Source organism: Peromyscus leucopus, chromosome 7 (assembly GCF_004664715.2).
Source record: "Peromyscus leucopus breed LL Stock chromosome 7, UCI_PerLeu_2.1, whole genome shotgun sequence".
Classification (NCBI taxonomy): domain Eukaryota; kingdom Metazoa; phylum Chordata; class Mammalia; order Rodentia; family Cricetidae; genus Peromyscus; species Peromyscus leucopus.
Genome location: NC_051069.1, coordinates 72931435 through 73003523, shown reverse-complemented (window position 1 = coordinate 73003523; position 72089 = coordinate 72931435). Strand labels below are relative to the sequence as shown.

Genomic DNA, 72089 nt, shown 5'->3' with positions numbered 1-72089 from the left:
GTTATATGTCTGATTTTCCTGTCAGCATCCAAATGGAGTCAAAGGCTTTCTCTGCTCCTCCCACTAAAGCCTCATCCCTTGAACTCTGCCCTCCTCTCTGTCAAGGCCATTTCTGTGGCTATGGCAGCACACTTTTCCTTCTCAAGGTCGCCTTAAGATGAGTGGTGCTGAATTGTGGAAGGGGCTGCCCAGACCCAAGAAAGTCAGGATCCCCCAAACCAGGGGCTGCCTTTGGCTTCATTTATTGTTATATGTATGTTTTGATTACTTTTTCATTCATGTGGAAAAGAGAGTTAGGAAACAGCAGAGGCTTTGAGACTGTGATGTCAGAAGTGTGTGTGGCTCCAAACAGTGCCCCTGTCACGTGACAAGTTGCAGGCACTTCATCAAAACGTCTGGGACCAGACTGCTTCGGAGTTCAGATTTTTTAATATTTGTGCATATATAATGTGTTTAGAGTAAAGCCAAATGCTAAACTTGAGCACTGGAAACAAAATTCATTTATGTTTCTTGCAAATCCTAGACACAAAGTCAGAAAATATCTCATACAATTCTTTTTAATACTTTTGTTCATGGAACAAAGTTTCGGTTTTGCAGCAATTATGTTGACACTCACATAGTTTCGGACTTTGGACCGCTTCTGATTCTGAAGACCAGAAGAAGCATGCTCGGCCAGTACTTACAACCTTTGATAGATAATTAAGCAAAAACCAACCTGCTAATAACAAGGTGGGCTTTATGAGCTTATGTCCCTATGCAAATCAGAATGCCAAGTTTTCATTTTCTAATCTAGAAGATGGCACTATGACTTCCTCGTCCACATTAGCATTAGCATTGCAAGGACTAAGAGAATATGCAAAGGGGATTTAGAATCCACAGGGAGAAGTTGTGGGGAACGGAACTTCTTTGAAAGACTCACCAGGCTTTCTAGCTCATCACTATCATCTGATGTGGGTGTAGATTCTGAATACTTTTCTTATCACAATTCATAAAATTCCAGAGGACAGACCTAGCCCCAGGCCACCTGCAAGCCTGGTCAGTTCAGTGCATAAGACAGACCCAGGTACTAGAGCTGAGACAGCAAACTGGTCCACAGGAGGGGGCGAGGCACGGGGCGGGGGAGGTACACTGGGTCTTGAGTCTTAATTCAACAAGATACTGAATTTTAATCCTGGTCCTCAGGCATGGCAGCACAAACTCATAATTCTAACATTCAGGAGGCTGAGGAAGGAGGATCACAGCTTGGAGCTGTGGCTACAACATAAGCTACTTAATGAGTTCAAAGCCAGCCTAGGCTTCAAGTGAGATCTTGGGGAGACAGCTTAGCAGCTAAGAGCCCTTGCTGCTCTTCCAGACGGCCTGAGTCCAGTTCCCAACATCCACGTCAGGTAGGTCATCTCAGCTCCAAGAAACCCTGTGCCCTTTTCTGGCCTCATTAGGCACCTGCATGTACATAGTATTCACTCATACAGGCTTACACACACAACACACTAATAAAAATAAATCTTCTAAAGCAATTAGAAATTGTTGAAGGTATTTGCTCGATGTGTGCATTAGGTAACTTGTTTTGTTGCTGTGTAGCAAAGTACCTACCAGAAGCAATTTTAGGAGGGGAGGCTTTGTCTTGGCTCACTGTTCCAGGTAGAGGAGAGCACAGCAGCAGGACTCTGAGACAGGGAATCTACAGTCAGGAAGCAGGAGTCATGAATGCTGCTGCTCAGCAATCCCCCACCTTCTTTTTTTTTTTTCCTGGTTTGGGACCCAAGTCCATAGAATGGTCCCAACCATATTTGAAGTGGGTCTTGCCACCTTAATAAATCTAATCTAGAAAGTATCCTACAGCCGTGATCTGTTTCCCTGGAGATTCTAAATCCTGTCAAATTTATAATCAAGTTTATCCATATCGATTCCACCCTTCCTCAGCCTGGTACTGAAACACATCACTGTACAGTGTAGTGTAATGAAAGTCTTTCCCCCCAATAACAGATTATTCGAGCATGCTTACCCTTCTTCCTATGGCGATGGAAGGCATCATTTAACAAGAAGTGCTGTGTGGCTTCTTTGGCCTTTCCAGGTTGGCAGCATCACATTGTTCTTGTCCTTCTGGGCTTTTGAGTTAGTTAAACCAAAGTGTTGTACTGTACCAGGTGATGTGGTAGACAGGCTGGCTCCCATGTGACTGAAGGGAGGTAGTGCACAGAGTGGGTGCTCTGGACTGGGATGATTCACACTGCGAAATTTTCTCACCCTACCCACAACAGGCCACCATTTACAACTAGTGAGTTGTAAATTCGTTTCTGGAATTTCCCATTTGGTATTTTGGACAATCGCTGACCAAGGTAACCAAAACCACAAAAAAAGTTGACCAGAGGAAAAGGGGGGGGGTCCATGCAGAACTGACTGGAAAACTGCCACATGCAGCTGTTTACGTACCTGTGGCTGGGTTTGGCCGAGTTGAGCGGTTAGAGTGTTAGAGACACTCATGACCCACGGAATGTAAATATTTACCATCTAGGCCTTGATAAAGCATGTTTGCCAACTCTCATCTCGAATCTAGATTAACTGTGCAGCACAACAAAGAAATAGAATTGATCCTGCCATGAACTAGAATCCAGATAACCGAAGGGGCAATAATGGAACAATTAATAAAATTTGGATGCCTGTAGACTTAATCATAAAATTTACCAATATTCACTATCTGGTTTTGGTCATTATATTGTGACCTTATATGTAAAACGATAACAGCTCAATAATCTGGGTGGACAGTATATGAAAATTCTTCCTAGGATTTTTTTCTAACTTTGTGTGGAGTTTAGAAGACAAGGATGCTGAGAGAAACATGGACCCTGAGGAGTGGCCTTGTTCTGCCTCTGTCCTCTGAGAAGGGTAGAATTTGAAGGTGTACAAGGATGAAAGGATGTAAACAAATCAACGAAAGGTAAAGTAGGGTTTGTGCCTAGAGAAAACTACCTTCGCAGTGTTGTGAATTCATCTTCTAAGGTTTATTCTTATTCTAACTATATGTGTATGATGGCAGGTGAACATGAGGACCACTGCCTGCATAGGCCAAAAGTGTCACATCTCCTGAAGCAAGAGCTATAATAGCTGTGAGCTACCCAACAAGGGTGTTGGGACTCAAGCTCAGGTCCTGTGCAATAATAGCATATGCTTTTAACCACTGAGCCCATATTTTGAATTCCTAATTCACCTGTAAGTTACCACAAAAATTTACTTTGAGTTCTCCCAAATTATGAGGTGATGATATCATCAATCATGCTAATATTAGACAATTCAACCCCACGTAACAAGAAACGAGAATCCCAAACTAGAGTTTCCAATTTTCTATCATAGAGGAATTTCCACATGATATACTGCATCTTCTTTCCTTGGACCTAGTTCCTTTCTGTCTTTGGAATTAAGCAATGAGTATTCTATCCAAACAAACAACACTATCACTCAGACAGGTCATTGAAACACCGATTCAGAAAAAAGATCTGTCCATAGATTTGACATTCCTAGGGATGGGATTAGAGCAAAGCCTCCAGAGCTGAGTGGGGTGTGTGTCAGAGGCCTGCAGTGATGCAAGGTACAGACCAGCTGCTGTGGATTGCTACAGAAAGCCTAGGCTGCTCCTCACACCCACTCTGTACAGCTTATACCGTGGGTTAAAGTTCAAAAAGTGTGGCAGACAAAAGGAGGCACTGGGAGATCCAGGCCCACTGGGCCTGATCCTTTATCATTCCCACAGCTGGAACCAAGGGCAACAACTCATTAATTTCACATTAACAATCCTGAAGCTATAAAAATAGATGATGGGAGGGTTTTTTATGGATAATGAAATATGTCACTAATTATATTCAACGTTAATTTCTTGACAATATGTGCCAACTTGTTCTTTTCTTCCATTTTTAATAATAAAATGAGGAGCCAGGCTGGAGCTGGAGCTCGGGGGTCCAGGATCAGCCTATTTGGGCTGTTTACCGGGACGTGATGTGTTGTTTTGATTAGCTGGGAATAGAACTGCGGGACTACAGCTCACGACCAGGCTACACCTCCATCCCAGCCTTTCATTTCATCTTAATCGGCCTACATGGGAGTGCCCCAGACATTTCCTTTACATCAGGGTTACATCTGTGTCTGGATCACCAGGAAACAGTTCTGAACTTAAGAAGTTTACAATCCCACAGTGAAGAGAAGTGAGCCACCAATGATAGCAGCTTATACAATACACACAGGAAGACTTGTCCTTAAACAAAGGACCAATCAGAACCTCAGATCAAAAAACATTTCTGCAGGTCTGTGACATGCGCTGGGCCAATGAGGGGAAATAGAGAAAGTCCCCTAATGAAAGGGACTATTCTGTGGACTTCAATCATTTGCTAAATCAAACCTGTCCCTCCTCCATCCCCAACCCACTGCCATGGGCCCGGCCCTCATCATCATCACGCTGCTGGACTTGAGGGATCTACTTGCTTATGTCTCCACTGCCCATTTTCTACTAAAGAACAGAATTTCTTTCTTTCTTTTTTTTTTTTTTTTTTTTTAAGGAAAAGGACAAGAAACCTTCCTCAGAGCCTTTTATACTTCCCAGCTGTTGGCAGGAAGAACGCATACCTCACTTAGCATGGCATTCATTCCTAGTCTGTAAATCTGCTTCTGTATCTACTTCTAGCATCAGCCCTGCTGGGTCACATTTGCTTCTGGAGTGTGGGTACACACCACACCATGTATCCCACTTTTGAATTCCATAAAGTCTTGCAAACCTAAGGGAGGCAGGTGTATTTGTGTAAGAGCAAAAATGAACTTCGAAAACCAGCGTTGTTGGTCTGGTGCAGTGCAGTGCAGTGGCAACAAAACAAAATGGTCTGACCATGGGCCAAGCCCTGGCTCCAACCAAAACCAAAACCAAAAAAAACAAAAAAACAAAAAAACAAAAAACCAGCCTGTGTCTGCAGGTTTTTCTAGAATTCAAACTTACTTCATCTTAGGATATTTCAACTTCAACTCCAGTTAAACCTCAATTTGGACACTTATTAACATTAGTCAGTTTGTGCACACAGATGCAGTCTAAGAACATGGCTATTTCTAATTCCTAAAACCACACCGTCTTGAGCATGATCATCATCTTCAATCTGCATTGTACTGCCAGGTAAGACATGATTTTTAAATTAAATCGTGCCAATTTAAGGACCAGCTTCAAGAGCTACGGGGACTCCCCTCAAGGCTGAGGGAGCACCGTGGAAGAGGAGGGGGTGGTGGAAAGACCGAGGGAGGTCAGGAGTGATCCTAGAGGAACACAGTCTTCTGGAAATGACAGGGCTGATGCGCTCCCCAACTCACAGTGACCGTGGTTCCTTCAATAACACCTGCAGAAGGCCAAGCCAGTTAACACTATAGCATTGGGAGGGGAGGAGCTCGTGAAGGAGCTGTTGACAATTGCAGACTTCTGAGGAGGGGCTCAGTTTTCTTAGAGGGTGTGGCCTCTGATAGTCTGACCATGTCCCAGTGGGTGGCTCCATACCCATGTGTGTATATATAGCAGCACAAATTGGAATTATGATAGTTTTTTGTTGTTGTTTTTTGTTTTTTCGAGACAGGGTTTCTCTGTGTAGCTTAGGAGCCTTTCCTGGAACTCACTTGGTAGCCCAGGCTGGCCTCAAATTCACAGAGATCCACCTGGCTCCACCTCCTGAGGGCTGGGATTAAAGGCGTGCACCACCACCGCCACGCGGTGATAGTTTTTTTTTTTTTTAATAGCAGTGGGGTGGGATGCAGCAGTTGGACATGGGAGGAGTTAAGGGGAAAAGTGTAAGGAGATGAATATGATCAAAATACACTGTATGCATGCATGATATTCTCAAAATTTCAATTAAAAAAACATTAAAATACAAGCTGGGAGTAGAGCTCAGGCATTGAGCACTTGCTTAGCATGCATGAAGCCGTGGATGAAATGCCCAGCACCCAGATAGCCAAAGTACTGCTAATTAAAAGACTTAAAGCAGGAATCTGGGCTTTGAGATGAACTAAGCTTCACCACTGGGAATAGAGAATAGAGCATCCAGGAGATAGTAACAACAGAAGGGGTGGGGCACAGCGAAGGCAGCCAGGAAAAGGTGCTATTATTGGGGGCCTAGGAAGAGACCAGTGGGAAGAAAGTGTAAGGCGGATTTTCCTGTCCCACCTGCCAGCGCAGACTTCTTATTAATTATGACAGCTCAACCAATAGTTTAGGCTCGTTCCTAACTAGCTCTTACTACTTAAATTAGCTCACAATTTATTAATCTTTGTTCTACCACATGGCTTTTACCTCTATCCCATTTTGTGTGTCTGACTCATTGCTCATCTGTCTGGCTTCTCCGCCCTTCCTCTTCCCAGCATTCTCTCTGCCTCGAAAATCCTGCCTAGCTATTGGCCGTTTAGCTTTTTATTAAGCCAATCAAAGTGACTTATCTTCACACAGTGCAAAGAAATATGTAATGCCCATGTGCTTCCTCTGCATCTGGCTGGAGACTCTGCCTTCTTCTTCTTCTCCTCAGTGTTCTCTCTGCTCCAAAAACCCTGCCTAGGTATTGGCCGTTTAGCTTCTTATTAAGCCAATCACAGTGACCTATTTTCTTTCACACAGCGTAAAGGAATATTCCACAACAAGAAAGCGTGACTGAGTATGAAGAGTCCACTGCCAAGCTAAACTCAGAAGTCCCTGTGAGCTAAGTGCAGGGCCGGGTTACATCTGTGTCTAGATCACCATGAAACACTTCTGAACTCCCTCAGTTTACAATCCCTCAGTGGAGACAAGTGAGCCACCAATGATGGCAGCACTTTAAAGTGTGATACCATCCAGAGAAGGGGGCTTCTCCTTAAACAAAGGACCAATCAGACCCTCAGATTGAAAAAACATTTCCGGGCAGTAGTGGCACACGCCTTTAATCCCAGCATTTGGGATGCAGATGCAGGTGGATCTCTGTGAGTTCAAGGCCAGCCTGTTCTACAAGGTGAGTTCCGGGACAGCCAGGACTGTTACACAGAGAAATTCTGTTTTAAAAAATAAAAACAAACAAACAAAAAATCAGGGCTGGGACATGAGCCAGGCCAACGATGGGAAACAGAGAAGGGATCTGTCAGAGAACCAGCATGGGCATCAGTAAAGTTTAGGAGCCTGCGGGATGGAAGGCATCAGAGGAAAGTTGAGGAGATGAGGGTGGACATGGAAGTTAAGAACACATGATCTGGGGCTGGAGGATGGATCAGAGGTTAAGAGGACTGGCTGGGAATTGAAACCATGGCTCGAAATCAACTATAATGAGATCTGGTGCCCTCTTCTGGTGCCCTCTTCTGGTGTGTAGGCATACATGCAGGCAGAACACTATATATTAATAAACCTTAAACAAACAAACAAACAAAACAAAACAAAAACCAGAAAAACAGATGGGCTGGTGTGAAGAAGTCCAAATAATGACTGCAGGTCACAAGTCATAGGCACAGTGTCCTAGACTGGTGCCCAGAACCAGACCACCTGAAAGTGATGTCATTGGATAGTTGTTTTATTCTCTATCTGTAAAGCAATAGAAGATCCTGAGCTAGGATCCTGTGCTTTGTTAAGCTTGAAAATGTAAAGCCAGCCATTTGTTCCATGTTGCAGAGGTTTTTCTAACCATAGTTTTCAAAATTCTAATAATGTTATGAGTAATCCAAACACAGAGGTTCTAACTGTGGTCAGGCTCATGGAAGCTAACTAATGAATCTTCCAAAGAAAACATGTGTTGTGGGCTTTTAAAATCCTTGTTAAATTAATGCATGCACTCATGTACTCTACTGATGACTAAATGTAGCTTGTAGTGGTCTTAAGAAAGGTAAAATAAGGAGTTATGAAAAGCCACACAGAAGAAAAACTATCCAGGGCCATCAGAAATAAAAACCAAGAACCCATCCGACAGTGGTGGGGAACATCTTTAATCCCAGCTCTCAGGAGACAACGGCAGGAAGATCTCTGTTAGTTCTAGTTCATCCTGGTCTACAGAGTAAGTTCCAGGACAACCAGGGCTGTTACATAATGAAACCCTGTCTCAAAAAAAAACAACCAAACAACCAAACAAATAAACAAAACAATCAAAAATCCCAAGAACCTGAACCCCGGGTGTGGAAACCGTAAGAGCAGATTGTATATTTCACAGGTGCTTCAAATCTGAACTTGAACTTCCTGGAAATTAAAGCAAAAAGAGACACAGCTCAGCTGTCTATTCTCACCCGGAGGAAACGGGAGTGAGCCAGCTCTTCCAGAGGCACTTTCTTTTCTTTCTTTCTTTCTTTCTTTTTTTTTTTTTTTTTTTTTTTTTTTTTTGGTTTTTCGAGACAGGGTTTCTCTGTGTAGCTTTGCACCTTTCCTGGGACTTTCTAGACCAGGGCTGCTTATTTGTGTGGCCTTGGGACTCTCTGAGTTGCGCTGAGCTACAGACTCATCTTGAAACACCTAAAATTTAAAAGGCGATTTAGCCACCTCTAGGAGAAGCAAATGCACCTCTAGGAGAAGCAAATGCCATGTCAAAAGAGCTTTGAGCACCATACAAGGGTACAGATTTAAAGTTACTCCTCAAAGAATGCTGAAAATTTGTCTTGGGAATATTTGATGTCTTTCTGAATGACGCCCGCTCCACGGCTCTCAGCGGTCAGACCTCCAGCGTGCCAAGCACGGCCACATTCATAGCTATTTTACCAGGAAGGCTGTCACTGGATAGAGAGGGTGCACTGACCTACATCAACCAGTCCAGTTTGTGGGACACGGAGAGCTCATACCAGCCCGGGAACAAACATCTGAACTCTCCTACTGTCAACAAGACCCTGCTTTTGTTACCCTTCCCGTGCAGAGAGCTGATTCATTCGCACCCACCACCTTATCATCACGTTTATGGAGCATTACGGACACTGATACCGGCATGCACGTTAGTTTTCTATCCATTTGCTCTTTTCCCCTTCCTCTACATTATTTGCTTTCCCCTAAAATGCACATCCATTTTAATACTTGAGAAATATCATTTTATTTGCTGCTGTTCTTATAAACCATACACTTTCCCCTGTGTGTTTATTTAATTTACTTATTATTGGGCTTCAGAGTTCATTTCGTTCCTCATGCCCTTTATGATCCTTGCTGGGTTGTCAATCTGGGGGCGGGGGTCAGCACAGTGATGGTGGCATGCCCCACAGCTTCTTCCCTTATTTCTCTCTTAAATACTCCTAAGTTGCCTGGAAGCTCATGCCCGTAAACATACTGCTTTAAACACTCTGGAATGTGTTTGCTTCTTCATGAAACTGTGATAACTTTCCTGTGACTTTTTAAAAATCCATTAGCCAAGCTTGACAATTGTAATTACTATTATGAAGAAGCAAATTGAAAGGCAAAATTTACACTGTATTTAAATAGTTGAATGGTAGTCTCTGCTATCTAAGACTGGAAGGAGGGAGAAAAAAAACTAAGATATGGAAAAGAAGCTGAGCACAGTGCCCCGGGCCCTGCAATCCCAGCTACTAGGAAAAGTGAGGCAGGAAGACCACTTCAGTTCAGGAAGTCAGACCCATCCTAGGTAACATAGGGAGAAAGAGCGAGAAGAGACAGGGACCCAGATAAAGATGGGAGTGGGGAGTTAAACTTGAAACAAACCAGAAAAAAAATTCCTTCTAAATTAGGAAGAGGTCTGAATATGGTGGCACACTGCTGTAAATCCCAAGACTAAGGCAGGAGGATTGCCACAGGTTCGAGGCTAGCCTGGAGCACATAGCAAGAGCCTGTCAAAAATAAAATAAGGAAGCTGATAAAAGAAACAGTGGTGTATATGCAAGATAGGCAAGAGTGTAGGCTGACCTGTAGGAATACTCCGTTTCATTTTGATTTCTAGTCTTTCTAAGGTGTGTGTACTGGGAAGAAAGGCAGATAAAAGATTGGCAAGATCTATGATTGACATCTGGCATTAATTTCTTAAATACTGCCTTAACATCATGTCCTTGGCTCACCTACATACTGCACTCATATATCGTGATTTAATATTGCAATGGCCACCCCTTCCCCCATAACCAGCAACATCAACCAGCTGCCAACTCTCCTCTGCTTCGGCTCAGGGGCCTCATGACCTACTTGTGCTTTCTTCCGTTTCCTCACCTGGCAACAACTGATCTCAGGGCATGGTGTCTATGTCATGGCTCTTGAGTTTAGAAACATGGTCTCGTTATCCACAGACACAGACTGTGCAAAAAAAATACCTAGGGAAATAACTGCAATCAAAATATCAACAAATCCTGCTAAGCCTGGATTGCAAAAGCAGATTGAGTGTTCCTTTGAACAGATTTCAATAGCGTTGGGTTTGAGCAAGCTAAGAGTCTCCTGAGACACTGGTGTTTAATTTAAGGCTAACTTGAAGTCAGACTCCAAGCTGGAGTCCAACTATCTCCATCAGTTTTTCTTCAATTACAGAAATGCATGCAAACCCATGTGTAGACTGACATGCAGACTCTTCTCTTTGCATCCCCAGTACCACTCTTTGATTCCACAACTCCTCTCCCACATATCATGATATTTAAAAATAACCGTGTAAGGAACTGTGAGTCAGAGACGAGAAAACTAAGGGCAGTTGAATATCAGACATCATATTAGTGTCAGAATTAGAGGAGAGATGGTCCCTATCATCCCTCATTCTTTGCTTTGGTTAATACAGTTCTCATTCGCAATGTCCATGCTGTATCTCTCTCAATGGGCAATGTGGTTTTCTCATCGAGTAGCCTCTCACCCAATTCCATTTGGCCCAGTCTAAGGAGCACTGGACAGACTGACACCTCCTTCTGTGTCACCTGATCTGAATCCCAGTGTAGGTAGAAGGGATGAAGTTGAGGAACAGATATAGCTTAGTTATCAAAATCACATGCTTTGGGGTAATGAGCTCATTTGTTCGTGTTAAAATACACCAAGTAGCAGTGGAACTTAAAACATCTTAGACTATTCCTGGTCTCTCTGTTTCCTGTAAAATAAGTCTATTAAGCTCATGTCTAAATATGGTGTCTAAATGCAATGTCTGAATATTCCATTGCTGACTATTCATGAGTTTTCTTTGTCCACCAGCTATGAATAAATGAAGGAGAAGCTGTGGACCTGCACACATGGTCAGACAGTGTACATGATGGTGTACTCCGCACACAGCTCCTTTAATCTTCGGAACAGTATACAAGGCACTATGAACCATAGTATCCACAAAAGAAAGCTGCAAGCTTTAACCAGCTTGCAGGAAGCCTATCATTAGTGACAATCTTTGAAGTAAAACTTGAGATGGGAGTCAAACTCTCTCCATTAAAACATACACCTGTCACAAAAAAGATGCATAAATCCACGTGTGTGATCTCTTCACATCTCCAGAACTGCCCAAGATACGTTCAGGTGTTTACATTCTACAGACAGTGTGCTTGGGAGAAGGAACACCAAAAAAGTCATAGTCCAGGCTCTTACATTTGAAGGGGGAAGAGGGAATAGGGGGCGGGGTGAAGGGAGGAAGAAAGAGAGCAGAGGAGATGGAGGCACAGGAGAAGGAAGACCAGAGGAGAAAGAGGGAATGGAAACAAGCTAAACTGAGTCATAAAGGTGTGAGGATGCCCTGGGCTCAGACTTTGACAGAGGTGTGGGACTCAAAGCTTTGAGATCGGCCTGGGCTACATAGTGAGTTCCAGGCTAGCCTGGGAGACACAGAGGACCATATCTCAAATCAATGATAAAATCAATCAATCAATCAATCAATGGGAGAAAGGGGTAAAAGCTCTTGTCTCTGAGCCAGCAGGTAGATGTTGTGTTATCACGTTTCTTTCTTTTCATAAGAAAATGGGAGGTGATTTCAAGAGAATTTTAGTAAAGTTTCTACTGTGTCTCCACTATTAACTCATTTTTTGATAGTCCATACTTTTCTGATTTTTTTGTTTGTTTGTTTTTCGAGACAGGGCTTCTCTGTGTAAGCTTTGTGCCTGTCCTGGATCTCACTCTGTAGACCAGGCTAGCCTTGAACTCACAGAGATCCTCCTGCCTCTGCCTTCCAAGTGCTGGGATTAAAGGCGTGCGCCACCACTGCCCGGCACTTTTTTGATTTTTTTATTTTATTTTGTTTTGTCTTTCTTTCTCTTTTTTCATTCTCAAAATTGGTCCAGCCAGGCATGGTGGTACATGCACTTGGTTCCAGCACTCTGGAAGCAGAGGTGGCAGATCAGAGTCTCTGAGGCCAGCCTGGTCTACATAGTGAATTGTAAGCCAGCTGGGTCTACATAGTGAAACCTTGTCTCGGCGGGGGGTGTGGGGGGGTGGGGGGGTGGAGAATTAATCTAAACATCAAACATATTGTCAGCATCCTTGTGCCCCGCCCCCTTTTTAACCATTTTTTTTTTCATAGTTAACTGGTTATTCCTACAGGAAAGGGGGAAGGTGTAGCTCACTGTTAGAGGCCCTGGGTTTGATCCCTGCACCCTACATTCACAAATCAGAGGAAGAAGGAAAATAAAGGCAGGGATGGCTGACAGGTGTGAGCCATGGGGTGAGAGCCCTAACTCAGGCGCACACAGCTGGGACAGAGCCTTTCAAGGCCGACAGGGAAGGGTCTTATCTTCAAAGTCAGAAAACCTCCTGACCAATAAACACAGGGGAAACCCACAGCAATAACGAATATTGATGGGGTGGGTTTTAGTGCCCTGCAACTCATTAAGCACTTTTCCTTCATTATTTTCTTCATTTCTATAGTGACCCCTCGAGTTAGGTACAGGACTAAAATAAGGACTATAACTTGAGGAACTGAGCACAGCTAAATGACATTTCTAAGGTCACACAAGGAGCGCACGGTGGGTCCAGGACCGTAACTCAGGTGGTTGTCTCAGATACTGTTCCTTCCATTACCGCCTCTGTCTTTAACGGTACAGTCAGGCCTGACGAGGTGACTCAGCAGGTAAAGGCATTTACTTACCTGCTTAGCTCACAGGACTAGATGACTTAGATCACAGGAACCCACGGGGTGGAAGGAGAGAACCAACTCCTACAAGATGCCCTTGGACTTCCACATATCCACCCTTCTCCACAATAAATAAATGAAGTTTCATTATTAATCAATAATAAAGCCACCATACCCACAGAATACTTGTTAAATGCCTGGTACTATGTGCTTTCAAACATAGTACCATCTTCAGAGCTATTGGACAAGATGCTATTACCACACCATAGGTAAAGAAGCCAAGGTCTAGAGAAATGAACACATTATTATATACACTTACTAAATATTAGTGTTAGAAATCAAACAATTATTAACAAAACTGTGCAATGTGCAGGCAACAGAGCAAGGATTCCAGATGATCTGAGCAACTTCAAGATCAATCAATGCCTTTGGTCATGCAAACAGTGAAAATACTAGAACGTTCAGGTTAGGGTCTGAATGTTTAACTCAAGGTCTAGAAGAACATACAGATGATATTCATGCTCAGTACATTCAGCTTCTGTGACAGTGACTTTTCTGTTGTTGTTTTTGTTTTTTGGCTTTTTGAGACAGGGTTTTTCTGTATAACTTTGGAGTCTGTCCTTTGTCACTTTGTAGACCAGGCTGGCCTTGAACTCACAGAGATCCACCTAACTCTGCCTCCTGAGTGCTGGGATTAAAGGCATGTGCCACCAGACAGGGACTTTTAATAACCTTATTTCTATTCATCTGTTATTAACTTCTTCAGGACTGGATCTCACTTCTGAAATTTGGGCGTTAAATTAGGTATTATTTTTTCTTGTTTTTGTATATAAATAGAGATTCATAAAACTTAAATAAAAATTAACATAACTTTTTAAAGCTGTGATGTTTTTAAGGTGAAGAATAGGATAGGTAAGTCTAAGTTAGTATCAGCTCTAACAACAAACAGCAGTTTCCTGGAACTGTTTATTAAACTTGGTGAGCTCAATTTACCTAGAAAAGTACAGAACTTGGCTCAGATAACATGATTCTGCCTCCCACTCAAGACAAGGTTTTATTATGCAGCCCTGACTGGCCTGAGACTTGTCACGTAGACCATGGTGCCTCAAACTCACAGAGATTAGCCTGCCTCTGCCTCTGTCCCCAGAGTGCTGGGACTGAAGGTGTGTGCCACCACACATAGCCACAATTCTCAGACTAACTTCTCACATATTTCCATAATGCATTATTCGGGGAGACAACAACTCTCTGACTCCTAGTGGCTTATGAATGGAGAAAGTCACTCAGCTCAGTCGGAATAAAGGGGCTTTTCATTTTATTCTCATTTTCCCTCGCCTCTCTTGAACTGCTGCTCACCAACCAGATAGCATGAGGCCCCACTCTTGGGAGAAACAATCATTGAAATCCCATGCCCACAAGCATGGATTTCTTCTCGATCCCCAACCTCTCTGCTTCTTCTCCCAGCATCTGTTCCCCTCTCACCTTTTTTAATTGTTCCTCCCAAACTTCCTGCATGCCAGACCGAGGCTGCCCCAGGTAACTCAAGGGGTGCTCAAAAGGCGTGCCTCACAAATGTTCTTTCCTTCCAAACTTCCTGCAAGCCAGACTCAAGCTGCCTCCAGCACTCACAAGAAGCCTGGCAAAGGTCCTCTCCTTCCTGTCTGCTTAAGAAACAATGGAAAAGTTGCCCTTTTAAAAAAAGAAATCAAGTTTGAGCACTTAGGGTATCTGCCAAACATACCGGATGAAGAGAACACTGTGTGACTGTGTGTGTGTGTGTGTGTGTGTGTGTGTGTGTGTGTGTGTGTGTGTGTGTGTGTGTGTGTGTGTGTTGGCAGGACCCTTCCCTGAAGATGCCAGTGCCCAGAGCTGTGGTGGGACCTTCGAGAGTCCATGTTTCCCACAAGAATACGGGATGGTCTCATGAGACCAGTTTTAGAAACACTGCGGCAGAATAAAAGAAAATAATCACATGTTGCAACACAAAGAGATTTGATGTCCTAAAACCTCAGGAAGCTTATCCCGGACTAGATCCTTGCACAGCGAACACTGAGGATGTGAGACACAATGGGCAGGTGCTGTGCGATTCATTCAACCACGTGAATACACAGACCCAGCTTAGGTTCACAGGGAGGAGGACGCTCCGGGCTGGGCTCAGGAGGGAAGCATGGCTTATGCTGGTACAGATACCCAGGATATGAGTAAGCATGAGGAACAGTGGGTTGGGGGTGGCATGGAATGACGGACAGAAGCGGAAGAGAGGTCTGACTGGAGCAAAGGCAATGAATGCAGAAGAACGGGAGCCCATGTGACACAGAGGGCCCGGAATTCCATCTGGGGCTGGGATTAAATCAGTACTTGATGCCGTAGAGAAGGAGGAGCCCTTCGCGATGTGTGAGGCAGCTGATGAAACAGTGCTTGCAGCCGGTGAATCTGCTGCCAGTGATTTCCCTCCGAGGCCCAGAGGCTCTTACTCAGAGGGTTTGCTAAAATCAAATTGCTGGGCCGCACCTCCTGAATCCAGAAGTCGGGGGTAGAGCCAGAGAGGCTGCATTTCCTAACAAGTTCCAGTGACTCGAAGGCTGGGTCACACTTGGAGAAGTCATGTTGTGCTTGTTGGACTGGGGACCATAACTATGAACTAGTGCCAGGATGAGGGTCACAGTCCAAAGACTGGAAGCAAAAGGAACTAGTTAGTGTGTGGTTGGAACGGGTACCGGAGACGCACGAAAATGGAGGAATGCTTAAGCACTCAACTCTGTAGACCCAAGTCGCAAGAACAAAAGAGTAAGTTCTATGAAGAGCGGTCTCCATTGCAGTGAATCTCTGGTAAAATGGAGCCCTTCCTGCTTGTTCGGTTGTTTCTGGTGATGTAAAACTAAGTAGCAAGGGCCAGCTCGTGCGGACTTAATGAAAGCAGAGGCTGGCAGGGCTGCCCGAAGCAGGCCCGAGGCACTGTGGGATAGATTGGGTAACTGTGATTGGCGGTGTCCTCCAAGCTAACCTGACCCACTTACATGCTTGTCCCAGGCTGAGCCCTGTAGCGTTGTTTCATATCATCCATTTGCATAGACTCTACACCCAAACCAGAAATTCCTGTTCCGGACCAGAATGACAGCTGTTGTCACTGCTGGGGCCGTCTCCACCCTGGGGCTGGGAACTGTGAACCTTGACTCACTAAGCCAGTGGCTCCCAAACTTTGGGGATGGGCAGCACCCTCGGTTTCTCTCGCCCTTACCACCAGGGGAAGCCATGCCAGCCTATTGTGAAGCTGGGTAAGCTGGGACGCAGTCCCGGGTAGAAGCCTCGCAGAATCCTTGGGGGGTATTCCGCTGGAGATAAGAGCAAGGCATCAGCCCCTTCCCCTGCTGGCAATAGAGTAGGGATAGCCCTGCATGCATCCCCTTGAAGCCCCCCAGAACTATGGGCACACAGCTGCACTGCTGTCCCCGTCTTCCCAACATGTCTACGGACCTGCTTTAAGATCTAAAGTCAGTTCTAGGACCACTGGAGCGTAGCCTCAAACAAATGAACGAAGTTGTGCCCCCTCAAATCACAGACAGAGGACAAAGACATAAACAGCATAGAGATACTTCACACGGGACCATGCATCTCACGATGTTTCTGTGGAAAACTAAACCCCAAGTTCTGCATAGTATCCATTCTGTAAGCCAAGGACATTTCCAGGAAAAAAAAAAAAAAAAAAGTCTGCAAATATCTTACATTTCTAAGATCCCAGTGTATAAATTCTAGCATTCAGGAAGAATGGTGCCCACAAAAATGCCTCCTTAGTCTAGCATGTTAGAGAGCATCCAGAAAGGGTGGTATGCATGAAGATAACCCCTTAGTCTGGCATGTCAGGGGGCATTCAGAAAGAATGTTTCCCATGAAGATGCTGTCTTAGTCTAAGCACTTTGGATGTGCTTTGGGCCATCCATTCCCCTACAGAAAACCATCTTGGTTGCTTCTAAGTCTTGACAGTTGTGAATGAAGCTGCTATAAACATTTTTTTTTGTGTGTGCAGGTTTTTGTATGATGTCAGTTTTCATCTACTTTTCATGGGTAGATTCTATGTCTAAGAGTATTTAGATTTGAAAGCACCCGCCATACTCCATCATGTTCTATCCTGGCACTGAACGAGCATTCCCGTGGCTGCACGCCCTCACCAGAGTTTGGGGTCTGGATTTGGGGTCTGGTCCTTGTAATGAGTATATGGTGTCCTCCTCCTTTAATCAGTCCTTCTCTAGTGTTGTGGGGCTGCACGTCTTCATTTTCATGTGCCCACTTGCTGTGTGCACACCATCTCTGGCGGGTTATCTGTTCAAGGGTCTTATGAAGGTTTATGGGCTCTATGTATTTGGAATAACAATCCTTTTTCCGACCTGTCTTTTTCAAATAGTTTCTTCTGTTCTGTGGCTTGTTTTATTTCTCATTTCACCCATTTTAAACCACATTCATTAGTTTTCAGGGTTTGCACTTTCAAGTTAATGTAATAAATAACTGGTAAGCTTAAATTGAAGTTCTGTAAACCCACTCACACAGAAGGCATGGTAAAAGCCCGACTTTAAAATTAGAAAATTATCCTTTGGAGACTCTTTGTAAATACTGCTAATTTTTAAAGGTTGTCTTGAAATAACTGCACTTGTAACCTTTAAAAATGCTTGTCATGAGTTGTAAAATATCGTGTTGGGAAAGGCATCAAACACTGCAAAGGAGCACCTGTGGGCCCAGAATAAATAACTTACTCTAAACCTTAGCAAGGAACAGCAACTGTGTCCTTTGAAATTCATCTAAGGAGAGTGCTGACCTTGGTGCACAAATTCCCCAAGCACATGTGCGTGTTAACTGGTTTGAATCTTCAATGTCAAGTGTGCCATGACACTTCTAGATGCATAGTCTAGATGCTCTCTGTTAACTGATCCCATACATACTGAATTTCAATGGTGTAACCTGGTGTTTGATTAGAAAATTGTAGTAAGTTTTCTCATCGGGATTACCAGTCTACAAATGACAGACATCTTATTGTTATGCCTAGATCTCGGGACCCCCAAAACAACACCACAGAGACCAAATCTCATATGTAAAAGCAAAGAGCCTTTATTTCAAGCTCAGAGCTTGGTCTCTGTTTGACACAGTGGTAAGAGCAGAGCCCCAAGCCCAGGCAGGGTGGGGTTTTTAATCTTAGCAGAGGTTGTGGTAAGGGGATTTCCAGGGTTCAGGACATTTGTCTAGGGGTATTCTTGTGTGCTGGGAATGTTTGGAATGTCAGGTATTTCCCCTTAGATGCTGGCCCTCCCTGGGTGGGGTCAGCTTATGGCTTTTCCTGGATCCAGTAAGCCTGTCACAGAAGCTCTGTCTGGGCCTCTAAGCCTGTCATGGCAGCTGTGTGGTCAACCTGTTTGCCCCCCACCACCACTTATTAATTATGAAAGGTTGGCCTATAGCTTAGACTTGTTCCTAACTAGCTTTTTTTTTTTTTTTAATATTTTTCTTTAAACTTTATTTTATGTGCATTGGTGTGAGGGTGTCAGATCCCTTGGAACTGGAATTACAGACAGTTGTCAGCTGCCATGTGGGTGCTGGGAATTGAACCTGGGTCCTCTGGAAGAGCAGCCAGTGCTCTTAACCACTGGGCCATCTTTCCAGCCCCCCCCCCCACACTAGCTCTTATGACTTAAATTAACCCATTTATGTTAACCTATGTTCTATCACACAGCATTACCTCTCTTCCACCTTGCACCTCCTGTTTCCTCTCCGTCTTGGCTGGTAACTCTGCCTTCTTCTTCTTCCCAGAGTCCTCTTGGTCCCCGGAAATCCCACTTAATCTCCTGCATAGCTATTGACCAGTTTTTTTTTATTACAACAATCACAGCAATACACCTTCACACAGTGTACAAATATCCCACAACAAAAAATGTCTTGTCAGTTTAATGTTCTTTACTTATCTGGGATGAACAAAGGGATATTTTTAAGAGTGTTCTGAATGTTAATTTCTTTCTTCTGAACCTACTTTGGGGCTTACTGAATGCCATTTCTTTGCTGATTATAGAGTGTAGCCAGGTGGAAGTACTCTGGAAAGGACTTAGATTTAGGCATTCTCTGGCAAGCTTGTGGGTTGAGCTAATTGCCAGTGATGTGGGAACTTGATAGCCTTAATTAAAGAAATCAGGATAATGGACTATACCCTCTCCTGGGTCCTGATCTTAAGTCTACAAATCATATACAAAAAGTGAATTCATATGATGGAAAAATCCTTGTATCTATGAGACAACCACTTTCCTGTATGAGTCCAAAGCTGGAGCCAGACTCCTTGTTTGATAATTCTAAAAGCACAAAGCAAAGTGGCTTCATGTCCCCTCAGCATGAGTAGAGTCTTGGGCTCAGCATAGTATGAATTCTAGCTGCATTGACTAGACTTCTCCCAGGTGAAAAGCATTTGGATGCTCTGAACTCCGCCCCACTCTGCCACCCCCCCTCCCCCCAACCCCATTAAGTCTACTAGCTGAATGGGACCTGAGACCAGGTCAAAACAAGGAAGAGTATGAGAATGCACTGTTGTGGACTATGTAGGTTGGCTGTTTAATTTTTTCTTGAGTTTTTGGTCTTTCATTTCCCATCTGTCTCAAGTAAGGTAAGATGTACAGGCAAGCAGTCCTGAAATGAAGCATCTACCAAAAGTTGGGTCAGATACTTAGAACAGAGTTAATGCTAATCTTGGTCCATGTTCCTCAGAAGGTCTCTGCTTAATGGAAGAGGGATCTCTATCAATAAGCATTCCTTTGGGCTCATCCCCTCATGATTGTAAAGACCATATACTTGTGGATAATTCCAGGTCTGTAAATTTAGACTCAACTTTTTTGAGGTCCAGATTTACATATTCAATTAACTATTTGACAACTCCCCTTGAACGTTCACATAGACATCTCAAAATCAAAATGCAGAGTAAAATTGGCCAGTTCTGATTTATTACAAGTCCAAGTCCACAGGATGTACCTTCCGTACACTCTGGATTTTCAGTCATGGATTGTAACAAAGTTATGACTGTGCTTGGGGATTCTGATGATGGTAATGCCAAGAGACGGCAGCCTGTGAGAGAGGGCAAAGGATACACAGGAGTTGTATGTTTTCAGCTAATTTTTCTTGTGGACCTAAAACTGCTCTTTAAAAAGGAAGGCTATTTTTTAAAATATACTATTATTTTAGAAACTAATACTGTGTTAATGCAAGGCAAAACTGAGTATCTATATTTGGAAATATCTGAGGGAAGCATTCAGAATTCTGGTTTGGAAATAGTTGCATATATGGTGTGATTCTTACAAGACTTTGGGTTTGATCCTCAAGATGGGGGGAGGGGCGGGGAACAAGAGAAGGAAAGACAGGCTCACACACTGAAGCCACATCTACAATCATTACCAAAAAGCACTCAATAATGGCATGCAACTATAACTATACTTGCTTACACCACAGACTCCAGGACAAGACTCTGGATACCAAAACCCATATGTACTATGAAAAGTCAAAGGCAGAACTGAAAAAAAAACACATGCAGACTGAATGCTCTAGATGGTATCAGGGCCATAGACAATTAGAAAACCCATCTACAGTCTTTTTTGGTGGTGGTGGTTTTTTTTTTTTTTTTTTCTTTTTGGCAACACCATTTCTTTTGTATCCCTGGCTGTCCTAGAACTAGCCCTGTAGACCAGGCTGGCCTTGAACTCACAGAGATCTGCTTGCCTTTGCCTTCTGAGTGCTGGGATTAATGGCTTGTGCTGCCACCACCATTTGGGACTATTTACAATCTTAAACCCTTTGGAAATTTAATTGTTATAGTTTATTTATTTTGATCTATTCTTAATCCAGTTCTTCTAAGAATTTTGCTACCATGCCAAAAACACATTTGATTGAAGAAAAAACAATCGTGCAACTTGGGGACTGTGGTGACTCTCATGTTGATAAGCTTTATTTACATTAGGTCTTCAGAATAAGACATCCTCTTATTTACAGAGATCTTCAACATTCCAGTGTCCCCCCACTGCTCCAAGCGTGAAATGTTACTGGACAGATTAGATTTACAGAAAAGCATAAAACAAAGCACAACTCTATAATTTAATATATACAGTGCCATTAGTGGTTAACTTTACAGTTTTCTTTTGAGGATAATGTACTGACGTTTTTTCACTGATGAAACTCAGGCAAGGTTGTTTCTTAAGGTAGTTTCCACAGAGATTCCATACAGCAGACGACAGAGTTAGTGTTTTGGTTTGTGAGTAACTGTGTATCACTTTCTTTCTCCCTTTTTGTCAAAAGTCTTAGATGAGGAAGAATCTTGACTTTCACAATTATAGCGCTCATATAGAGTCTAAAATAAAAACACAAATCTGTTTTTCAACATTTTAGTTCAATGTATTATTAGATTAGTAGAAATTATGATGCATATAAAGAATATAAAGAAATGCAGTTCAACCTTTCCATAAGAGAATTATAGTACAGCACAATCAGCATACACACAGACCTGTAAGATGGCTGCGAGCCCCTTACTTTTCCTTAAATAACTAACTCATAAATCCCTGCACATCAACTATTCATTAGGAAACAGTAATCTCAGAAGCTAGTTACACTGATGAAAGAAGACATTAAAATTACTATGTAAATAAGTCTAATTGGGTTCCCTTGTCCCTTAGTGTACCTTTGAAGGGCTGGTTAAGAGGATTCCTACCTGACAAGGAGCTCCAGTCCCTTACAAAATGTGCATACTATTTGTAGTATGTACACACATCTTTCTGAGTATTTCAATTCATAGCTAGAGTAACTAATACAATGTAAATATGATAAGTGTTTTAATGTATTTTTATAGAATAATAAAATATTTTTATAAAATATAAAATATGTCCAGTACACATAAATTATTTTTCAGAATGTTTTTGATTTGCAGTTGACTCTAGATATGGAACCATGGATACAAGGAAAAACTGAATTATTAAAAGCTATGTATTCAGAAAAAAAAACAAGACTGAAGGCTAAGTCAACATCTGACTTATGAAGGTGATATATATTTGCCATGAAGTAACATAAAATCTCAGTGATGGGTGATTAATTCACCTTAATTTTATTTAAAAGAACATTTTGAATAATACTGTTACGAACTTAAAATATGGAGACATGAAATAAAAAGCAATGTATATAAAGTCCTTTTGAGTCCGGCGGTGGTGGCACACGCTTTTAACCCCGGCACTCAGGAGGCAGAGCCAGGCAGATCTCTGTGAGTTCGAGGCCAGCCTGGTCTACAGAGCGAGATCCAGGACAGGCACCAAAACTACACAGAGAAACCCTGTCTCGAAAAACCTAAACAAACAAACAAACAAATAAATAAATGCCTTTTAAACACCCCAAGGCTACTGATTTAGCCATCAGCATCTAGTAAGAAGTCCGAGATTCCACGAATATACGTAGTATAGAGAATATATAACAAATTCACTCTAAAATGGCAACTGCACGTCAGCAATATAGGCTGACTTGACCCTGATCCAGAGAACAGAGTTGTCAGTTCAAATTTCCATAATTTTATGCGATTATGATTCACATATCTAATTTGTAATTGCTTCGTAACTCATCTAGTTGATGAGCAATCATAGATACTAGAAATTATGAAAGTATTGACGACAGTGAGATCCAAACATCACCATGGATCTGAGTGTGGTGTCCCACAGTTTTACTCCCAGTACTCCAGAGACAGGCAGGTGGGTCTCTGTGTGAGTTCAAGGCTAGCCTTGTCTATACCCTAAGGTCCAGACTAGGGAGGCTGCATAGTGAAACACTGTCTCAAAACAAAACAAACAAAAAAAAATCAAACCTCATCACCACCCTGGAGAGAGAAAGACCCAGGAAGCTGGCAAGCATGAGATGTCCTTCAGGGAATGTGCCAATTGCTACAGAAGCTATGGCACATGATAAATACTGTCATTTTCCTAAGGCTGCCTTAAAAATTGACTAGAAGAAATGATTTCTAGAGCTGTGCTAAGAATGTTGAGACAGTCTAAAAGATAAATTCTTCTTTATTCCAGCTGGAACCCTAAGAACAATCACAACACAAATCAGAAAGATGTATACTTGTAAAAAAAAAAAAAAAAAAAAAAAAAACCACTCGGTAAGTACCAAATTGTAGATATGTATTTCACCACATATGCGAACAGTTAACTTCCCTTTTGGCTATAAGTTTCTTTAAGTGTCTAACTCATTGTACAGCCGAAATTAATGTAGATTGCACTTACTTTGGCAGCTTTCAAAATGGAGTTAGGAGAATTCAGACCAACAAGTTGACCCAGAACATATTTCATTTCATCAGTGGTTTCTCTAGCCATTTGGCTGCCTGTAAAGGAATATAATCAACAAAATGCTGGTACTAATAAGAACAGCATAAATTCATTAGAAAGTACGCATTCTGCATGCCTGTCATTCTAGTCCTCAGGAGACTGAGGTAGGAATATTGCTCTAAGTTTGAGGCTGGACCTGCCCCCCCCAATCAAAACAAACAAACAAACAAACAAACAAACAAAATCCACATTCTGGAGGCTGGGGAAAGGGATCATGAATTCAAGGCCAGTCTAGGCTATAAGATTCTGTCCCTAAAATAACAACAATAAAATATACACTGTACTTAATAAATTGTACACTAATGGCCATTATTTTTTATCATGATCCCCTATGTAGGATATGTGAAATTAAATAACAAAGTTAAAAAAGGCAATGTTATTAACTATTAGGCAAAACACCAACTTCCTTGAAGAAGACGGAATATAGGGGAGTGGCCAATTTAGAGTCTGGTTTTCTACAGCTAACACACCATTCATACTGGTAATCTAGTAAACAGTAACCTTTAAGAGAGCAGTACCTGGATGGGGTTGAATCTGAACATATGGATGTACGAGCAGCTCAGGGATGGATATTCTCTGTTTAGGGTCCCTTACTAAACAGCACTAAAAAAAAATGAAAAATAAAAGGAGTAAGTTTTCATACATGATGCTGACAAAGTAGCTTTCCAGATGACACCATACTAGAGAAACTGCACTAGACATCATCCTATTCAGACAACGGTTAGAGGTTTTCTGAGTCACCTTTTAGAAATTCCCAAGTGTTTATTAATGTAAACCACCTTTCACAGCAAGCACGCTTTAAAAACAACTCCCGTCAGGAACTCCTTTTACTACAGCAACTAGACTCAAGTCAGCTTGAGAATTCCAATCACCTCAACTATTTCTCTTAAACAGACTTGGAATTATGAGACATTATCTTTCTATAACCACGTTCTGTTAATGTTACCTTTAGCACATCTTGAAGATCTTTTTCTGGAATATCAGGGAATTCAATTTCATGACTAGGGTCAATTATGGCATGTAGTTTAGAGATCTGATTAATGATATGCTGAAATGGTGTTTTCCCATAAGTCATATAGTACAAAATGCACCCCAAAGACCAAACATCACTTCTGGGGCTTATCTAAGTAGGAGAAGAAGAAAAGTCGCTTTATTTTAATATAAAAGGCAACATAATATTATATATCTGTAATACTGATTATATAATAACACTTAAAACCTCAATGAATATCAAAGTATAAGATTATGCTTACACAACAAAACATCTTTTTTTAGTTTTCATTACATTTGGTCATTTTATAGAGAAGAACTAACTTTAAACTTTGAAAAATTCAAAACTATTTTAAAGGAAATAAAAAATTTCTTGGCATCTTGTGAAAAAACACTAAAAAATAACATACCCATAAACTTGAATTTACTTGTTTGTCCCAGAATGATTAGGTTGTAATACATTTGCATCTGAACTCACAACATGTTTATGTTCTTCAAAGGTCGTTTAAATTGTACAACCCTAATCTCTAGAGTATTAAACCACTGAAGCAGGCTGGACAGAGTCAGGGCAGACCACTCACCTGGAACGCACAAAACTCTAAGTCTAATCCCCAACAGCAAAAATAAAATAAGGTGAACTGTTATGGGTATTAAATAAAGTGAACATAGTCAATCGTGGAGAAGAGTTTCTTTTCCTTTGCAGGTTTATGTATTTATTTTACTTTATGTGTATGTGTGGACCTGAGTTCTGGGAACGGAGCCCAGGTCCTCTGCAGAGCAGCAAGTGCTCTGAACTGTGGAGCCACCTCTGCAGCCCAGGAGGTTTCTGAATAAGCACTAACGAGTACCATTCCTTCTCCCCAGCCCAAAGCTATCAAATGTTCATGGTGTTCAGTCACATCAGGAATAATCATGGCAGCAGGAAAACGGAGAATGAAAAACAAACACAGACATATACTTTCCACAAAGAATACATCTAAACCAAATGATAGAGAAAGTTGGTGAAGGCTGGGGGGAGGGGGGGTGGGGAGGAGGAAGAAACAGACATTCAAAACCAGTTTTTTTGTTTTGTTTTTTTTTAAAGAAATAAAAGTAAAGTAGAAACTACAATTTAATATTAGGAAACAAGAGCAAAACACCACACAACGAAGAGAAAGCTATTTTTTAAACCGTGATAAACAGTATTACCAACCAAGAAAAAGGATAAACTTAAAAAGTGAAAATTATGTGTGTGCGTGCGTCACGTGTGTATGGTTGTCCACAGAAGCCAGAAGAGGGCATTGGATCCCCTGGAGCTGGAGTTACATGCAGTTGTGAGCTGCCCAACATGGATGCTGGGAACTGAACTTGGGTCCTTTGCAAGAGCAGAACTTGCTCTTGACCACTGAGCCTTCTCTCTAGCCCCAAGGACGAATTTTTAAGATGTTACTGTATATTGAAAACTAAGCCAGGTGTGGTTGCATACATCTGTAATCCCAGCATTTAGAAGGCTAATGTAAGTGATTTGAGAACTCAAGGCTACTCTGGACAATACAAGGAGACTATGTCTCAAAAACTGAGAATGGGGAGGAGAAGGGAGGGTAAGGAGGGTGATTTACCACTGCATATTAAATCACTGAGAATTATAACCTCTAGGTATAATTCAAAACCTTAAAGTAAAAGACAACTTTTAACTGAAATTACAAACCTTAGAAATTAATAGGCATTTAAAATACTATAATAAAACATGTAAATAATAGTCAAATTAAAACTCAGTAAATTTCATGTTACATAACCCACACTGTTGTTAAACTCATGATCTTCTAGCTGTGGCTTTCCAGTGGTGGATTACAGGCTTGCACCACCACACCCAGCTAAATTTGTAGTGTTAACCAAGTACAGACACTAAATTTAAATCAATTATGATTTAAATTAAGAAGATAGGAGAGCCGGGTGGTGGCAGCATGCGCCCAGCACTTGGGAGGCAGAGCTAGGCAGATCTCTGTGAGTTGGAGGCCAGCCTGGTCTACAAAGCGAGTTCCTGGAAAGGCACAAAACTACACAGAGAAACCCTGTCTGGAAAAACAAAACAAAAAACAAAACAAAACAAAACAACAACAACAAAAAGATAGGAGAAAATAACCAGGGCAAGACTCCAAAGGATATCAAGGATTAATCATTTCTGGTGTCTAAATCAGAGGTATTTGTTAAAATTGCCTTTAACGTAAAACTTCAGGCCGGGCGGTGGTGGCGCACGCCTTTAATCCCAGCACTCAAGAGGCAGAGGCAGGTGGATCTCTGTGAGTTCGAGGCCAGCCTGATCTACAGAGCGAGTTCCAGGACAGCCAGAGATATACAAAGAAACCCTGTCTCAAAACAAACAAACAAACAACCTCCCCCCAAAAAACAAAACCAAAACAACAAAAAACTCCAAAACTTCAAACTTCACAGAGCTCTCTCTCCCTAGGTCTACTTCACATGAGCACACTGTGAGGAGCCGCCATACAAAAGAACAGTATGGAAGGACAATCTCAAGTCACTAAAGAACGGTGAAGCTGGTGCTGGAGATGGCTCAGGGGTCAGGAGCACAGGCAGCTCCTCCAGAGGCCCTGGCTCCATCCCAACATCCATACCACAGCTCACAACCTTCGAACTCCAGCCTCAGGGGATGCAACGGCCTCCTCTGGCCTCCAAGAACACTGCATACATGCGGTGAACAGACATATATGTAAGCAAAACAACCCCCCATACATAAAATAACAAAAGAAAATAAATTAAAAGAATGGTGAAAGTGAGTCCCCCAAAAATTTACAAAAGGTGCAGTCACTGGTACCAGGTGAGTGAGCTATTTCCAGTACCTTGGTCTTGACTTTACCATTCTCTCTTGAAGAAGACATGTCTCTGATTGCTTCTGGAGGCATGTAATTAACTGTGCCAACCTATTTGTCAAATCACAGAAAACAAAGAAATCAATGAAAACATCTTTCTAGATTTGTAAATACATGTCAGATTGATTCTTGGAAACTTGGATAACTAGTGATTTAAGTGACAGACTTGAAAAATTCAAATAACTGCCCACAGCATAAAAATATATATAAAGTGTGTGTGTGTGTGTGTGTGTGTGTGTGTGTGTGTGTGTGTGTGTGTGTGTAAGATCAAATCACAACATCCAACAAAATGAGTCGGACTGAGAATGAACTGGCTCATTTCCGAAAGCTGTGCTTCGTCTATAACGTGTTGGAGAACTGGTATAGTCTGCCCTTACAACTGTCTAAGCTAATTCTGAACTCAGAGGGATTTAACTACCATTCACTTCCATGTTCAAATACATCCAACATTCGTCCCCCTTCAATAAACAAACCTATAAATTAAATAAAAAGAACCAGCTAACTTTATCCTCCCAATATTCTTTGGCCCCATGTGTAGACTGAAATGAGCTGGAAAGCTAAATCATGTAAGAGTTTCTACAGTCAGAAATGGTACAGCATAATCCTTTAGTTCAGCAGTTCTCAAACTGGGGGTCTCGACCCTGTTGGGAGGGTTGAATGGTCCTTTCCCAGGGGTCACATATCTACATTTTAATTCATAACAGCAAATATAAAGATATGGCTGGGGGTCACCACAACATGAGGAACTGTATTAAAAAGTCGCAACATTAGGAAGTTTAAGAACACTGCTTTAGTTCTAAGAACAAAGAATGCCTGAATGGTAGGATCTTGCCATAGATAACTTCAAGCTATCTACAAATCAGTGTTCACCTGTACTTTTGATACAAAAAGTAATGACTGACTGCCAAGTAGAATTATGTTAAGTGCAAGCTATCCGCTGATTCCTCCTAACGAAGTCTGATTTTGCTTCAAGAGTTGACAGATCTACACCAGCAATCTGCATTCAGGTACACAGCAGGTGAGCTCCTTTATTTATGAAAGCTTCATTACATTTGCTAATGCAGATCTTATGACAAGAACACATTGGGGCTCCAAAGATGAGCTTGCTGCACAAGTCTGACAACTGACGTTGGTTCCCAGAACAACGCTGGAAAGAGAACCGCTTCACCAAAGCTATCCTGACCTCCACATGCACAGCAGCAAGCTTGACTTGAACACACACACACACACTCCACAAATAACAAAATAATTCTTTTTTTAATGTAGGTGAGGGGAATGTTTCAGTATTTCCAATAAGGCTCTCTTAAAAATCTCCCCCCATTCAAGCGCTAAGAAAAGAAACAGGACAATTCCTCTTTGCTCTGCCTCAGCTATGAGAAAATCATTCAAAATTCCTTGATATATTTGTCTGATTTTGAACTGCTTTTCTAAATAATGGTTTTGATGCTTTCATAATCATATTTTCTATTCCTTTAAAAAGACTTCAAATTTTTTGAAGAACATGGACAGTAAAAAAATATAATAATGGCAAAATACTTAACAGACTAAAAAGGAACTAAACCTTAGTAACCAGCCACCACTAAAAGCTCTACCTGAAGCCAGGAGTTGGGTTCACACTTGTAATCCCACACCTGGGAGGTATAGGCAGCAAGATCAGGGATTGAAGGCTGGCCACTGGTACAGGGCAAGGCCAAGGCCATTCAAGGTTATGTGAAACCCCGGTTCAAAGCACTAACACAACCAAAAACCGCAAAAAGGTGTCCTACCTGAGAATCTTTAACAATACTTGTCGTATCTGGCTGCATTTGGTTTGCAATCCCAAAATCAATTAGCTTTAGCATTCCATCAACTATTAGAAAGTTAGCAGGCTTCAGATCACTATGAACAATGCCTTCAAAATAAAATTCATTACGTTAGACAAAGTAAAACATTATATGAACAGATTTCACAATCACATCAAGTTGATTCTTTTAACTAGTCAGCACATTAACATTCATTTACTACACATTCTATACCTTCTTAGCAAATGGGCGTGCCAAGAGCCACTCTAAATCTGTCACTTGTAATGAACACTTGAGACCTGTCAGCAATGCTGAGTAAATAGTAAGTACCATTATCTTCATTTTTAAGGATGAGGACACTAACATAATTTGAATTTAAGTGACTTGTTCAAGGTTACAGGGCCTAGCCCTAAAGTAAGGAGGAGTTGAAGCTAGACATCTTGGCTGTCCGTGTGTGGTGGAATACCACTGCACACTGCCAGGAGAACATGACCAATCACTGTCAGGCAGTAAGATCACCACACCACTCAAGAATCCTAATAACTCACTAATTATTTTTAGGTTGTAAAAAGAGAAGCAGAGGAAACACATTAAATTGAACACGTTTGTTTTAAAGACAGGGTAAAGGGCAGAGAGAAGCTCTGAAAAGAACTAAGAACACACACACACACACACACACACACACACACACACACACACACACACACACACACAACCAGGGGCTAACAGTAAAACACAAAAGCAAGAACAAAAACCCAACTCTGACACAAGGAAATAGAGAATTCTCTGGAGACTGAAGTGCTGACCATCACCCTCCCACTTTTAGGATGCCCAGATTCTCAGTCTAGGACGGACTACAATCCAAGGACTTGAAGGTAAGAACCACCAGTTAATATTGAGGAAGATAAAGTTACATTGTACATGTGCAGATTTAAGTTTGTATTCTGTGTCTATGCGTAACCAGTCTTAAGAAATGGGTTTGTTAGCTGAGTGGTGGTGGCGGCGGCGCACGCCTTTAATCCCAACACTTGAGAGGCAGAGGCAGGTGAATCTCTATGAGCTCGAGGCCAGCCTGGTCTACAAAGTAAGTTCCAGGACAGGCTCCAAAACTACACAGAGAAACCCTGTCTTGAAAAACCAAAAAAGAAAAGAAATGGTTTGTTTCTTCATTTCTAAATGAACTTTCAATTAATTATTAAAGGTTGGTACTGATAAAATAAGAGTATTTTTCTAAGATGAAACAACTATTTTAACTTTACATATATGAAGAAATTTTAAAATAACCATGCTGATGGATTGTGTGTACTGCCTCCAACATGTTTTTCCAGTAGCTCTTGCGTTCCCATGGATTGACAGATTTTTTCTTTTTAAGCCAACTATTCAGGTCAATGTTTCCACATTCCATTACCATGTAGATGTACCGCTCTGTGATTTCACTGCAATTAAAAATGAACAGAACAAAACAATAATTGCCTACATTAAATCAATAAGGATTTAGTTTGCCTAAGAATTACGGCAAAAAACAAAGTTTTCTTTTTAAAATGAAAATGGCTCCATACTAATCATAAAGTCGGATGATCTTATCACTGTGTTGCTGTAGTTTGTTCAAATAAGCGATCTCATTCCGGTAGCTGTCAATAGTTTGGTTATCTGCGTCTTCTAGGTTCACATATTTGATAGCATATATCTGCTTCTTTTCATTCAATACCTGAAATACCTGCAAGGAAAGCAAAACGTTTAGGACACACTCTCCCTCTGTAAACCATCACAGTGCTTTTCAGCTTTAGACTAACAATTTTAGCCTGAGAATACTCTGAAAGAAATACCGACAAGAACAACTGAAAGCTTCTGGGCCTGTCTGGAATGTAGACTACAGTGGCAAAGAGGGAGTGAGTGCCCATTTCCAGCCCCCGTGACAATGGAACTCAAATAACAACTGTAAAAACACCTAGTTTTCCACATCAACATCTAAGACAAGCAACTTAAATCTGCTGCTATATTCACAAGACTCTTGGGATGCCTCAGCCAGGGAAATTACACTGAGGCAAAGACATTCAGAAATGATAAAGATGACTAAGGCTATGATAGACAATTCATTTTTTAGACAGTGGTTTTTTTTTTTCCTTTCCTTTTTCATTGTGCCTAATATCAACAAGTTCATTTCTTTGATAGAGGATATTTTTAAAAATACAGTAATTGTAAGTCACCATTATATTCATCTGTGGAAAGTAGAGTAAGTCACATTTCAGTTAGGTTGGCAGGAGCAGTATGTTCTTATGAGCCAATTTATAAAAACGCCAGTAGGACAAACAACATTCTGAAAGAGGCAAGCGTGTGAGTACTGCTTCTAGCCATGCACCGCTGCAGTGGTGCCTCGAGACTTCAGGAATTCAAATCCAAAGCACAGTGCCTACAACGAATATGTATTCACCGGCACCCTGACCGTGACACGGAAAAGTGTGTCGTTTAACTGTGACTACCCCACAGACACCAGGATGAATGAGCCTGAATGTGTGTGAGGCTCAAGGGTGGAAACTGCACACAGAAGGCGGCCCATCAGGTCCAGAGCAGAGCTCACTCTTCTGCACACTCCAAGGGGCTTCGCTGTGCCATTTCCTATGTCTTCTTCCCCTTTACTTCTCCCCCGTCCCCTCCTGCTGGTCTACTTCCCAAAAGGCATCCTCTCTTTCCTATATCGCTCCTATCCAACTACTTTCTTACCTCCAACTCAAAATCTGATAAAGGGAACATGAAAAGGAAAATATTTCTTGGAAGACTTGCTACATGTAGTAATATACACTATTTATTTTGGGTTTTGCTTATAGTTTTGATGTTGGGGATTAAACCCAGGGCCTTGCACATGCTAAGGACGTATTCTACCAGAGCATACCCTCAGCCCACATATTTTTTTTTTCCTTTCCTTTTTGGTTTTTCGAGACAAGGTTTCTCTGTATAGCTTTGCGCCTTTCCTGGCAAAGGAACTCACTTGGTAGCCCAGGCTGGCCTTGAACTCACAGAGATCCGCCTGGCTCTGCCTCCTGAGTGCTGGGATTAAAGGCATGCGCCACCACCGCCCGGCCCAGCCCACATATTTTATGTTTGTAGCCCAGGCAAATCTTGCCTCAGCCTGCCAGATGCTGGGATTATAGATGAGTGCCGCAAAGTCTGATGCTTTTCTTATATGCAATATGTAAATAAGATAGCCTGAAACAAGATTCATTATTGTTAGCCAGCTTAGACAACTACAGCAAAACTTAAAGTAAGCTGGACAGCCCTGTTTCCTGTACCACCATAGCACAGACTAGCCTAATAGCCCAGGAGAAACATTCAACACACGAATGATGCCCCTATTCAGTTGCATGCACCAGACCTAACACCACTGAGCAGTCAGACATTGCCATCTTGATAGTGAGGACAGGGTGGAGCACAGACAACAGATAAACTATTCACAGAATATGGTTGCACACACCTTTAATCTTAGCACTTAGGAGTTAGACGCCTGATCTCTGAGTTAGACACCAGCCTTCAAAAAAAAAAAAAAAAAAAAGAAAAAACTAGAGGAAAATGGAGAACATTGGTGATTGGAAGGTAGGAGTCGCAGTTTAGAGTGTGATCAAGTCCTCCTTGTCCAAGAGGACACAAGCAAAGACGTGAGGACAGAGATGGGCTGGGGATCCACACCTGTAATCCCAGCATTTGGGAGGCCGAGGCAGAAGAACTGCTATAAATTCAGGCTGGATGGGTTATAAGTAAAGCAAGATACCTTGGAAAAAAGGGAGAGGGAGATAAGATATAGACCAGATCAGAAGAACAAAGACTGAGTGAGTGAGCTCATTATTTATTATAATAAACTAAGGAAAGATAATAGCTGCTTCTGAGTAACAACACTAATAGAAAGATTCCGAAGCTACTCAAGAGGCAGGTGGAAGAGCAAGGTTTGCTGACCGGCTAAATGTGTATATGAGAATAAGAGCAGCCAATAGGTTTGTTGCCAAGGAATTTTAAGAATGGAGTTGTTATTTACTGCAACTGGAAAACTACAGAGCAAGTGCTTACACATCTGTCTTAAACACCTGGTAACCAAGGAGAGATGCTGAGCAGTCAAGTTTGGAAGGTTCGTCTGGAAATGAGAGGACTGAACTGGAAATACAAGTTTGGAAACTGTAAGCATAAACACAGCAGCATGTATAATCACAACACTGGAAGAAAACATCAAAGGAGGGCTTGATTCAGAGAAAAAAGAAAAGGGATCAAAGCCTCAGCCCTAAGGCTCAGGGATGTGAGGAAGACTGAAAAATGGGTCGGTGTGAGAAAGTAAACACAAGTGTGCTCGTCAATGAGAGCAACTATAGTGAAAATAAACCCCAGTTGTCTACTGAGAAACTTACAAATCAAAGCACAGAGCCGGCTTTAACAAAAATATGGATGCCTGACTGATCTGAAGGTGGCTATCTTGGTGAGTGACAAAGTACAAGTGACTGCAGTTGGGGAGAGTCAGTTTGTAAAGACAGCAGCCCCCATAATTTCCTCCTTAGTCAGGTGAGTAAGAACAGAGCTCAGGGCTCCAAGCAGTCCCAGAAGAAAACCAAGTCACTAAGACTGAAATAATTCAGAGCCCTACTTTTTAAATGCATTAATTAATGATCAGATAAAAGACTCAAACATGTGCATGGTTTAAGGAAATCAATCCAAGATCCTGAAAAGACAATCTCCAAAGTGAACAAAACAGTAAAGTGGAGGAGAAAATGCAAAATATGCAAAAAAAAAAAAAAACTGAAACATTGAAAAGGTACCAAACAAATAATGGGAACAAATGTTCAGTCAACTAAAAACCACATCAAAAAGTATCATTACCAAACAAGATTAGCAGAAGAACAAATGTGAGGATGGAGGGCAAAGTTGAGACCACAATGTACTCAGACATACATTAAAAAAGACATTTAAAGCACACAGGCATACTCCTCGTCCAAGAAGACAGTAAATGGACACAGGCATACTCCTAGTCCAAGAAGACATTTAATGCACACTGACACACTCCCAGTCCAAGAAGACATTCAATGCACACTGGCACACTCCCAGTCCAAGAAGACATTTAATACACACAGGCACACTCCTAGTGCAAGAAGACATTTAATGCACACTGGCATACACACTCCTAGTCCAAGAAGACATTTAATGCACACAGGCACACTCCTAGTCCAAGAAGACATTTAATGCACACTGGCATACACACTCCTAGTCCAAGAAGACATTTAGTGCACACTGGCACACTCCTAGTCCAAGAAGCCAAACCTGAGAATTTGCAGAGTAGAAAAAAGCTCTGTGATAAGTTCAAAAAGAATAGACAAATAAAATTATAGCAAGAAACGTCCCAAAGCTGGAGACAGAAGTAGATATCCAACTAGAGGAGGCATACAATGTTCCAGGATATGTCTTAGTCAAGGTGTCAGAACACAAAGCAAACAAACAATACAAAAAGCAGCACAGGCAAAATGCCAACTTACACGTGAGGCAGGGAGGGGTCACAAAGCAATCTGTGTCATCTGTGATCTTTGAAGCCAGAAAAGTTTAAAGTGACATATTCAAAGCCTGGAAGCAACTGAGAACCAAGAATACCATACCTTGAAAAGTTACTCTTCAAAACTGGTCGAGAAATAAGGATATTTTAAGACAAACACAAATTAAAGCAAATCATAAAACCAAGTCAGCACTGCAGAAAATTTTTTTACAAGAAATATTATATAGGAAAGAAGAAAAAGAGAGCTTCTGTGGTGGTTTGAAAAATCAATGTCTCTGGTAGCATTTGAATAGACAATCCCCATTTTGTGGTGATGCTCGGGAAGGTTTGGGTGATGTAGCCCTGCTGGGGTAGATATGCCACTGAGACAGGCTTTGGGAGCCTAGGGCTTCACCCCACTGCCAGTCTGCCCTCTCTGCTCTGGGCCTGCGGCTCAGGATGTGAGCTCTCTACTTCCTATTCCTGCTCCATGTTTGCTGTTTGTCACACTTAGGACATCATGGACTCGTCTCCCTCTGGAACAGTCAGCCAAATTAAACCCTCTCTAAGTTGTCTTCCTTATGGGGGTTTTTCACAACAAGAAGAAAGGAACTAATACAGCTCTCTCCAAGAGAACACATGAAAATACGCACTCCATGGAAACAACACTGATAAAGAAGGGCCAGAAGAGAATCAACAGTGTCTAACACAGCAAACCAGCAAATGCCTAAAATTCTGTCAATCAGAACATCACCTAACAAACTCTTAAGAAATACCAAGTCCCTTTCAATAATAACCTTACAGGAAAATAGCCTCAACATACCAATAAAAAAGCAGACAGACTGACTGATTAGAAAACAAAAATCAATTATTTTTTGTCTATAAGAAACACATGTAGTGAATAAAGACAAACAAAAAACTCAAAACCCCTCAGTGTTGAAGGACAGAAATCAAAGTACCAAGCAAACGTAAGTATAAACAAGCAGACATAGCTATTCTTATATCTGATAAAGTAGACTTCAAACCAAAACTAATCAAAAGAAACAAAGAGGTTGTTACATGTTAATAAAAGAAACAATTCATCAAGAAATACAACATCTGTAAATATTTATAGGATGAATATTGGTGCTAATTTCATAAAACAAACACTAAAAGACATAAAAGGCCACACGGGTCCTGACACTAATGGTGGCAGTCTTTAACACCCCAATCTTGTATTTAGGTAGCTCCTCCAAGCTAAAAATAAATTTAAGAGTTAAATTCTACCATAGATCAACTGCATAATACAGAACATTCTGCCCAACAAATCTAGAATCAGTCTCAGCACATGTAACCTCCCAAAATGACCACATCTTATACCATTCAACAAACCTTAAAAAAGGAGACAGACTGTGGTAACCCCTTGAATCACATCAGGATAAAAACAGAAATAATAACAAGAAAAACCACAAAAATACTTGGGAAACTAAACAATACACTTTTAGATGAACAATGGGTGATTGAAGAATTAAAGAAACTAAAAAAAAATTCCTGGAGTCAAATGAAAATGAGAATACAACCTACCAGAACTCTGAGATACAGCCAAGACTGTCATAAAACAAGAATTTTAACTATACACATGTTCATATTAAGAAAAAATTAGAGCTCAGCCCGGCAATGGTAGCGCACACCTTTAATCCCAGAACTCAGGAGGAAGAGGCAGGCGGATCTCTGTGAGTTCTAGGCCAGTCTGGTCTACAGAGCAAGTTCCAGGACAGCTAGGGCTACACAGAGAAACCTTGTCTCAAAAAAGCGAAAGAAAGAGAGAAAGAGAGAAAGAGAGAAAGAGAGAGGGAGAGAGAGAGAGAGAGAGAGAGAGAGAAAGAGAGAGAGAGAGAGAGAGAGAAGGGAGGGAGGGAGGAAAGAGAGAGAGAGAGAGAGAAAGAAAGAAAGAAAGAAAGAAAGAAAGAAAGAAAGAAAGAAAGAAAGATCTAATCAAGCAACCTAGTGATGCATCTCAAAGCTATAGGATAACAACAAGAAGCCAGTCCTAAACCCAGTAGATAGCAAAAGCAATAAAAATTACAGGAAAAAAAAATCAATGAAATAGAGATTAAAAGAACAAAGTCAACTAGACAGAACTGGTTATTTGAAAAAGTTAACAAGATTGACAAATTGGCCAAACTGACAAAAAGGGAAGAGAAGGCCTAAATTAACAAAATTAGAGACAAAAGATTGTTATCATAAGACTCCAATGAAACCCAGAATATCATTAGAAAATACTTTGAAAATGTACATTTCAAAACGCTAGAAAACAAGAAATGGACAAATATCTAAATGCATATGATCTACCAAAACTAAAGTCAGAAGATATAAATAACTTAGCATTACAAGCAATGAGACTGAAGTTGTAATCTAAAGTTTCCTCACAAAGAAAAGCCCGGGACCAGATGTGTTTACTGAATTCTATCAAATTTTAAAAGGAAAACTAATACCAACTCTTCTCCAACTGTTCCACAAAATAGAAAAGGAAGGAACAGCACCAAATTCACTCAACAAAGCCAGTGCTATCCTGACACCAAATCCACATAATGACAAGGAAAAAGAAAATCAAACCAGTTTCCATGATGAACATAGATGTAAACGTTCTCAACAAAATACAAACAAAACTCAAAACATCAAAAAGATCAAACAGCACAACTAAGTGGGATTCATCCTGGAGACTGGCTCCACATATACACATCAATAAATGTGATAAAGACAGAAATCACATGATTATCTCAATAGATGCAGACAGAAAAGGCATTTGGCAAAGTTCACCATGGCTTCATGTAAAAATCCTAAAGAAACTAGAAATAGATGGAACATCTCTCAAAACAATAAAGGTGGTATACAAAAACTACAGCCAACAGTATATGAAATGGAGAGAGAAAGTGAATTCCTTTAAAATGATGAGTGTGACAAGGACCACTCTTGCCTCTTATTCGATATAATAGTAAAGTCTCAGCTAGAGAATTGAGACGAGAGAAAGAAGACACATGGGATCAACATAGGAAGGAGTTAAGCTACTCCTACTTGGAGATGGGACGATTCCATACTTAAAAGATGTGACAGAATCTACCAGAAAATTCTTAGCCCTAGTAAACACTTTTAGTAAAGTTTCAGGATTCAAAACGAACATACAAAAATGAGTACCCTTCATATATATCTACAATGAAATTACAAAGATATTAATCAGTGTGTCCCAGTCATAACAACTCCAACAAGAGTACCTAGGAAAGGAAACCAAAGAAGACAGAGACAATGGAAAAAGCTCTTCCATGCTACTTGAAATGGCAGTTAACATCATGAAAATAGTTACATCACCAAAATTAATCTACAGATTTAATGTGATATCCATCAAAATCCCAATGCTATTCTTCACAGAACTAGGAAAAAAAAAATCAACAAACAGGCTGTCCTCATAGTTTCCCAGTCTCCTTGGGATACTACATAGTGGTTTCTGGCCACTGCAAGCCCATGTTAACGTGGCATAGAAGGCATCTGAAAGCACAGGACTCTGGAGAAAAGGCATGAGACGGAGCTCTTGCTTCAGGTCTAAAGAGAACAAGTTATTCTACAGGAAGGAGGAGGGGAGGATGTGAGGCAGCTCTTCTGGCTCCAGGGAAACAAGGGCTCCTAGAAGATCAAACGCTCCCACACTTGAAAAGACAGAATAGTTTTATTAATTTGTTACTTACCTTACTCGACCCTCCACTGCCTATCTGTTTCAATATGGAATAAATTCTTCCTTTAACGGAAATGCATTCATTTATTGACGAGGATCCTGAAAGCTAAACAATTAAAATATATAAATATAAGTTCAAAGAACATATCTAAGAAACTAGTTTGCAATAGGTATAGTGAAATGCTACCAATTTTGGCCAGCCTGGGCTACAAAAGACTGCCTCAAAAAACCTAAAACAACAACAAAAACCTTAAAAGATAAGTAAGCGAAAAATATGTTATATTATTTCAAGAGACAAACTTCTAAAGGGCTCCCTCTTTAACTGATTTTTACTTAATCTGAGTAGAAAATAGAAGAATGCCACTTAATATTCAATGGGCAAACTCAGGAGCTACCCATTTCATCCTTTTCTCCCATGTCTTTTCCTTGCACCTCTTTACTTCCACATGCATGTAGTCACCCGCCCTCCCCATTTAACATCATATAAAAACAACGTGCTAAAGTACAGCGAGCTCCAGTCAATTAGACAAGGACATTTCATCAACAACTGTCCCTCTCTTCTGTCCTGAGTGCAGTTCAGAAGTTACGTAATTTCTCCAAACCTCAGCATCTTCCCAGGCAATCTATCAACTGATACCTATCAGTGTGCCCTTTCCTTTCTTCTCTTAGAACTGGATGGTCTCACTCTGTGCTTATGAAGACTTTAAAAGCACTTTAGGTATGCTAAGAGGCCATAGTTTGAGACAGTAAAGCTGAAATGAAGAGTTTTTGATTGGTCAAGTAATCAAATTGAATCAATCAAAGTCTGAATAAACTTCAATTTAACTAAGTCATGTTTTAAATCCAAAATGATGGACTCTTCTATGTAGTCTTCTATAGAAACAGACAGATGGATTCTAATTTCTTTATTCTTGGGACTTGAGAGACGTAAGTCAGAGCTCTCTCCCACTGTTCTCTTCCTTCCTCTTAAACAGCTTTTCTTAGGCAATGATCCCTTTGACATCCTTCCCCTGCTGTGAACACTTTTCAGAATACAGTGACACCAGGGAACTCTACTTCAATACCGGTAGCTCCTCCATGAGACTCCCCATCCCTACCCACCTCTCCTCACTGGGGCCAGGGCTTTCAAACTACTCATTAGACCATCTTCCAAAAGCCCAGCTCACTGTTTTCCTTTCCCAAGCTATCAGCCACACCTGACTCCTTTTGAATTCCCTCCTGACAGTAGTCTTCATGCCCCCCTTCCCAGTTACTTTGGACTTGCCTTTCAGATTTGAGCCAGAACAGGACATGTTACCATTAACAAGTCAATAAAAGATCTTGAATCAACACAAATCTCTCCCTCTGAAAAAGGGTCTTTATACACAATCCTGGGTGTCCTGGAACCTGCTATGAAGATCAGGCTGGTCTCGAACTCACAGGGATCCTCCTGTCTTTATCTCCTGAGGGCTAGGATTAAAGGCATGTGCCACCATGCCAGGCTTTCCATTCACTTTGTAACTTATATAATTTCAAGCCTGTAGACACTACCAAGTATTTCCATGGCTAGTATTATACAATCTATCATCAGGTAATCTTTTGTTCATTTTTTTTTAATAGTGGCAAAATATACATAACCCAAATGCTGCCTTTGTAACCATTTATTATTCAGTGGTATTAGATACACAGGTCTCTGTGGAAACATCACCACTATCCATCTCCAGAATTTTTTATTATCGAATACTGAAACTCTTACCTGTTGCCCATTAACAACTCCCTAATTCCTCCCTCCCAGGTATGTAACTACTCTTCTACCTTCTGTCAATTATTTTTAATCTAATAGTTTTAATAGATGATCGCTCTTCTGGCTGTTCACTTATATAAGAGTAGAAGTTAACATTTATTAACTTTTAAGTATCGGGCCATGCTCTGCATTAAGAGTTACACATATAATTAATGTAACCTTCACAACCATCCTAGCAGTAGATAGTGTTATTTCTCCATTTTATATGTGATGAAATGGGTACAAAGAGTTCATGTAACTTGCCAAAGATCACACAACTGGTCAATCCCACAGCCAAGAATCACCTCCATAAAGTCTCTCTAAAAGACCCATGTTCACACTGTGCTCAGAGGTCTATACCATATTTTCAGTAACCTGGTACCTTGCTTTTTGTCAAATGGTAATTCATATGTCAGCAAAATCTTTGTTAGTTTACAACAATTATAATACATTCTAATTACCTCAAGTTGCTATTCTGATTATTCAGAAGATTCACTTTTCCAAATGAATTGCATATTAACAAAGAAAATGAAGCTGCTCACAAATAGAAAGTAGGCCCCATTATAAGATAAGCTTTACTAAACTATTCAAATTGGATCCTTGGGCCTACTCCCAAGGTGGAAGACACTCTAATCAAGATGTTAAAAAGTTTCTTAAGAATGGACAGGTTCTGAAGACCTTCCTTGACAACTTGATACTGTGCAAGCAAAATCTATGAAACTGACTGCACCTTAACATATGCCACCATAAAGCATGCTCATCGAACCTGTAAGGTTTGAAGAGGAGTACTGAGTACTTGCTGCTGCTGCTGCTGCTGCTGCTGGAGGGAGGCAAGCTGGCTGTAAGGTGTCGATGATGGGCAAGTAGGTGGAAAGGCATTCTTTACAACCGGAGTCTTAAAACTGGAAAAGATTTTTATTCTCTTTAATATAAAAATATTAACAAATTAAAAAGATGATTTTAAGTCTTCATACACTCTAAAGAGTCACATAAAACTAAAGTTGCCACATTAGCTAGTTTTTCATAAGAGCCAATATTTATGTTTTCTGCTTATGCCACACTACCTAGACGTCATAATAACTGGTATTTATGTGTTCTACTTATATCACCACCAGATAGTTAATTTGGGAAAAATTGGTCTGAAATCAATTTTTATCCCCTGAAAGGAAATCCTTGTTAATAAAATAAGCAAAAAGGAATTAAAAATATGGAGTAAGGAGAATTTTATAACAGTTTAGTCAAGGCAAAGATCTGACCACAGATTTTGGAACTGTTTTTAAACAATAATGTTCTATGACAGTCTGCTAGAAACAGCTGAGAGCCAATTATGTCACCAAAGGGGTGGGGTCTTCTGGCTTGTGTGTCTGTTCAGTATACAATCGCACTTTGCTCCTTTTGTTTGTTATTATATCTCCAATATCGGTTAAGTAGTTGGCACAAAAGAACTCAATATCAACAATAAATAATTTGGGGCTGGAAAGATGGCTCAGAGGGTAAGAGCACCTGCTGTGCAAGCACAGGACCTGAGAACCTCCAACACCCACGTAAAATGTTGGGCATGGCTATGTGCAGGACCACAACCCTACAGTGTGGGAGTCAGAGCACAAGTACTACTAAGGCTTGCTAGCTGCCAGGCTAGGCCCGGGTTCCATGAGAGATCCTGTCTAAAGGGAATATGGTGGAGCGTGACACCCCACTCTGGCCCGCAGGCACATGCATGTGCAAGGGCACATACACGTGCATACAGCACACACACATAAATAATTATCTTAAGAAATGCATTATCATTATCATTAGTAATCATTCTTTGAAATATCCTACATGAAATCAAATGAGGCAATAAAACTGTATTATATAGACATGAAACTGGTTATAAAAAAAGACGGTTCTAATTAGGATAAAAAAATGACATTCTGAAAAAAGCCAAAGGCATTATGGAATTATGTTAGCCCTTAAAAACGTTAAAAATAGAGCCAACAGTTGAAGGTTATTTCTTTTCTTTGAAATGCCACTCATTTTCTTTTGCAAAACCTTTATTTCCCCTTTTCATCAGCCCTGACCATCCATTTTCCTCACATATCCCTCATTCCTGTCCCAAGTCCTGTATCTCTGAATACTTTCCAAGCCATATGAATTAGTACACCTGACCTCTTTTAGAGGCCATCCCATTCCAATTACTGCTTCCTACACAGAAATATCTATCCCTTTACCCATTCTAAGAATGCTAAACTTTCTTTAAAAGGTTTCTCAATCAGAGGCATACATGTTGACAAAAGAGATAGACTGCATTCTCAGATTTCCAAGCGCTAAGAATACAACATAGCAAAGGCCACTTCAACAACAGTCCTTAAGAGAATTATTATATCTCAAGATAATACATGTGTAATCATAACCACTTTCTCCTCTCCAATTTTTTTTTTTTTTTAGTTTTTTGAGGTAGAGTTTCTCTATGCAGTTTTGGTGCCTGTCCTGGATCTCACAATGTAGACCAGGAACTCACAGAGATCTGCCTGCCTCTGCCTCCCAAGTGCTGGTATTAAAGGCGTGCGCCACCACCGCCCGGCTTTCCTTTGCATTTTACAGGTGACAAAAACTTATGTTGGAGAAAACAGTAATTTCAAAATCTCTAAAATAAGAGAGCAGATTCCTTGTCCTTGTCTTACTTCTATTTACCACCTTGCATTCTGATCTCGACGCAAAAGGTAATTACCAGCTCATGTAATCATCCAAGGAACTGCTACTAGGCGTCTCACAGACAGACTTTGGATCAATCCGTTTAGAAACTGACATCGGAGGTGACTGCTTTGAAACTGATAAGGGAAGTTGCTCAACAGTGGCACACTTCTGCTAAAAGAAAATTTAAAATTCCGTGACTTAAGAGTTTTTAAATTAGACAAGGATAAAACAGTTTAACAAATATAACCTTTACAATACTAAAAATATGAAAAGCAAAACGTTCTAAAACAGGTGGGCCTATGTGTGTGTTCATGCATGCAGGTGTTCACACATGCACAGGTAGAGCTCACTGGTCTGACATCTGAGGGTGTCTTCAGATGCCATGCACCTTGTGTTTTGAGACAAAGTCTCCATCTAGGACCTGAGGCTCATAGGTTATGTTAGGTTGGGCTGACAGACCAAAGAGCCCTAGGGACCCACCTGTCTCCATCTCCCTACAAGCACATGCCACCACCCCTGCTTGTGACATTGATGCTTGTGATCAAACTCAGGGCCCCAGGCCTGTGCAGCAAGTACTAAGCTATTTCCCCTGTCCAACTTTTAGTTAAATTTTATAACAGTCCTTTTATTCTAAACTCTTAATCCTAAAATATTCTACTCAAATTGGTTCTACATCAGAAAGGCATGTAAAATTATTTAACAAAACAAGAACCAACATCTTCATTGTATCAGAACTATTACGTGTTAAACTTTTATAAAATATTCTTCTGTCTACAGAGACGAACTTCAATTTGGGGACAGTTTTAGTTTTTAGAAAGTATTTACACTAGATTACATTGATTTCTGTTAAAATTTCAGACCTCGACAGCTCATTATACTCAAGAATTACAATGGATAAATCTCTTCTACTTTCTGTACTGGAGTCCTCTAACTTTTACAAATGGCTAAAAGACCTCTCTTCTTGAAACGCTTTCTCTTTCATTTAAGACCCCCTCATGTATACACAGGAGTGTGGACATGTACACTAGGATGAGGGATGAATATGTGATTAAGAAACTGCTGGACTAAGTTACTGAGCAATGGAATGTTAAAGACAGTGATAAGAGTGCGATGTGTGCACTTGGTATTTTGGAGGGAAGAACTGAGCATAAAGTGTATGTGGCTACCGTGAAGGAATGATCATCACAGGAGTTACAAATTTGAAGGCCACCTATAAGACAGGTGTAGAAGTCAGAAGGAATCAGGAAGTTGCTGGCTTTTGTATGACCCAGAGCCCAGTACTGTTTTGTTGTAGACCAGTGGTTCTCAGCCTGTGGGTCTTGACCCCTTTGACATCTCCAAAAATGTTTACATTGAGACTCATAACAGTAGCAAAATTACAGTTCTGAAGTGGCAAAGAAAATAATTTATGGTTGCAGGGTCACCACAACATTAGAACCACTATTCTAGACAGTCTCATTATGCAGCCTTGGCTGGCCTGGAGCTCAATATGTAGACCAGGCTGGTTTTAAACTCAGAGATCTCCAGAAAGATCCAACGCCTCTGGCGTCCATGAGCACCCTGCATTCGTAGGCGCGTACCCACACATACAAAAAAACAAAACTACAACAGTCTATTAGTAAACTGACAAAAACAGAATTTATCCTGACATGTACTCTTTTGAACCTACAGGTGCTACTGATCACAGTATTCTGAAAAAAAAAAAAAAAAAATTAGTATCTTGTGAATAAATTATTCTACTAAATATGGCATAAACACTTCAAATGCAATAGCCAACATACCCATCAAGCCAGACACATATTACTAAAGACAGTCTGTACTTTTAAGAGAACACAAAGTTACCTCTTTAAGAGTCTTCGGGGTTACATCCGGAATGTGCCACTGGTTCTGGCTCACACACTCTGACTTTCTTGTGGACTGCCATGGTTTGTGCTTTCTTTCTGCAATTTCTGGTTCTTGATGCACCTTATTTTCTGAAATTTTATTGTTATCATTAAAAATTAATACCTGATGATAAAAATAATTAAGGCCAGGTAAGGTATAGCATCTGCCTGTCATGACTCAGGAGCTGCAGTAGGAGAGGAGCACTTGAACCAGGGAGTTCGAAACCACCTTGGGCAGTACAACAGTACAGACCCCATCGCAAAACAAAACAACCCCCAAAAAGCAATAGGAGGGTGATATAAACTATGCTTCATTTTCACTCTGAAAACAAAAACAAAAGGAAAGAGGGGAGGGAGGAAGGACAGCGGCGCCGCACGCCTTTAATCCCAGGACCAGAAGGCAGAGCCAGGCAGATCTCTGAGTTCGAGGCCAGCCTGGTCTACAGAGAGAGATCTAGGACAGGCTCCAAAACTACCCAGAGAAACGCTGTCTTGAAAAAAAATTTAAAAAAAGAGAGAAATGACCTTATAAAAATGCAAGGCAGTAACTTTCCTAAATAGTTTCCCTAAAAAGTCTCAGAGACCATACCAGATTTAAGTGCTTCTGTTTTTTAATAAATAAATTAAAATTTTTAAGTGTGGATATTAAGGTCTTACTAATAAAGAGAAGCTAACTAACTGCTGTTTAGCCCTCCATTTTAATACAGATTTTATTTACTAGCTTATAACTGACTGCCTTAAAGGTCTAAAAACAAAAATGCCAATAACAATTCAATGTATACCAAAATTCTAAACTTGAAGCAAAATATTAACAATTAATGAACGACCTAATAAATTATATCAAAATATGATTCATTCCTAAATGCTGCTTGATAAACACCCCAAATATCAGTGTACCTTGCTATAATCAAAAGGAAATATAAGACTACCTCAACAACAAAAAGCCATTTGATAAAATTCAATGTTCAACCACATGCACATACAAAAATATTAATAATCCACACCTAAAGTAGAACTTAAATTAGATAAAAAGCAACAATACCAGCGGTGGTGGCACACACCTTTAATCCCAGCCCTCGGGAGGCAGAGGCAGGCGGATCTCTACGAGTTCGAGGCCAGCCTGGACTACCAAGTGAGTCCCAGGAAAGGCGCAAAGCTACACAGAAAAACCCTGTCTCGAAACCACCCCCCCAAAAAAAAACCCAAAAAAACAAAAATGTTCCCTTAAAACAGTGCGGCAAGAAATTCATCTATCATCCCCCTAGCAATGGTGATTCTGGACCTCTTAGAAGTTGCACAGTAACAAAGAGAATGAAAAGGATCAGAAAGAAAAGAGATACGATTTTCAAACATGATTGTGTACCTACAAAACCCCACAAACTGGGCACTGCAGCACATGCCTGTAATTTCAGCCCTTAGCAGGCTGAGACAGGAGAACTGTGAGTTTGAAGACAGCTAGGCAGCCTAACGTGGAGACCTTGTCTCAAAAAAGAACAAATAAAGCAAACAATCATAAATTAAAAAAAAAAAAACTCCTAGAGAATACATAGGGAAATGATAAGAATTGTTCAGTGAATTTAGAAATGCCAATATATCCAAGTTAAAAAAAAATTAATTTCATATACCTGCAATAAAGTTGAACACAAAAAAAATTTGTAAAGCAAAAGGTACCCTTCATTATCACGACACCAAACTATCAGCTACCATAGTTGATATCTACCATAGCATATACACAGCTCTCTTTGTGTATTAAGTAAATGAAAACATGCCAGGCATGTGGCCTGAAAAGCTGAAGCGTGAAGATGACAATTTGTCTCAGATGTCTTTATAGGTTCAAGTGCCTCTCAACCAAACTTCCAATTTTCAAAGAATAGAAACTGATACATAGCTCCTAATATTTTCATGGAAATTCAAAATGCTAATAAGAACTGAAATAATCCTAAAGAACAAAACTGAAAACATACGCACTAGCACTAACAGACATCAAGACTCACTACAATAAAGACAAAGAAACTGTGAAACAGAGACAAAAATCCCAAACCATACACCATAAACCATACACAGAATCACCTAAATTTCCAGACAGGGAAAAGAGGATATCCAAACTGGCCCTGAGTCAAATAGACATTTGTATAAGAAAAATCAAGAACAAAGCTTGACTCATTACCTTACACATATGTATTCACGTTCATTATAAGTTCAAAATTGAATCAAATATGAAAGATAAAATGATGACCTAAAATCTGTAAATATGTTTGGGATACTGGTATAAACCTTGTTTAAAATAAGAAAAAGTATAAAAACAAAGACTGGCAAATCAGAATGCACAGTAATTCAGAATGCTATTTCATCAAATTAGCTACCAAATGAGCACTATTAACAGGCATATTTGATAAAGATGCTTTTTTCCTAATGGTATTAAAAGATGACAAGAAAATATGAAATACAGTTTCTAACAAGCACCAGGATTAAGAATTTGTTGTCAAATAATATCAAGGCAAAGAATACGTTTACTCTATGGAAGAAACACTTAGGGCTTTCCTGAGACACTGGACTTCAGGCAAACATCAGGGCAAACCCCACTTTTCTTCCAAGTGCCTCCTCAGCTCTATGACAAGTAGAGGAAAACACTGCAACCTGACTGAACATTGCACATTAGAATATTACCCTCAGGCCTTAGCACAACTTGAGAAAAGCATTAGCACACACTCAAAGTCACCCGATAACCCTGGTCCTCCCTGAAAGCAGCTGCTTGCTTTGGAGGGTAAGCATGTCACTCAAGCTCCCTACTCTTACTTCCCACTCTGTCTACCAGTCTTCCAGAGTTCAACCCCAATGGACAGCCCTGCTTATATTCTATTCGTTTGCCCAAGCTCTTCTCCCTCTATCTGAGCTCTATTACTGTGAGCCCCCACTTAAATGCTAATCAGGTTTCAAATTTCTTCTCTTTCATATATTTTTCCCTAATCCAAATTAGGTTCCTAAAGTTTTCCCTCTCCGAAATTCTCACACTATTTTACCTGCATCTCTCCTAGCAATCTTTACATTTTATTCCACAATATGTGTTATCTATTCTGTATACATCCCATAATTGATTTGCAATTTTGGGACCCCATTCCTAAAGTTATTGGGTCCCTAGAACATTTATTATATATCTATGTAGTGGGAAATCAAAGTATGATTTAAAATATAAATGAGAGTGGGCTGTGACATAGAAATTGCTTTTTTGTCCTTTGATGAAAATACCAGTCAAACCAACTAAGAAAAATAACTCAGTCATTTGATTTCTATTATATGGTCTCTCCTCTCTTCATTTTATGTACCCTTCAGACAAATGGCTTCCTCCCCTATATGAGTCAATACTTTTCATGCATTCTGTAAAAAAATTAGAATGGAAAAATAAAGGAAGACAGAGTACTATATCACAATAGGTCATTTATCTGTTTTCTCAAGCTATGTGGGTTTGTGCGTATATGATGTGTGCACACTTGGGTGTGTGTGAGCACACGGAAATCAGAGAACAGTTCTTGCCTTCCATTTTGTTTGATACAGGGTCTCTTCTTGTTCTGTGCTGTATACATCGGAATAGATGGCCCGTGAGTTTCTGGGGATTCTCCTGTCCCTGCCTCCCATTTACCACGGGGCTGCAGGAGTTACAGACACTCAGCCGCACGTGGGTTCTGGAGATCGGAATTCCGTCCTCATGCACACACGGCTGGCCTTTTACCCACAGGGCCGCCTCCTCAACCTCTGTGTGTGTTATTCCTCGATACTTCAAACATACAGAGAATGAATCTTTTTCTTTTTCTTGTGGTTTGTCAAGACAGGGTTTCTCTGTGTAGTTTTGGAGCCTGTCCTGGATCTCACTCTGTAGCCCAGGCTGGCCTCGAACTCACAGAGATCCTCCTGGCTCTGCCTCCCAAGTGCTGGGATTAAAGGCGTGCGCCACCACTGCCCGCATGAATCATTTTCATGCTATGGTTACCTTTTCTTATCTCTCCCTCTCCCCATCTGAAACCCTTTTTATTCCCAACAAGTCCCCCTCTGACTTTCGTGTCCCTCTTTTGGAAAGAGCCTACTGAGTTTAATCAAAGTTCCTTGTATGAATACTTACCCTCCAATTTTGTTAGAAGACTTGATTCTGTTTTACTCTTCAAGGCTACTAAATCAGAAATAAGCTCAGAACTTTTTTCATTGGACAGAGAGTCTTTGAAATGGACAGCTTGAATGGGCTACACAAAAAGCATAGAAAGATTTCAATTAAGATAACAATATCATCGCAGCAGTACTTCTAATTTATCTTAATAGAATATAATAAACTTTTATCTATATGAAATTACTGCTTGCAAACAATCATATTTGACAGAGTAGGTTCACAAACTCTCAGAAAATATTAATTTCCTCTATTACTGATTACTGCATCAAGAAGGATCATAACCATTAACTTGGTGAATTTGCTTCCAGTAGACATATTAATATTAATATTACTTAATTGTTACACTATATTTCACTCAAAAAAGAAAGTGCTAAAAGGTTTGTAACCAACATAGAATAAGCTTGATGACAAGAGAAAATGTAATTATGTTGTTTACATTACTATACTTTTTATTTAGTATGTCTTTATGGGTTTTGCAGTACCAGGAACTGAACCCAGAGCCCTACATATGGTAGTTAAGTGCTCTACCACTGAGCCAAATCCCCTGCTCTGATTTGACTATATTACCAAAATAATAGCACTCGTAAAAGTTAGCCCTTGAATAACCTCAAGACAGTAGTTAAATTCAGAGAGTAATCTTTTTGATATAATTAAGTACCATTCCCTAAAAATAGAGAAAATTAGTATTTCAATGCATAGATCATTAAAGCTTATAATGTTGAAAATTCACACCCCAATGCCAGGGATTTAAGCCAAGTATACTAAGAATATTAGAACCCCTAGGGATCACTGCACCTGGAACTAGTCACTTCCTTAGTCAGCAAAGATGGGGCCAGAGCAGACTAACTTTGATACTTAGGCTCTCACCTCTGCACCAGCATGTGCTCTGGTTTTTAAGATGCTTTGTCAGAATCTTATGATTAAACATAGCAATAAACAAACCCTGGTGAACAGCCCCCATGTTAATTCCCAGACCCAGGCCAACTAATCCATTTAAATATATGCCTAATTAATGCACCTCATGATCCTTCTAAAAGATGGTTGATACTTGTTCTAACACCTTAATCTTTGAGAGATAGTCCAGGACTCTGGGCCACCTCTCAGGGGTGGTCTCAAACCTCCTGTGGCTTCACCAACACACTGGAGAGATAAACACTAGATCCTTTCTGTAAAGGAAGCTCTATGACTTCTAGACCTGGAACCTTTGCTTCACATGGATTTAAAAACTGAAATACCTTTAAAGCTCTCAATTCACAGGAATCATTTCCACTTGGTTTGGATCCAGTTGTAATTGAATCTCGGTATTCTGATCCAGATAGCTTTCTATAACCCATGAAACAAATGGATTTTAACAGTTAACTTGAAATTGTTTCATTTTTCATTTTAAAATTGGCTTTAAATACACATATTTGGTAATACACACTTTGAATTGGAAGCATCTGTTTAAAAGGCATCTTTAAGAGTGACATAATTCTAATACAAAGGTGACTATGCTTAAAAATTAGGACTGGGCAATGACAAAATTGATGAAGAGATAGGTGATTGCTAATTTCTCCATTACCTAATAAGTTACAGCTGGAGTTAAGATAAGAATGTGGGAAAGGAAAAGTACGTAGGTGAAACTACATTTCAGACTGCACACAGAGCAAGGATAAGAACATGCAATGAACTGCCATGTGGTACTCTATAATCTGACATACAGTCTGTTGTAAAAAAGCAACAAAAACCTAGCTGAATGAAGCTTGAGGGATGGGGAGGAATTAAAAAAAAATACATTTTTAGAGTGGGAGAAAAATCTCCTGTATGCTTCAACTAGGTATTTGAAATGTAGGCACAAGATAAATTAACAGGCATATGTAACTTAAATGCAAGTACCCTTTTAACTATCAATATTTATTCAAAGCCTAAATATAATAGGGCCTCAATTACTGAAGGCACCAACTAAAATAGTTGTGTTTCTCAATTTTATTAGCACCTACCAACACATCCAGCATATTCCCATTTCTTGTATGGGAGTAAACACCAAACCTGAGAGTCGGGGAATATATCAGATGTAACGAATGATGTTTCATTAGAAAGATGGAGTCTTACTATGTTGCCCAGGGTAACCCCACCCCCACCCAACCTCTGGATTTAAAAGAGTCTCACGGCTCAGCCACCCTGCTAGCTGGGGTTAAAGGTCTGGACCACTTCATTCAGCAGCCAATTTACTTATCCTACTTCTTTTTTGTTGCCTAGCATGTCTAAGGCCCTAGGCTCAATCCCTGGAACTACAAAGAAAAACAAATTAATCCTAATCACTATTACTTAGTATAAAAAAAAAAGTAAGATATTCTGACATGAGTCTTTAAATATAAACCAATTGAAAAACCCAAACTCAAACACACCTTTTTGTAAGATTTGGCACGGCCAAGCCATCTGTCTTCTCATGGTAATCTGGGCTGTTTAGAAGGTTAACCGGAACTCTTCCAAAGAGACACGACTAGAAATGATTTGAAAGATTAAGTAACCAACGGGTACACACAAAGAACTTACTACCATCTCCTTCCTCAGAGTAGACCAAAAATGACTTACCCGTTTAGTTTTGCTACTTTGTTTTAAGGGATTTCGTTGACTTATTTCTGCATCTTGGGGAGGCATGTTCTCTCTGAATAGAAAGAAAATAGCTGTGATTTTTCAGAGATACTATTAATACATATCTTCATCTTACTGCTAAACAGTTACCAGACTTGCATGAAAAATATACATATGTGGACATATAAAAGATAACCACGTAAACACTGAATTCATTTCCTTACCCATATAAAATCCTGGCTGTAGCAGGCTGTCCTCTGGAATCACAACTAATGTGCCTAGTCTGTAAATTCCCAAGTGAACTGGAGAATGATTCTTGGGCAGTAAGTACTGTAGATGCTGTAAAAATTTCACAACTATGATCAAATTTACAAAAAAAAAAAAAAGAGTAATCTTATAAATAGGAATACTTTAAAAGATAACTTGTAATAGTAAGAGCCCTCATGCAGGATATGAAAGCATGACAATGTCATCAATACATTTTTTTTCCAACTATCACTTCAAATTACACATATAGCTTTATCCCCAGGGTAAAGTATATCCTTTACTTCTAAACAAATGTTACGTTCTTATTTTGACCAAGTCATTTTAAAGGCGTTACCAACACAAGTTTAATGCAGGAAGGATCTTTGTTTCTGAATATCTTACCTCTTATACACCTACTTAATTTAAGTCTAGGCTTTAAGCACATACTTAAACGATTTTTCTTGCCTTTCAAGTAGCCTGAATCCTAACTTACTCCAGCAAAGCACACCGCCCACTGACAGTCACCTGATAAAGTCTTCTTGTCCTCCTCTGAAAGCAGCTGCTTTTTCTGGAGGTGTAGGTTGCGTCTGGCAATCTCCAGCATCTGCAGCGGGACCGCTCCACTTTCCACAGCTTTATTAAGAAGCTGTTCGCCTTTTTTAAGATTGCCTAGGAGAGGGAAAAATAACTGTTATTTGATGCAGCGCTGTTCACCCTCCATCTCCAGCTTCCTCTTTATGCATTAGGTCTTAGAGGGGAAAGCAGACTTACTCACATCATTGCCCAGCAAACAAATAAGCAATTCCTCACAGACATATACTCAACTCTCCATACCAATTCCTATTCATCACCGAAACACCACTTAGAAGTTTAATAAATTAGCATAAAAAACCAAACCCAACTACAGCAATTAGAAACATCTCGATTACTCTACACAGGTCCACAGTCCTAGCAGTAAACATTGCTATAACAGACTATTCATAGTAACATTTAGTCATCAAGACTGAAAATTTGCTCAAGACTCTTCTAGCAAAAAGATTTACATAAAAATAAGGGTAAAGGCTAACATCTGCTGTTAGACTAATCCACATATCTGCCAAAATACAAAATAATCAAGAAAGATTACATCTAACTACAGAGATCACCAAATTTTCTTTCAATACAAATTTTATCCCTAATATTTAATAAATATGCAATGTGTACATCATTATCACACAGGATGTTATCAACTGTCATGGAGTCCATAGGCTATACTGCTGTGCATGTGGCTCTTAGGGTATAGAGAATACCAAGTAGAAAAAGTAGGGAAAACACTTCAAGATCTCACCACGGGAAAAGACTTTCGTAAAGGAGGCCAAAACTGGCAAATGTGACTTCATGACATTAAAAAGTTTCCATATAACAAAGGAAACAGTTAATCAGTAAAGAAACCACCTATAACATGGGACATCTTTGCCAGCTATGCATATAATAGAGGTCTAATATCCAGAATATAGAGAAATTAAAAAAAAAAGGTAAGCAGCAAGAAAATAACCCAATCAATAAATAAGCTAATGAACAGACAGTCATAAAGGAAGAAACGCCAAGTGACCAATAAATACATGAAAGTGTTCAATTAACTTTACTGCCACCAGAGAAAGGCAAACCAAAACCACATCAAGAATCTATCTTACTCCGGTCAGAATGTGAGTAATTAAGTCTACAAACAATAAATGTGGGAGCAGATGTGGACAAAAGAAAATTCTTATACAGCACTAATGGGAATATAAATTAGCCCAATTTTTGTGGAAATCAGTACCAAGGTTTCTCAAAACAGTAGAAACAGATCTAACATATGACCCAGCTATCTGCTGGGTATTTATTTGCTCCAGACTGCAGCTCAACATATGACAGGAATACTTCACAGCAGTGTTCACCGCAGCAATATGCGCAGGGCCAGAGATAGGGCTCAGGGTTGAGAGCACTGGTTCTCGTGAGAACCAGGGTTTGTTTCACGGCACTCACATGGTAGCTCACAACCATCTATAACTGCAGTTTCAGGGGAGCCAATGCCATCCTCTGACTTCTACAGGTGCCATGTATACACATGGTTCAAGAACATACATGCAGGCAAAACACTCATACACATAAAATAAAACAGAAAACTATTCACAACACCTAAGCTGTGAAATCAAGATGGGTATCTAACAGAGAAACGGATGACAAAAATGTGGTACATATACACAATGAAATTATTTTCAGCCATAAAGAAGAATGAAGTTATGACCTTTGCAGCAAAATGGATGCAATTAGAGACAATCATAGTCAGCAAATTAAGCTAATCTTAGTTAAATATCATTTGTTTTCTTTTATGGCCCTGGATTTTATACAGTAACATGAAATCGTGTGTGTGTGTGTGTGTGTGTGTGTGTGTGTGTGTGTGTGTGTGTGTGTATGTGTGTATGCACATACACATAGATATGCACATAGAGGTGAAACTGTCTGGGGCAACAAAGGTGATTAAAGAGAGAAAGGAAGGGAGAGGAAGGGAAGGGTGGGAAGAATTGGGGTATGGAAGATGTGCTCAGCATGTAATATATACCCTAAGAAAAGCTTTAAAAACTAAAAATGAGCCGGGCGGTGGTGGCGCACGCCTTTAATCCCAGCACTCGGGAGGCAGAGGCAGGCGGATCTCCGTGAGTTCGAGGCCAGCCTGGGCTATCAAGTGAGCTCCAGGAAAGGCACAAAGCTACACAGAGAAACCCTGTCTCGAAAAACCAAAAAAAAAAAAAAAAAAACTAAAAATGATATTTAATAAGGAACCTCTAGTTACTCACAATTTACAAACTTTGAAGAATACCAGGAATTACAGTAATGATTACACCCATATGTTTATTGAGACTAATGATAAAATTGTATGTAATTGAGTACTTTAGTAAACCTAAAGACTCAGAGAAGCACCAGGAATTTAAGTCCTTGAGCTTTCCCTCTAAAGGCACACAGCAATCTGTGCACAGGCCTCAGGAAGCTGCATACCTCCTAGTGGCCTGTCTATCCGCCCTGCTCAAAACAATCACTATTCTGACCTGGTGACTACTGCTATACTTCAGTGATTTAGTTTTGTTTTTACAGACAGCTCATTCCTTCTAAAATATGTTACAGTTACCACTGAAAGGCCATAGGGTCTTAAAGGTCTGAGCAGACCTACCATAAGAAGCAAGGAGGAATCAGTTTCTCTCAGAGAGAAATATGTTTTACAAGTACACAGTAGAGCAGAATACAGATTTAGATTACTAATTACTAGGACTTAGGAATCCCCTAGGTAAACTCTGAATTCCCAAACCATGTCTGAGTTGTTCAATGTTTTTCCACACCTCAATCCTGGGGAGCGGTTTGCATTGAACAAACTTTACTTTAGGCACATCAGAGGGATTCTGCTAGCAGTGTGTTAGTACTGGTTAGTACATAATAGGATCAGAATATCAGCACAAGTTAGCAGAGAAAAAGGAAGACTTGGCCAGAGGGTATTCTGATAGTATAGCCAAAGATGACCAGAATATGAATCGGGGGAAAAAGACTAAGGAATAGCCAGGTTAAAAATGTCTCACAGATGCCCCTGCCCGACACCAGCTGCAACACTCGGGAAAGCAGACCCTGTACCTCAGGTGGGCAGTACAATAGAGTCAACCCCATTGACAGAAGCATGGGTGAGCCAGCCCTGAAGTTGTGACTATGGGAGAGCTGTCCCTATTACCCATCTGTCACATGGCGGCATGGGAGAGCAGACCCTGTACCTGGCATGGGCAGCACAACAGAGCTTCTCCTGATGGCAGAGGTGTGGATGAGCCAGCCCCACAGTAGTTAGCATGGGAGAGCTGTCCCCATTACTCACCTGTCATGTGGTGGCATGGGTGGGAAAGAGATGCCCCTCTCCACCCATCGCCCGAGGCAGGTGGGAGAGGTGGCCCTGAGGTCATAGAAGTGGGAGAGCTGGCCCTGCCCCTCATCTGCTGCAGCACTCAGGAGAGTGGCCCCTATGCCATACCTGGGCAGCACAGTAGAGCTGGCCCCAAGGGTAGGTGTGGGAGGTCTGACCCTGAGGACATGAAAGCGGAAGAACTGCCCCCCACCCGCTTTGCCCATTGCTGCAAGGGGTGAACTCCCCAGGGCAATGCAAGAGGGCTCACCCCGGTGGTGAGGATGGGGGAGAGCTGGCAGGATGACCAACCCTACAACTACCCAGGCCCAGAACCAGGGTTATGGTTGGCTCACCCCAATATCCACCCCATCTATGATCTGCTGGAGCACGTGAAGGGACCAGTCCTGCAAACCCAAAGCTGCAGGATCTCCAAAACGCAGGGCAACATCAGGATAACTAAGAGGAGCTCCAGTGAGGGCCCAGCATCGACAGTATAGCAGAAATCAGGTCTCGAACCAGACCGATGGCTCTTTGCAATGAACACTTACAAGTAAGATACATGGACAAAAGGGTTTACTTCATGATGCTTGTAGTGGGTAGCTGTAGAATATTATTTTAAGGTGTGTTACTTTTGTTTACATTGCATTGTTTAACTCTATGAAGCTGTGTTACTTTTCCTTTCTAACACACCTGATGGTCTAATAAAGAACTGAACAGCCAACAGTGAGGCAGGAGAAAGGGTAGGTGGGGCTGGCAGGCAGAGAGAAGACATAGAAGGAGAAATCTGGGAGGAGAAAAAAGGAGAAGGAGACAGAAAAGGAGGACTCCAGAGGTCAGCCGCCTATTGCAAGCCACAGAGTAAAAGTAAGATTTACAGAAGTAAGAAAAGGGAAAAGTCCAGAGGCAAAAAGTAGACAGGATAAGTTAAGGAAAACTGGCTAGAAACTAAGCCAAGCTAAGGCCAGGCATTCATAAGTAATAATAAGACTCTGTGTGTGATTTATTTGGGATCTGTGTGGCAGACTCCCCCCAAAAAGTAAAACAAACAGCAACAGGGTGCTGCAAGGGCAGAGGGCATATATGCAGGGACGGAGAATGAATGGGATCGAGGTGCACGATGTCAAAAACACAAAAAAACAAAAAGTTTAAAAAAATTATGATTTTTAATTAGCTTAAAAAATGTCTCAGGGGAAAGATGCCTTGGCCCTATAGCAAAAGGCAGACTATGAAGAATCACATAAGCAGAAAGAAATGTTCTTGCAGTGGTGTATTAGGGAGATCCACCAGCTCAATGTTACAGTATTATTTTAACACACCCTCCAGCGCTATGACACCACTGACTAGACAAACTTATCTAAGTTCCAGCTAAAATGGCTTATCTTTTAACAAACACTCAATGAAAAAGCTTTCCTTCAGATGTCTTGGGTGAAGCACACAAATACAATGTTTGTACTTATTTCCGTAAAACATTCCTTATAAAGATAGTAGTGTGAATACTCTGTACTTAAGCCATGGAGTCCTCCCATTCCATGTTCTCATCTGATCAACTGTATTTTTGCTTTAATTTTTCACTTAAAATCTGATTCAATATTAATGTTACAAAAGGACATGCTTTCACTTAAAATGTAAACTTGATATTTTTAGATTACCTTGAGAGACTTCAAACTGCGCAAAAGATACATGCACAAAAGCAAACTTCTTGCAGTTTTCTCTGGCCATTTGAAAGTAGTCATGAGCATCATCAGGCTCTTGAATACTGCAACAAAACAGACCCAAATTTAAAAAATCAAAAGGACACAGCTACCTACACTTGATAACTTCTCTTTTCAAAGACATGGATTATTCTCTTTTTTCTGCAATAATAAAAAACTAGGTTATATTTGTACACTGTTTTAGGAAATTTCTAAACTACGTAACTTTGAGTCATATATGTCCACAAAAAAAAAAATTAAATTAAAAACAAAAGTATTGGGTTAAAAAATATAAATTACATGCTTTTACCTTCTCTCTTTGTAATGTGGTACATACATAGTTGGTTAAGTGTAGCTTCAAAACTGAAACTTACGCTTTCAATTCAGCAAGTCTGACTTGGATTCGAGCAAAGCTCTCATTCTGGCCATATTTATCTGAAGGAAGTGCTTCAATCGCTTGACTGTAGCGACCAATCAACTTATTTAAAAGAGCATCATTTAGGGGGACGCTGTTCTTCTCTAGTTTCAGCAAGAAATTCAACCAGTTCTCTGGAGTGTTTGCCACCATCATAATTTGGTTAACAGTTTCTGAGTCATATGAAAAAAAAGAAAGAAATCACAACAGAGAAATTGACAAATAATAACAAATTGCACTTTCCTCCAAATTATAGTTAATCATTTACAATACTGTCATTGTACATAAGCACCTTGTAATATTATTTTTTTAATTCATGATTTCATTTACTTTTAAAATTATTTTTATTTTGGGTACAGCGGTGTTTTGCATACATGTATGCCTGTGCACCACGTGTATGCATGGTGCTCCTGGAAGCCAGAGATCTTGAGATATCGTTTTAGGAATGTCTAAACTATGTAACTATAAACATAAAAACAGAGACAGTTGTAAATCACAATATGGGTGCTGGGAATTGAACATGAGTCCTCTGCCAGTACTCTTAACCACCGCCATCTCTCCAGGTCTTATCTCACTATTTTCTTTTCTTCCTGCCCCCCCCCCCCACTTTTTTTCCAAGACAGTTTTCTCTGTGTAGCTTTGGAGCCTGTTCTGGAACTCGCTCTGTAGACCAGGCTAGCCTTGAACTCACAGAAATCTGCCTGCCTCTGCCTCCCAAGTGCTGGGATTAAAGGCGTGCGCCACCACTGCCCTGCTTTATCTCACTATTTGCAATTTTCACATTAATCATCTAATTTATTAGCATTTCAGAAGTTTATGTCTCTTGCTGGGCATAACTTTTACTGGGTGATAATAATGATATCCAACATTAGTTCCATGAATCTCAAACTTAATTAAAATACAACCAAAGAAACACAAAGACCAATATGGCCTTCTTCTTCCAAGTTTTAAATGCCCTGCCAATTTCCTGGTCTCACCAACCCATGCCTTCAGATCCTACAGGGCTTCCTGTGGGTATCAGTTTTCTTGCTGTGAAATCCCATCCTACAAAGAACAGCAAGAATAAACTTCAAGCTAGGCATAGTGTTGCACACCTTTAATTCCAGGACTGGGGAGGCAGAGGCAGGAGGATCTCTGTGAGTTTGAGATCAGCCTAGTTTACATAGCAGTATCAGGACAGTCACAGCTACACAGAGACTGTCTCAAAATAAATAAACAAAAGTTACAACAAAAAAGAACAAACTTCAGACACTCTTGTTTTGTTTTTCTAAAAGGGTTTCATATAGCCCAGAATAATCTACAACTCAATACTTAGATGAGGGTGACCTTGAACCGCTGACCTTTTGGGTGTTGAGTTTCAAGGCCTTCGACAGCCAAGTCTTCTCTGCCTAGTGTACACAGCCCTGGGTTAAACCCTCCAAGCATAATTTTCACTTGGTAACACACTTATTTAGGGCTGATTCGTGTTATTTTTAAAGAAAGAAACTTGACTGCCAATCTCCTATTTAGGATATTTTAGTGGTTACTAGGATTTTAAAAGTATAATTTCCCAAAGATGCAATTACTTCATTTACAAACAAAATTACTCTTCTTGCTTTCTACCAGAACAGCCCATTCCTGACTTTGCTTTTTCACTCTAAATTTACCTGGGTTGAATCCTAACTTAATTTTTCATTTACTGTCTACTAATTTCCTAACAAGTTAGTTTGTGAAATACCTACAAAATGTATTTTGTCATTGTGATCTGGAGATTGATTCCTGAGGCCTCTGGGCACCAGGCTCTCTATTGAACAGAGTTCTTCCCATCTGCAACCCCCTTTCACCTGAGAAATTTTTAAGAAACCACAAGGAATGCAGGTATATAAAACAGGTATACAAATCGAATATTTACTGACAATATCATAAATCAACCCAATTTAAAATAACTGTTACACATAATTTTACCATAAAGAATGAAATCTTGACTGGATATTTGAAATTGCAGCGTACAGAGCATCTCTAGTGTTCTTCAGACTTGATCAGCATTTTGATTTTATTATAAATTCTGTTCTAATACTAAGCATAAATTAATCTAACAATTTTTAATGACATTCAAGTCAGCAAACCTGCAATTTTTAAAATCAAGCTTTCTAACATATTACAATCCAAAGATAATGGTAATTTGATGATACACATGAGGACTAACAGTGATAAAATGTTAAAAGTCTTGTTTTTCACCATTAAACTATTGCATTTCTTTAAGAGCAAGAAACTTCGTATGTACGGTAAAAACATGCAATCATCTCACGTCTGAGCCAGGGTATTGCAAGCAGTGTTTACTGGCACTGAGTGGTGGGACACTGTGTACAGTGCAAAGTACACACACTGTGTGCTTAGAACCGAGGCTACAGAGCAGCTGAGCAAGGCAACGGGCACACGCTGGCAGAAACACACTGGATTTATCGTACATTTGCTTGTGAATTAAATTCCAGCTACTGAGCATTCAGACACTGTTGCCAAGTTTTTCCTGACCCACCATTCATGTAGTTACTGGGGTCTTAACCCAGTTTTAAAAGATGGAACACAGAGCATCTGTTTTATCCTGCGAATATCCATATGTTGGTCATTCAAATGTCACTGACCATTTGAAACATAAAGACTTCATTCAGCTTGTGAGACTAATGCTTCTTACAAAACTAGAGATTCATACTAGTTTCACTCAGTTGTCATACCAGGCTTCATTCTAAGCACTGGAGATAACAACAGACTGGAAATTGTCCTCATAGCAACAGCATTCTAGTGGAGACCAGAACAATAACCAAACATATAAATAAATTATACATGAAACGAATTAGGGCTATATAAATAACACAAGGAAAGAAGATAGGGGGCACACTCCCATCTCAGTAAGCAACTATCTAAAACAGGTACATTAGGGAAGGCCACACAAAGAGACATTTATAAAGACCTGAACAGGTAAAAGTGAACACGTACTTGGGACTAATAGGGACCTCTGGCTAGAACAAGTTTAAGACAGGAAAGGGGGTGGTGAAGCTACCAGACTAATGGGAAGATCCTTCAAATCTGGTGTTTGGTATTAAGATTAAATTTAACTTTAGGGGACTGGAGAGAGGCTCAGTAGTTAAGAGGACTTGTTGCTCTTGCAGAAGACCCAGGTTCCACTCCCAGCACCCATATGGTGGCTCACAACCATCCATAACTCCAGTTCCAGGGGATCCATACCCTCTTCTAAACTTCAAGAGAACCAAGAATGAAGGTGGTATACACATATGTGTAGGTAAAACATTCACACATAAAATTTAAAAGAAAATTAAATATAACTTCAGTAAAATTGATGAGATTTCCTCAGTTCATAGAAAAGAGGAACAGAAAAACAAACAAACAAAAAGCAAAAAACCCTGCATGTATATGGACAGCAGGCAGATTAGCCAACATGGCCAGCTGGCAGGAACAGAAGAGTAAAGCAACTTGTGAGCTCACTAATAAATAATGCTTTTGTTGTTGTTGTTGTTGTTTTGAGTTTTTGAGACAGGATCTTTCTGCCTCAGATCCCCAAGTGCTGGGATGACAGGTATGAGCTACCCTACTATGCCCATGTGCTCTCTGCCTCTCTCTAGACAGCAGAAAAATCTGTAATAATTCTAGGCAAATAAGTGAAAGTATGAAATGGGCTAATCGATAACCATCAATTACTGAAGAAAAAAAAATCTATGTTAGGCAACACACAATGGTTAATTTCTCTTTCCGTTACCTTGGAGACAATAAAGTGGCTTTTTTTGTTGTTGTTTTGTGTTGGGTTTTTTTGTTGTTGTTGTTGTTGTTTTAAAGAAAAGAAAAACTCACCTGTAGGATCAGCACAGACTTTATTCAAGTTCAGCTCATCAGTAAGGTCTTCGTTTATCTTATTTTTAATATCTCTCACTTTGTTCATTATGGAATCAATTGTCAATTGTCTGCCACTTAATTCTTCAGCCTCCATTTCTAAGTTGTAACTCACCTTTCAGAAGCAAGGAAATGAAACATTACTTTTGTGAATGTATCTAAATGTAGTTGTTATTAGGTGTTAGTGGAGCACCAAAATCAAACCAAAACCAAAAGAAAACACACAAAGACACAGGTTTGTAATTTACCAGAAAAGTTTCAATGAGCCAAACACACATCTATTCTTCCCAATACACTATCAGTGAGGCTACACCGTATGTATCTGGAAGACACACACACACACACACAAATGCTACCCATGAGTTTTGTTTGTGTGTTTGAGTCAGGGTGTCAAGTAGCCTAGGATGGCCTTGATCTCTCTATGTCGCTGTGGCTGGTCTTAACTCTTCATTCTCTTGGTTCACCTTCCTAGTGCCAGGATTAATATATACACCACCATGTCCAGCAAATGTCCTTTAAAACTTCATTTCTCTGAATGTCTTCCCTTCACTTTTTTCCAGAATTATTTTCTCTGGGCCGTCTACAGATTCCATCATTAAAAACGAGAGAAAGATGGTATTTTCTTGAATTCTGGTAGTGACAGTGGAGACGTCAGGAACCCGTTAGGTAATGAGAATAAGCTGCCCCTTTGGTTACCGACTCTGAGTAAATACCGACATTGAGAGTACTACACAGAAGAGTCATCCTTCTAGTGATAACTGGCTTTCAGCAGTTTTGTCCCGGACAAAACCGTGATTTGTGCCTCTGGCATTCTAACCCAAGGACTAAGGTCCTGTCGCAGTACTGCGCACATGCCCAGCTCATCTGTATGACCGTGTTCGCAGCTGCTCAGCAGTCGGCCGCCTTTCTTCCTGTCACTCTCGCCAGCGATTCTCCACAACGCAGTAGCTCAAGGTCACGACAGAAATGCGGCGCCGGGGGTGGGGGGGGGCAGCCAGGAGCCCCCCACCTCCTCCCAGCTCCCAGCCAGCAGAGGCAGGTGCTGAGAGGTGCGCCGCCGATCCCGCCCGGCGCGTCCCACCCACTTCCGGGCCCTGCTTCCCACTGCCAGCCGCGGGTCCTGCAGGCCGTCCCGCCGCCCTGCGCTCCCGCTCGCCTGGCCCGGGGAGCCCCCAGCGCGACTTGTCGCCGCCCTGGCCTCCCGGAAGCCTCCCGCTGGTTGAAGCCGCTCCGCATCCCCTGTACCGCTGCACTCACCTCGGGAGGCCAAGCTGAAGACGCAAACACAGCAACCCCAACCCCTGTCCGGAACCACGTTTGAATTTCCCCGCTGACTCCACCGCCGCCGCCTATTGGTTGCGGCTCGTCACGTGGCAGCGTCGTCCGTGATTGGTTGCTTGTGCCGCTCCGCCTCCTGCGTGGAGACTGGGCGCAGCCACCCGCAAACATCCCGGGGATTTGTCCGCCCCTGCTGTATCGTGCTGTTCGCATCCTCTCACCAGTCGGGGGTTTTTTCCTTGGCGCCTCCTCCTACTTCCAGCACCCTCCAAGGAGCCCCGGCTTTGTTTTCAACCCAGGACCCCTCCTTCCCTTTGTTAGGATTCTGGAACCCGCCCCCCCTCCCCCCATGACCGCCCTGGCTGAGCTCATCTCTCCAGACCCCCTCCCTCCTTGGGATGCTGTCCCAGTTCCAAGCTCAGCTGCTCTTAGAAGAAAAGCTTCTCTAGGCTTCCTGTCTGATACCCAGCGCCCCTGACTGGCTGTGATTTAACTTCATATGCGAAAAAGGAGAAAAAGGCGGCTGCTGTGTGGTCGGACTTGACGCTTGGTTTTGCTATGTGTAAGAAGCCAAAGCTGTAGCCAGAACTCTCCAAGCAGCATGGAATGCCTTCGCCTCTGTCTGCCCTTGCTGATATCCAAATCCGTGGATGCTCAAGTCCTCTAAATGAAGTGGTCTTTATACATGACCTATGCTCTACTCCTTATACATTTATTTTCTTTAGGGCAGGGGGTATTTGTTTGAGACAGGGTCTCACTGTGTATCCCTGGCTACCATAGAACTCCCTGTGCAGATCAGGCTGTCCTTGCACGTAGATCCACCTGCCTCTGCCTCCAGGGTGCTGGGATTAAAGGCCTGTGCCACCACCACTCCTGGATTCCTGAATACTTTAAAATGGAATGTCTTTACATCATTTGTAACACCCGATTCAATATAAATATATGAGTTAGATGTTATACAGTATTATATTAGGGAATATCAACAAGAAAAGTCTGTACAATACAATTTTTTTTCGTCTACAGTTGGTTAAATCCATGGAAGTGAAATCCACATAGATAGAAGGTTTAATGCAAAGTTAGCCCGTAAACTAAAGCCTTCATTGGTCAAGCATAAAAGCTGAAAAGCAAATCTTAAGAATTAAAAAGATCAAACTATCAGCATGTGATTTAGACCTGAACACAGCTCGGCAATATTTATAGAAATAAAATTTAAAACAACAAACAAACAAACAAAAAAACATAAAACCTCAACACGGTCAATACACTTAATACACTTGTCTGTTTTCTTTTTCTTTTTGTTTGTTCATTTGTTTGTTTTGTTTTTCGAGACAGGGTTTCTCTGTGTAGCTTTGCGCCTTTCCTGAATACACTTGTCTGTTTTCTTTTTCTTTCTTTCTTTCTTTTTTTTTTGTTTTTTTTTTGTTTGTTTGTTTGTTTGTTTGTTTGTTTGTTTTTTCGAGACAGGGTTTCTCTGTGTAGCTTTGCGCCTTTCCTGAATCTCCCTCTGTAGACCAGGCTGGTCTTGAACTCACAGAGATCCACCTGCCTCTGCCTCCCAAGTGCTGGGATTAAAGGCATGTGCCGCCACTGCCCGGCACACTTGTCTGTTTTCTAATTGAAAAAAAGCACCAGACTTTGAAAACAAGAAAATGAAACTGTTAAGTGGGGGAAAGAGATAAATTAAAACAGATCAGAAAATGGCACAGATGACCCACTTAGCCAATAAGAATATGAAAATAGTAATTTTTTATTGTATATCATGCCTTCCAAAAACTAAGAGGAAAATTTAACTAAACATGTTATTGAGAAATCCAGAGTGTGTGAGAAAAATCAAAATAAATTTGTGGAAATGAATTGTCCAAGGAATGCAAAGCAAATTACATTATATAAGGTTAGCAGCCGATTTGTTGGGGAAAGAAAAAAAAATCACTGGACTTGGAAACAAAATGTAAAAACTGCACAAAGGGTTGGAGAGAGGGCTCAACAGTTAAGGGCACATCTGGCTTTTCCAGAGGATCCACATCAGGGGCTCACAATCTCCTGTAACTCCAGCTCCAGTATCATCGGGCCATCTGAGACACACGCATTCATATGTACACACACACACACACACACACACACACACACACACACACACACAACTAATAAGAGTAAAAAGAAATCTTTATTTTAAAATATGTAAAATTAAATACAGAGACAGAAATAAACAAAAGCACTTGTAGACTGTAAAACAAAGTGCTATGACATACACAAAATTGGAGTTTTTAAAGGAAATGAGGAGAAACCTAAAAACTGGCCAGTTTGTTCAATTATGATAAAAAAAAAAACTATTAACCAACAGATTGAATAACTTCCAGAATATCTCAAACACAAAACTTTATGAATTTCGTAGGTACATAATTAAGTCACTTAAAACAGGTTGTAAAGAGAAAAGTCTTAAAAGCACCTGAAGGCAATTACACATGGGAAAACAATCACAATGATGACAGCTGACTTCCCCTCAGAAACAATGCAAAATATAGCTGGCCAAACCAAATCTGTAGACTACTAAAAAGAAAAAAAAAAAAAGAAAAAGAAAAAGAAAAAGCCAGCCTATATAAATTCTACATCCAGCAAAAGTGTTATTTGTTATGAAGAGAAAATAAAGATATTTTCACACATAGAATGGTGAAAGAATTTATCAGCACTAGTAATAGAATATAAGATACAGTTAAGAAAGTTCTTCAGGTAGAGTAGTTCTGAATCTACATCGAGTATGCACACACATATGCACACCAAAATAATGTGTGTGATCCATATCATATAACTATAGTGTTACTAAAAGCCTAATGTAATCACTAAAAACAAAACAAAAAAATGACAAAACAAGTAAAAACTAACAAACAAACAGAAAGTTAGGGCTACTGTAAGCAAAAGAATGAAACTGAAAAGTAGGCAATGAGCTCAAAATAATCCAAAATGGAAGAGAAAAAAACAGGAAGAAATACAACAATATCAAAATGGTAGACAGAAATCCAGCTACACCAATAATTGCACTAAATGTAAAGGATCAAAAAAAATTTTTTTTTTCAGAAAAAAAGCAAGTCTCAATTCACTACCTACAAGAAACCCAATACATGTGGAGACTTCTTGTTTTGTTTCTTTTGTTTTGAGATGACTGTCTCTCTGGGTTGGTTTCAAGTTCCTGGGCTGAATCATTCCTCCTGCTTCAGCTTCCATAGCAGCTGGAACCGCCATGCTCAGATGTCTAATTTAAATGTGAAGACACAAATCAGATGAACACGAAAGAATGAAAAAAAAGGTGTCATGCTGAACTGGTGAAATACTAAAACCAGGAAGTCTAGCTGGGCAGAGACCTCTACGAACAGATTCAGTAGTCTGGCTTATGTGAGTAAATGGCCTGTGATCTCTGACGGAGGACATATTTTCAAATAGATCCAGAGGCAAGTGTGTCCACAGGAAGTTGAGATCAAATGCTTTGAAGTCTAGTTGCAGATTTTGTATCACAAATCTTCATACAGTTATAAAAACAGGCATCATTCTCTGATGTATACAGGTAGTATTTTAAAAAACGCATTTCAACACCCAATTTACAGGCCTGGACAGATGCAAACAGCTAACAGCTGAAATGTTCTTGCCAAAACTTCCGAGTGGGGAAATGGGATGTAATTGGAACAATAAACCTGCTCTGGATTGAAACACGTTAATTGCATGGTGTCACCTTCGTATTCTGCGTTGTTACCGAGACCCAGGCAGTTTGTCTGGAGGGAAGTGAAAGTAAAGCAGGAAGAGGAAGGAAAGTGGCAGACACAGTGCTTTCCTGGGACCTATTCTGTGGAGCAGTAAGAGGACCCCCCTCTCTGGTTTACTTACAATGCTGACCATTTCAGGTGAACCAGACAGACGGCCCTGCATCTTCATGATAGAGCGTGGACTCACCAGCTTTGTTGCCAGGACAGAATTCTAGAGAATGTGTGGTTTAAACAGCAAATTCCTTTTTCTCGATCTGGAGGCTGGAAACCAAGGGTGAGATGCCAACAGGGATAGTTTCCTGTAACACCTTCTTCCCGCAGTATGAATAAGGTGTCACTCTGCTTACACAAAGTGTTTTTCTCGCTGTTTGTTTGTTTGTTTGTTGTGTGGGAGCAGAGACAAATTGTCTGTGGTAGCTCTTCCTATAAGGTCACTAATCCTGCTAGATTTGAACTCCACCCTTAGGACTTCATTCCACTTTAATTACCTCTGTGCAGGCCTTACTTCTAAATATAATCACACTGTGGATTGTGTTTTGGGAAGACATAATTTAGTCCAGAAGGAATTATATCTAGGGAGAGTGGAAAAACTAGCCTAGTGTTTGCAAGCAATCTGTCCCTCAGTAATGTTTATTACTTTGAAATTTTGTGTGCAATGCTAGGGATCAGATCCCAGGGCCTGGGATGCTAAGCAAGAGCTTGGCTATTGAGCTATCCTTCATCCCTAAGGAAGTGCTATTAGTCACTTTTCCCATTACTGTGACAAAATCCCTGATGAAAACAACTTAAGGAAGGCTTGATTTTAGCTCACAATTTGAGGGCATAGTCCATCATGGCAGGGAGTCATGGCAGCAAGAATTTGAGGCTGCTGGTCTGATCACACCCACTGTTAGGAAACAGGGAGCTGAATGCTGGTGCGGTCCTCTTTCTTCCGTTCATTCAGTCCAGGAGCCCAGTCCATAGGGCAGTGCCACCTACATCTGGGTTTTCTCACCTTCATCAACCCAACCTAGAATCTCCCTCGCAGGCATTCTTGAAGCTTGTCTCCTAGGTGATTGCAGATCTTGACAGATTGGTAATTATTAATAACCATCAGAGTAAGATTTAGCATTTGATGGATATGTGCTGTAAAAACATTCTAGAGGCTATGAGTGTACCGAAAGGCTGTGGAATAATTGATAAAGCAAAACCAAACAATGCAAAATGCCCTCTGCTCTGCCTTAATGACATTTTCAAGACCCCTTCTCCCTTTATTTTATGGTGTGAAAGATCAAACCCAAGGAAGGCATTGACTATGATCTCCAAACCGCACACCCAACCACATTGTCTCTTCTTTTTGTTCCTACCTTATAATGTGATTTTCATTATGTTTCTTGACTCAGTGCACCCCATTTATTTAATGTGGAGCTGATGGTTAGACTTGGGGCCTCATGGATACTAGGCAAGTACTCTACCTCTCAGCTGCACATTTTTCTTGTCATTACTCTTAAATACATCTGTCTCTCCTTGACACACATTGTGAAGGCATTATCATGTTGTGTGTCAAGGAGAGAAATACATTGTGAAGGCATTATCATGTTGTATTTCTTCATATTTACTCTGTTCTCCTTCAAATGACCCTCTAAAAGTATAAATTAGATTTTTACTGTCTTTGATGTCTTTCCTGTTGTCATATCTTTGAGCTCTGCCTCCCTCTTAAGCTACTATTGTTTGTTTTTGCTCTTTTTCTCTTTGGGGGACCTGCTACCCAGTTCCCAAATAAATCACACATGGAGGCTTATTCTTACTTATAAATGCCTGGCCTTATCTTGGCATTTCCTTAACTTTAAATTAGTCCCTTCAATCTTTTGCCTCCGGGCTCTTCCTGTCCTCATAACTTATAGCTCTGGCTGTCCTAGAAATCACTATGTAGACCAGGCTGGCCTTGAACTTAACAGAGATCCATCTGCTTCTGCCTCCCCCAAGTGCTGGGATAAAGGTGTGGGCCACTAGGATTGTCCAGCTAGCTCAGTCAGTAGAGCATGGGACCCTTAATCCCAGGGTCGTGGGTTTGAGCCCCACATTGGGCACCACTTGAAATGAGAACCAAAAGGGTGTGTATAAGAATATATATCAATTTATTAAGGGATGCCATGGGAAATCAGAATCGCTAATACAAGTGCTGCTGATCCACCATTAATCCAGCTTCTGTTCAAGGCACTCTTCACCACTGGCTCCAGCTTTCCAAGAGAAAGCAAGCATATGAGAGTGCCTTGAAGTTGGTCCTGTCTCCTCTGGGCAGAACAGCAGAGAATAGAAGCTGGATTAGCAGCAGATCAGCATCTTATTAGTGAGTCTGATTTCCCACTGCATCCCTTAATAAATTGACAAATATTCTTATATATATATATATAATTTTACAATACCATTCGGCTCTACATATCAGCCATGGGTTCCCCTATTCTCCCCGCTCCCACCCCCTCCCCTTACCCCCAGCCTACCCCCCATTCCCACCTCCTCCAGGACAAGTCCTCCCCGAGGACTGCGATCAACCTGGTAGACTCAGTCCAGGCATGTCCAGTCCCTTCCTCCCAGACTGAGCCAAGTGTTCCTGCATAAGCTCCAGGTTTCAAACAGCCAACTCATGCAATGAGCACAGGACTTGGTCCCACTGCCTAGATGCCTCCCAAACTGATCAAGCCAATCAACTGTCTCACCTATTCAGAGGGCCTGATCCAGCTGGGGGCCCCTCAGCCTTTGGTTCATAGTTCATGTGTTTCCATTCATTTGGCTATTTTTTTCAATAATTGAGTAAAACTGAAATTTATTATAAGCCACAGTCGTCCTAGGGACCTCCATGCTATATATATAGCCTCTATGGTTCTATGGGTTGTGGTCTGATTGTTCTTTATTTTATATCTAGAATCCACTTATGAGTGAGTACATACCATGACTGTCTTTCTGGGTTTGGGTTACCTCACTCAGGATGATTTTTTTCTAGTTCCATCCATTTGCCTGCAAATTTCATGCTTTCATTGTTTTCCTCAGCTGAGTAGTACTCCATTGTGTATATGTACCACATTTTTTTCATCCATTCTTCCATTGATGGGCATCTAGGTTGTTTCCAGGTTCTGGCTATTACAAATAGTACTGCTATGAACATAGCTGAGCATGTATCTTTATGGTATGAATCAGCATTCCTTGGGTATATGCCCAAGAGTGGGATGGCTGGGTCTTGAGGTAGTTCGATTCCTAATTTTCTGAGATACTGCCATACTGATTTCCACAGTGGTTGTACAAGTTTACATTCCCACCAACAGTGGAGGAGTGTTCCCTTTGCTCCACATCCTCTCCAACATTGGTTGTCATTGGTGTTTTTGATCGTAGCCATTCTAACAGGTGTAAGGTGGTATCTCAGAGTTGTTTTGATTTGCATTTCTCTGATGATTAAGGATGTTGAGCATTTCTTTAAATGTCTTTCAGCCATTTGTGATTCAGCCATTTGTGAACAGCAGAGAATAGAAGCTGGATTAGCAGCAGATCAGCATCTTATTAGTGAGTCTGATTTCCCACTGCATCCCTTAATAAACTGACAAATATTCTTATACACACCCTTTCATTTACTTCTGTAAATCTTACTCTGTGGCTTGCTGTGTAGCTGAGTGGCTAGCCCCTGGAGTCCTCCTCCTTCTCTGGCTCCTTCTTTTGTCTCTCTTTCCCGATTTCTCTTTCTATATATTCTCTCTGCCTACCAGCCCTGCCTATCCTTTCTCCTGCCTTCCTATTGGCTGTTCAGTTCTTTATTAGACCATCAGGTGTTTTAGACAGACACAGTAACACAGCTTCACAGAGTTAAATAAATGCAACAGAAACAGAAGTAACACACCCTAAAATAATATTCTACTACAAGCCACATTTGTATATGCACATTTGTGTGTATGTGTGTAGGCCAGAGGTTGGCCTCAAATGTCATTCCCTTTCTCTTGAGACAGGTTCACTCAATTGGCCTGGTACTTGTCAATTAGACTAGACTGGCTAACCAGCCAAGGAGCCCTGAGATTCCCAGTTTCTGCCTTCCCAAGTAATTTAACAGCCAAGCCATCTCCCCAGCCCCTTGAGCCACATCTTATACTCTTTCCATCACTACTTTCTGTGTTCCTGGTGAAACAAGTTATCCCTCCCAAATGCCTTCTACCCATTCCCACAACCTGGTATAATCCTGCTCATTCTCTGGCACTCACCACCTCTGCAGTTATTCATCAAATCTTTGCTTTCATGTCTTTTCTTCAGGGGAGCTCCACAAAGTCAGGCCCCCTCATTATGTCACCTTTCCATTTCTGACTCTAGGTCTTGAAAAGGTCTCAGATGCTTAGCTTCAAGCCTTAATACTTGTCCACGTCGCTATTTTTCTTTCTGGGCTTCCTGAGACTAAACGATATGAAAGGATTGAACTATGTCAAAAGGGCATTTTGCAGAATAAATTCTCTTAGATGCTTAGCACTGATTCATCAAAATCTGCAGTTGGAAAGAGCATGTCTGCACAGTGAAGAGCAGACTCACCCATGAAAATCACCATTCAGAGTGGTAGAATGTTTTTTAGCATTTTGTAGCAGAAAGACAGAAATGCACAGTTTTGTCCCATGCACATGTGGTGGGTCGGGAGAGTGCAAGGGCAGAGTGCAGAGGTTTAACTGGACTAAGCCATAGACTAAAGGCTGCTAGCTTATCAATGAGGGAGAATATATACAAATTCTGTAATACACTTTTGAAGGAAGTGAATATATAAAACAGACATGATTGAAAGAAAAGTTTTATACAGGTGGCATGTACAATAAATCATACATATTTTTATATTTGATAAAATTACATAAAAGTGTCTGTTTCGATCATCCTTCTCCAATTTTTTCTTGGGTTCTTGTACCAGGCTTTCTTTTTGGGCCACCAACCAGCTCCTAAATCATGACACAGAGATTTCTTATTAGTTACGAAAGCTTGGCCTTATCTTAGTTCTTATTTTTAATCTGTTTCTATTTACCTACATTGTGCCTTGCAGCTTTTTATCTTTCTTTCCTTCTGTATGTCTTACTTTCCTGCTGTCTCCTTGTCTGGCTGGTAGCTGACTGGCTTCTGGGCCCTGGCATGTCTCTCTCTTTCTCTTCTTTCTTCTTCTCTCTTTTTTCTTTTTTTGGTTTTTCGAGACAGGGTTTCTCTGTGTAGCTTTGCGCCTTTCCTGGGACTCACTTGGTAGTCCAGGCTGGCCTCGAACTCACAGAGATCCTCCTGCCTCTGCCTCCCGAGTGCTGGGATTAAAGGCGTGTGCCACCAACGCCCGACTGTCTGTTCAGCTTTTTATTAGACCAAGCAGGTGCCTTAGGCAGGCAAGGTGAAACAAATGCAACACATCTTTACATAATTAAACAAATACAGCACAAACAAATGTAACACATCTTTGCATCATTAACAAAGGCAGCAGAAACAAACATAACACATCTTCACATAATTGAAGTAATATTCCACAGTATAAACAAATTTACCAAATCTTTGCCCAGTTAAACTAGTATTCCATAATAGGTCCTCCCGTCCACATATTTCTCCACCTGTGCCCCAGGGACACATGGAACTACGTAAACTACATCAGCTCTTGCATTTTGGATAATTTACTACAGATGGAATCATACAATAATGATTCATAATAGGTTTTCTGTACCCTGCTCATAGGTTTCTCTGCTG

The 72089-nt window shown here is 40.7% G+C and overlaps 1 protein-coding gene across 3 annotated transcripts; it reads right to left on the bottom strand.

The window, feature by feature from the left end:
* Nucleotides 1-20886: 20886 nt before the first annotated feature.
* Nucleotides 20887-62709, bottom strand: Ttk (TTK protein kinase). Of its 3 annotated transcripts, none has more exons than XM_037207808.1 (22): nucleotides 62608-62709; nucleotides 61312-61465; nucleotides 57428-57641; nucleotides 57012-57118; nucleotides 51990-52133; nucleotides 51443-51557; nucleotides 51219-51291; nucleotides 51032-51126; nucleotides 49880-49967; nucleotides 48603-48720; nucleotides 44448-44578; nucleotides 42640-42776; nucleotides 40696-40831; nucleotides 38181-38273; nucleotides 30524-30681; nucleotides 30249-30400; nucleotides 28950-29074; nucleotides 27154-27234; nucleotides 24273-24449; nucleotides 23845-23929; nucleotides 23225-23322; nucleotides 20887-21315 (listed from the first exon to the last, which is right to left on the bottom strand). In XM_037207808.1, the coding sequence occupies exons 2-22, from the start codon at nucleotides 61445-61447 to the stop codon at nucleotides 21235-21237; spliced, it is 2544 nt and encodes an 847-aa protein (XP_037063703.1). In that variant the 5' UTR covers nucleotides 61448-61465; nucleotides 62608-62709; the 3' UTR covers nucleotides 20887-21234. The 3 variants fall into 3 exon arrangements, with proteins under 3 accessions (XP_037063703.1, XP_037063702.1, XP_028731313.1); XM_037207807.1 differs by lacking the exon at nucleotides 62608-62709 and adding an exon at nucleotides 61599-62370 and having other exon boundaries at nucleotides 42640-42773; XM_028875480.2 differs by lacking the exon at nucleotides 62608-62709 and adding an exon at nucleotides 61599-62369.
* Nucleotides 62710-72089: the final 9380 nt, after the last annotated feature.

What these genes read in the sequence shown, in the direction of transcription:
- Ttk (XM_028875480.2), bottom strand. Translation starts at nt 61,628, where the DNA reads ATGTGTGTTTGGCTCATTGAAACTTTTCTG. An exon ending in CTCCTCTTCAAACCTTACAG is followed by an intron (nt 38,274 to 40,695) that starts GTTCGATGAGCA and finishes TTAATTGTTTAG; the next exon opens with CTTTCAGGATCCTCGTCAAT. An exon ending in ATCTTCAAGATGTGCTAAAG is followed by an intron (nt 23,930 to 24,272) that starts GTAACATTAACA and finishes ATTTTTTTTTAG; the next exon opens with TGCTGTTTAGTAAGGGACCC.